At 38.7% G+C, this 72089-nt stretch overlaps 1 long non-coding RNA gene across 1 annotated transcript; it reads right to left on the bottom strand.

Moving 5' to 3' along the window:
* Positions 1-13680: 13680 nt before the first annotated feature.
* LOC121826016 (uncharacterized) lies at positions 13681-46181 on the bottom strand. The gene is made up of 3 exons (XR_006068335.2): positions 46024-46181; positions 29313-29407; positions 13681-14000 (listed from the first exon to the last, which is right to left on the bottom strand). It is a non-coding gene; the product is annotated as an uncharacterized LOC121826016 (long non-coding RNA).
* Between the last annotated feature and the right edge of the window lie 25908 nt (positions 46182-72089).

Below are 72089 nucleotides of genomic sequence, written 5' to 3'. Positions count from 1 at the left end.
TCTTGGGGTCAGTTTGCCAATATTTTATTGAGTATTTTTGTTTCAATGTTCATGAGGGAGACTGGTCTGTAATTCTCTTTCTTTGTTGCATCTTAGTGGGGTTTGGGTATCAGGGTAAGTGTAGCCTCATAAAAAGTGTTTCTATTGTGTGGAACAATTTGAAGAATATTGGAATTAGCTCTTCTTTGAAAATCTGGTAGAATTCTGCACTGAGGCCATCTGGTGCTGGACATTTTTTTGTTGGCAGACAAATGTTTTGTTGGCAGAAAATGACTGTTTCTATTTCCTTAGGAGTTATTGCCCTATTTAAATAGTTTATCTGGTCTTGATTTAACTTTGGTATTTGGTACCTATCTAGAAAATTGTCCATTTTTTTCAGATTTTCCAATTTTGTGGAGTACAGGTTTTTGGAGTATGACCTGATGCTTCTCTGGATTTCCAATCTGTTGTTATGTCTCCCTTTTCATTTCTGATTTTGTTAATTTGGATGCTCTCTCTCTGCCTTTTGGTTAATTTGGATAAGAGCTTGTCTATCTTGTTGATTTTCTCAAAGAACCAACTCTTTGTTTTATTCATTCTTTGTATTGCTCTCTTTGTTTCTATTTTATTGATTTCAGCCCTCAATTTGATTATTTCCTGGCATCAATTCTTCCTGGGTGAGTTTGCTTCTTTTTGTTCTAGAACTTTCAGGGGTACTACTAAGTCACTAATGTGGCATATCTCCATCTTATTTATGTGGGCATTTAGTGCTATGAATTTTCCTCTTAGCACTGCTTTCATAGTGTCCCATAAGTTTGGGTATGTTGTATTTTCATTTTCATTGAATTCTAGGAAATCTTTAATTTCTTTCATTATGTGATTCCTTGACCTATTCGTGATTCAATTGGGCATTGTTCAGTTTCCATGAGACTGTAGGCTTTCTGTAATTTTTTTGTTGCTGAAATCTAACTTTAAGCCCTGTTGGTGTGATAAAATACAGGAGGTTATTCCAATTTTTTTGTTCCCGTCCTGATTTGCTTTGCGACCAAGCATGTGGTCAGTTTTAGAGAAGGTTCCATGCGGTGCTGAAAAGAAGGTATATTCTTTAGTATTAAGGTGGAATGTTCTGTAGATATCTATTAAGTCCATTTGATTCATAACTTCTGTTAGGTCCCTTATTTCTCTGTTAAGTTTTAGTCTGGCAGATCTATCCAGTGGTGAGAGTGGGGTGGTGAAATCTCCCACTACTAGTGTGTGGGGTTTGATGTGTGATTTAAGCTTTAGTAATGTTTTTTTATACAAATGTGGGTGCCCTTGTATTTGGGGGCATAAATGTTCATAATTGAGACTTCATCTTGGTGGATTTTCCCTGTGATAAGTATGTAATGTGCTTCCCAATCTCTTTTGATTTATTTTATTTTGAAGTCTATTTTACTAGATATTAGAATAGCCATACCACTTAAGTCCATTTGATTGGAAAGTCTTTTCCCAGCCTTTTACTCTGAGGTAGTGTCTGTCTTTAAAGTTGAGGTGTGTTTCTTGTATGCAGCAGAAGGATGGATCCTGTTTTACATATCCATACTGTCAGCCTGTGTCTTTTTACAAGTGAATTGAGACCATTGATTTTAATGGATATTAATGACCAGTGACTGTTAATTCCTGTTATTTTTTGGTTGGTAGTGATGTGTGTTTCTCTTCTTTGCTATTTGTTGGTGTGGGATTATCTATTGCCTGTATTTTCATGGTTGTATCTAACTTCCTTAGGTTGGATTTTTGCCTTCTAGTGCTTTCTGTAGGGCTGGATTTGTAGATAGGTTTTATTTAAATCTGGTTTTATCATGAAATATTTTGTTTATTCCATCTATGGTGATTGAGAGTTTTGCTGGGTATAATAGTCTGGGTTGTCATCCATCGTCTCTTAGTGTCTTTATAACATCTGTCTAGGATCTTCTGGCTTTCAGAGTCTCCATTGAGAAGTCAAGTGTTATTCTCATGTGTTCACCTTTATACATTACTTGGCTTAATATTTTTTCTTTATACTGTATGTTTAATGGTTTGATTATTATGTGGCACAGGGTCCTTTTTTTGGATCCAATCTATTCGGTGTTCTGTAAACTTCTTGCACCTTCATAGGCATTTCCTTCTTTAAGATGGGAAAGTTTTCTTCTATGATTTTATTGAATATATTTTCTGTACATTTGAGTTGATATTCTTTTTTTTGTTTTGTTTTTTTTTTTTTGTTTTTGTTTGTTTGTTTTTGTTTTTCAAGACAGGGTTTCTCTGCGTAGCTTTGCGCCTTTCCTGGAGCTCACTTGGTAGCCCAGGCTGGCCTCAAACTCACAGAGATCCACCTGGCTCTGCCTCCCGAGTGCTGGGATTAAAGGCGTGCGCCACCACCGCCCGGCTGAGTTGATATTCTTTTCCCTTTTCTATCCCTATTATTCTTACATTTGATCTTTTCATGGTGTCCCAAATTTCCTGGATGTTTTGTCTTGTGACTTTGTTGGCTTTAGTGTTTACTTTGACTGATAAATCTATTTCCTCTATGGTATCATCAGTGCTAGAGATTCTCTCTTCCATCTCTTGCATTCTGTTTGGTTATGCTTTCATCTGTAGTTCCTATTCATTTACTCAGATTTTCCATTTCCAGCCTTCCCTCAGTTTGTGTCTTCTTTATTGCCTCTATTTCAGTTTTCAAATCTTGGACTATTTCATTTACCTGTTTAATTGCTTTTTCTTGGCTTTCTCTAAGAGAGTTATTGATTACTTCAATTTTTTTTTTTTTTTTTTGGTTTTTCGAGACAGGGTTTCTCTGTGTAGCTTTGCGCCTTTCCTGGAACTCACTTGGTAGTCCAGGCTGGCCTTGAACTCACAGAGATCCGCCTGCCTCTGCCTCCCGAGTGCTGGGATTAAAGGCATGCGCCACCACTGCCCGGCTGATTACTTCAATTTTTTTGTTTGTCTTTTCTTCGAAATCTCTAAGGGTAGTTATCATTTCCTCTTTAAAAGTCTCTATTATCTTCTTAAGGTCATTTTTAAGGTCTATTTTTTCCGCTTCTTCTGCTTTGGGATGATCAGATCTTGCTGATGTAGTACCACTAGGTTCTGATGGTGCCATTAGTCTTTAGGTTTTTGACTGTATTTTTGCCCTGCTGTCTACCCATCTCTTCCTCCACTCCATGCAAGTGCTGTCCGTGTCTGAGAGGGCTTCTTTTGGTTGATTCTCTTGGTCTAATGGGAGCTCTTGGTTTAATCCAGGCTCTTGGTCCAATCTGTGCTGTTCCCAATCGGTGCATGGTGTACTTATGTCTCCTGTTTTCACTTGTGTCTCAGGGGGCTGTTTTCTGTTCCCAATTAGTGCAGGTTGGGCTAGTGACTCCAGTTTTCATTAGTGAGGCAGGGGGCTGTTTTCTTGGTGAGGGGGTGGGTTAGGGGCAGCTGGCTGGTCTCTGGGGGCTTCAATGGGTTGGGGGAGAGGTACAGGATGTGCCCTCAGACCCTAGGGGCTAGGGACCTGGTCTGCCCAGTCCAGAGATGAGGCCTTACCTGTTCCCAATTGGTGCAGGTTGGGACAGATGCATATTATTGCAAGTGATGTGATTCAATTTTTTTTAAAGCTGAATAAAATTCTATTGTAAATATGTACCATATTTTCTTCATCTATTCTCCTGTTGATGGACATCTATCTTGATTATATTTCCTGGTTATTGTGAATATAGCAGTGGTGAACATGGATGTGCAAGTGTCTCTGTTGTGAGACTTAAGAGTTTTTTGGTTATATACTCATGTGGGATAGCTGGGCCATATGGTAGTTCTATATTTATTTGTTTGTTTGTTGAGACAACTCAATGCTGATTTTCATAGCAGCTGTACCAGCTTATACTCCAACCATTGTATATAAAGAATCCAATTTCTCCCCATCCTCACCAGCATATGTTGTAATTTATTTTTAAAGATTTTTTTTTGTTCATTTTTAAATCTTAATTAAAATATAGTTATATTCTTTCACACCTTCCTTTTCTTCCAGTCTCTCCCAAGTCCATCACTTTATTTTTGTTATTATTAAATTATAAGTGTGTTTATTTGTATAAGGAAGGGCATCAGCACATACAGAACTGGAGTTACCAGCAGCTTTGAGCTGCTTGATGTACAATGTGGAAACCAAACTCGGGTGTGGTGGTATTGTGTTCCCCAAAATATTGTTCACCCAGGAAGTGAGGGAAGAAAGCAGAAAGGTATATAAGGGGTGAAAACCAGGAACTAGGCTGGTTAAGCTTTCAGGCTTTCCAGAAGCAGTTCAACTGAGAGCCATTCGGATGAGGACTCAGAGGCTTCCAGTCTGAGGAAACAGGATCAGCTGAGGAATTGGCAAGGTAAGGTAGCTGTGGCTTGTTCTGCTTCTCTGATCTTCCAGTATTCACCCCAATAACTGGCCTTGGGTTTGTTCTTATTAATAAGACCATCTAAGATTCATGCTACACTCAGGTCCTCTGCAAAAGCAGTACATGCTGTTAATGGCTGATCCATCTCTCCAGTCTCATTTGTTTTCTTGATGGTAGTCATTCTGACTGAGGTGAGATAGAACCTCACATAGCTTTAATTTCTAATTTTCAAAATTCATTATCGATTTGTAGTACTTCTTTTGATAGCTGTCTACTTACTGGAAGAATGGATGTTTGGCAATTAATTGTATTACTATTTATATATTCTAAATAGTAACCCTTGTCTGATGGATTCCTTCCATTCTATAAGCTGTGTCTTCACTCTCATGGTTGTTTCTGTGCTGGACAGAGCTTATTAATATGATACAATTCTACTTATTAATTCTTAGGGTTATCTCTGCTATTAGATCATTTTTTCAGAAACTTTTTGCATATGCCTGTACCCTGAATGTTTTTCACTCAGCACTTTCAATATCTAAGTCTTACATTAAACATTTGTTGCATTTTGAAAATATTTTTTGTACAGAGTGAGAGAGATGTTTCTAACCTCATTCTTCTTCATAAAGTTTTCCCTTTATCATTTACTGAACCCCCCACCAGTGTATTTTCTGATAACCTTGAAACTTTAGGTGGCTATAGATGGGTGGGTTTATTTCTGGATCCTTCCTATTTCATTGACTTTCAAGTCTGTTTTTGTGTCAGCATCATGATGTATTTGATATCATAGCTCTAGTATTGAGATATCTCCACCATCACTCATCCTGCTTAGGATTACATTGCTATTTAGGGATTTTGTATTTCCACTTGTATTTTAGGATTTTCTCTTCTATGAAGAATTTCATTAGAATTCTATACTGGACTGCATTAATCAGGATACACTTTCAGCAACATAGCATTTTCACAATATTTATTCTGCCAAACCACAAACATGGAAGAACATTTCATATTCTAGTGTCTTAATTCTTTCTTTAGTAATTTTTCATTGTACAAGCCCTTAACCAGTTTAATGAGGTTTAATCCTAGATTATTTATTCTTTTGAAGATATTATGAGTGAGATTTTTTTTTTCTGATATATTTCATGTCAAGGTCATTTTTGATAGATAGAGAAGCTACTGATCTTTGCTTAAGCACAAATAAAATTCTTCCTATATAAGTTTCCTTGGTTATGGTGTTTTGTCACAGTAACAGTAAAGTAATTAATGAAGAGTGAGCTAAGTCTGAATGTGAAGGAAATTATATGGATTAGAGATAAGAGAAGTAACAGAGACCATTATAGAGTCTGTGCACGCAAAGGGAGGGCAGATTCATGAAGGGATGGAGTTGAAAGTGCAACTGCCTGAAGGTAGGAGAGACGGCTCAGTAGTTGAGAGTGATGACTGCTCCTGCAGAGGCCTTGGGTTCAGTCCCATCACCCACATGGCTCACAACCATCTGTAACACCAGGCCCAGGAGATTGGTTCCCCTCTTGTGGCCCCTCTGTGAACCAGGCATGCACATGGTATACAGAATTACATGCAGATCAAATACTCATACACATTAAATGAATAAACAAATAAAAATTTTAAAAAAGAAAGTACAGCTGCCTGATTTTCCAGATTCAGCAATTGGAGAGTTTAAGGAATGAGTGATAGTTTTCTGGGAGGCCGTAGAAGACCATAGAGCAGGTATTTTGGTGAGATCTTAACAGAGAGGCTGACCTTCTATATTATGGTATAGGCCAGCCAGCAGTTCTCAGGCCGTGGGTCATGACCCTTTGGGGATTGAAGGACTGACCCATTCACAGGGAAAAGAGAAAACACAGATATTTACATTCTTATCCATAACAGTAGCAAAATTACAGTTATGACGTAGTGAAAATAATTTTATGACTGAGGTCACCACAACATGAGGAACTGAATTAAAGGGTCACAGCATTAGGAAGGCTGAGAAGCACTGAACTACATTATATGATGATGAAGGTGTTGAATTTAAAGGATGGGACTTGTATCTTTGGGTCTGAGAGAAAAGTGTTATCTTTTAGCTAGTGACCTAGTCCATTCATCTATCCTAAATTCTCCCTCTTCTTTGGTGGCAGAATGGGGCTTATATCTTAAAAAGGACTATCTTGTGAATATTGAAGAAACTGGAATTTACTTAACTGGAAGTTATATGTTGTTGAGCAGCACAGTATTGTTAGTTGTTAGAATTTGAATGCTTTGAGTTGGTGCTGTGAGTAGAACCAAGGGCCTTGTGTAAATGTTCTATCACTGAACCACACCCATGTTCTGACTTTTAAGAATGTTTTTAGGCAGAGTGTAAGTTCATCATTAGCCATGGCTCTACCATTTTATTTTCCTAATATGGTCACTTTCACTAATTTTCATTACATGACTAACAGGTATGAAAATTTTATGTCACAGCTTCCAAAAAGCAACAGTAAGAATAAAATGTTCATTTATATGCATCACACTAGACAGTATATAGAAATGTAAATATTTCTAGCTATGCAATAAGAAGTTAGGGAAACAGGCTCAGAAATAGCATAGGAAATAATATAACTAATTACATATAGTATACATATGTAATAGATTATAGTATATACAACATGTATAATATATGCACATATGTAAAATCCCATATATAAAGATATATATGAAACTCCATATATAATACCGAATATATGAAATTGCAAATTCTATTTGCTCCTTTACAAACTTCTAAAATCTGTCCTTAGCTGGCAACTACTGACAGGTCATTTGTGCCCAAAACATCTGCTGACAGTCCTATCCACAGGCTAAATCAGTAATAATTAAATATTAATTAAATTAATTTAAAACACTAATAATTAAAGTCACTACTAATAATCTCCAACAGAATTTAGAGATGGTATCTGCCTAATGCCTTTCTCAACTACATGCTGACTCCAGTGTGAGATACCTAGCCATCTGTGCCATGACAGACAGCAAATACTAGGAAGAAATGCCTGAGTTAGAGTTAGACACAACTTACTGCTTGTGACTGCGAACTTCCATCTTTTCTAGGCAATTCCTGTTCAATCCTTTTAACTTGTTAATTAGGGACTATGACTAACTGTACATTTCCATGCATAGTGGGGATCATGTACCACACATATGAAAAACTTACACAGTCTTTAAAATACTAATATGTGGGGTGAGCACATTTGCTACAGAGCACATGTGGAGGTCAGAAGGCAATTTGTGGCATTGGTTCATTCTTTCTACCTTGACATGGGCACCAGAGATTGAACTTAGTTCTCTAGATTTACAGAACAAACATCTTGACTGCTAATCCATCTCACTAGCCTATATTACATACTTTTGCCACACAGAGACACAAAGAAACATACAGAGAGAGAGAGACAGAGACAGAGAGAGACAGATGGAGAAAGATAGAGATAGAGAGAGAGGAACAAGAAAGAGAGAAAATTTGAAAGAGACATCATTATACTAGTCATCCCACTTGAATGTGTATACACTGCCCAGAGTATATGTACAATGGGGTTTTAGAACTCAGATCTCCAGCAAGGATGGCAGACTAAGCTGATACTGAGACTCTGGTTGCAGTTAAGAACTAATCTTAGGAAGGGCAACATTTGAGTAGAATATTGAGGTTTGAGCTTGGATTTTTGTAAGGCTAAAGGAGAAGGGAAGAAGGGAGTGTGGAAAGGAGGGAGAGACAGAGAGGGACAAAGAGACAGAGAGAGTATTATACTACTAGGCTTTCTCCTTTCCCTTTAATTCCACTCAGAATTATGCTATGGAGTTGTGCCATCAGATTCAGAGCAGGCTTTACCTCTTAGGCATCTCTAGAAGCTCTCTCATGGACACATGAGGAGTGGGCTCTATTAACTTCCTAGGTGTTTCTCAGCTCATTCAAATCAACAATCCAAATAGACCATCACAATATGAAAGCCAAAGTTTTTATGAGGATTATTCTGGCAATGACATTGTCAGTGAAAGTCTCTGTCCGTCTCCTTAAGTGCTAGAGTGCATAGTCACTCAGGAACAAGTCATTATGAGACATTTTCTGACACAGCCCTTACAATATCCCATAATGGCCTGGTATGAATGCAAGTAGCCAGGCTCAGAGAACAAAAGGATTGCTGTCCATATCAGAGTCAAAAGCACCTGAAAGAAGAGATGGGTCTCAGTGCTGGATTCAAGCCTCTCATGTAAATTTACTTACAGATACCATCCTTGGTAGTTGAGGTAGGAGGGGTCTACCTGGAGGAAATATTACATCAGAGTCATGCAAAGAAAATTTTCTCCTGTTTTGAGGGCTTGGAGACTGACTTCCTTTGGGTTTTCTCTAAACAGGGTGGAGGTGGGGGAGTTGGGACACACTTGTAGGACAAAAATAGTGACAGGATGGTCACTGTCTGCCCACTGCCTACAAGGATAGACTTTTCCAGTACATTCAGAGTGTTTGTACATGTGGTTCCATGGAAGGTTCTCAGACAGAGAAGTACAGAATGTCAAGATGAACAGTTAGATCTGAGGGATGCTAAAGGAAGTCTGTTATACTAGTTTGTTCCAAACAAGGGTAAATGAACATATCTTAAGCATAAAAGAAACCAGACGGTTACCCTAAACAGAGTGAAGGATAATTAAAAGATCAATTTTATGCAAAAGTTATTACATGCCGCGTACACTTCATACACTGTTTGATCGAATGCTCACAGACTTTGAACTTGGCCAGCATTATTATACACCTTGCAAGACATGGGACTTCCCAGAAGCACAATTGATACAGGGTGGAGCCAGTTCTCCAACACCGATGGTCTGTGTCAATAATCTCAGTCATAAAGCTCTGGTTAGTCAGCTGTGCTGGTCATCTGAGTTACTGAGATCCAGTAGCCAAGCATGACTTGCTGCCATACTCACCACTGCTGCTCCATCCACACATGGACAATCCCGCATGGTGCATATGGACAACATAGCAGCCACCCTATCACCAGTAAAACCATCCTCATTTCTGAAATTACAATCTTTCAGCCACTCTCTTTGATCATTCACAGCTTGAACTCATCAAGTCACAACTCTGTTCCCCACTCAGCACTGCTCCTGAGATGGACTCTGGTATGATTCATGTGTATCCCTTCAGGGAGAACACAGTGATGTTTGTCAAGGGGAAGGAACCCATTTTTCATATGTCTCAGAATTAAATGCCATTGCTGAACTCTCTACCTTCATCTCATCTTCCTCTGCTGGCTCAACACCCTTGAAGCTTCTGCTGCTCAAACAGCCACATAACAGGTCATCATAGCACAGATAGAAAAGGCAAATTACTTTTGCCATAATGTGAGCACTGAGACCCCTGCTGAGCCATTTTGAAGATGGAGATAACTTCCCTGATAATATAGTCCTACCCAAGTCCCTTAGAGCTCCATTCTCCTACATTTATACTGGTGGGTTATGCTTCACCACAAAAAACTTCATCCCTATCCACTAGTGGCCTCTCCTTTCTTCATCTTGCTTAGGTTCCAGGTAAGACTTGCCACTCTTCCATACTAAGTAGGGAGTATATACATCTTCTCTTAATTTTTCTTTTGTTTCCCCAAGTGAGAATTGTGACCCCACTAGTTCATGAGTGTCTACAGCAGCTCCCTCCTCAGGACTCTTCCTGTTCTGTGGGTAGATCAGAGCCCCTGTGCTTACTTCTCTTCCTAGGCAAGATTCTGGAGTCTGGTAGAAGCCTATTCCATTTCACCTCTGCCCAGACACAGGACAACTTTGAAGAATTAGTGTGTGAATTTGTGAGCTGGGAAATATTGTTAACATACTACCAATAAAGTACCAGAACTCCCCAGCAAAAGAATCTTTGGTACAGCTCAGTGTAGAGAAAAACTTCTGACTACAGAAGCTTTGACCATTTCCTTTTTCTAAAACAAAATTAAAAAATATTCATTGAGTATTTCATACATGCAGACAATGTACTTTATTCATATTATTCCTTTCACTTTCCAAATCCTCCCAGGTCCCTTATCTCCATCCCTTTCCCAACTTCATGTCTTCTTTTGTTTTGTGTTTTCTTTTTCTCTGAGTCTGATTCATGCTACTATAGGTGTGAGTGTGGGGCCATCTACTAGAACACAGTTGACCTACCAGGGTCCACATGCCTTAAGAAAACTGATTCTTCCTTACTTAATAGCCACCAAATGTCAAAAGTTCCTCAGCTAGTGATGGGTGCTCATGAGCTTTCTAATTCATGCTGGATTGTTGATTGGCCTAATTTTGTGCAGGTTTTGTGTGGCAGTCACATCTGTCATGAGTTCATGAATGTAGCAGTTTTGTTACATCCAGAAGATACTGTTTTGTCCAGTCTTTCCTAGTTTCTGGCTCTTACAATCTTTTTGTCCACTCTTCAATAATGTTCCCTGAGCTCCATTTATGCTAAACACTCCATATACACTTATTCTCCACACTTTGACTAGTTATGAGTCTCTGTACACTGAACAAAGACACTTCTTGATGAGGACTGAGAGGTGCACTAATCAATGGGTGTTCTATCAGCTTATAGACTAGAGATATATATTTAGGAGACAGTTTGATACTATGTCTATTTAGCAAAATATAGTAGTAGATTCACATTATGAGATCCCCAGTCACATGTTTTTAGCCAGATTTATAGTAATAGGCATGCATTTCCCTATGTAGGTAAGGATTAAATCCAATTTATTAAAGAGTAATTGGTTACTGCCATAACATTTGTATCACTGTTATACCCCTGGAGGTATCTTTCTAGGCTACTCATTATATCTCAGTCATTATTATATCTCACAGCATCAACATCTTGGTAAGACTGTTGATGGCTTTTCTCCCTAAACAGCCTGCACAGTACCTTCTGATATGAGGTAGCAGGGAGAAAGCTTCTAGGTCAACACCAACATGATTTTTCCAGGTGCTGTGATCAGTGTGTAGTGTCTTAAGAAATAGGATCTTACCACAAAGCTCTGGTGAATAATCAACAGCAATATCAATAGCCTAAATTATTTTGGAAGATATCTGAATGTCCCCAAACCAACAACTCGAAGGGAGAGTCCCACAGTTGGCACTGGGCTTTTATTTGGCAACCTATAACTTCTAGGAGTAACACTATTCCCCATATAGGGTAGTACCAGAAATACAAATACTTCATGTTCCTGTGTGTTCTCTCTCAAGGAGATCCCAGTGTTACAAAAGCCCACACTTTCATTATATAAACATACATATACACATATGTTTAAGTAGAGTTACCATTTCCTTTTTACATAACCCAAATGCTTACTCTTCATGTAAATTTCAGAAATGCTTTTTTCCATGGTAAAAATGGGGAAGCTGGGGCCCAGGAATTATCACTAGTCTAAGAACAAAATAGGGTCTGCATCTGTCAATGAACAGACTATGATTATTCCAGCCACCTTGCCCCACCCTCCCAGTCCTCTACTTTTTTCCATACAGACAGCCTAATTCCTTTTAGCTATCTAAATCTGACCCAAGCTGACTTACCTTTTTTCTGACATCCTGAAAAAAGCCTGCTGTCCCCCTCTTGGTTCTTTGGATGTGACTCATGTTTTGGTCTTCCTTCAATTTCATGTCCTTCCTCTCCTGAGCCCCAAGCCTGTTTCTTCCTTCGGGCCTTTGGTATTGTATTTCCTTACTTCATCCCTTTTGCCTGTCCAGCTCCTCCTTATTATTAAGGAATCAGCTCAATGCCATGTCTATGTATTCCTTTCTCATGAGATGTTTGAGTAGAAACTCTGCTCCTGACCTGTAACTGAACATGATAGCAGTGTCTTTGTAGCATGCCTTATTATTGAAAATGATTTTGTCCTAGTTTCTAAACTTCTTTATTATCCTTTTTATTAGTAGTCCTTCCTATGACAGGTACCTAAAACAAGTAATTTACAATCTTTATACACACTTTCAGAGACTAGTCTATGGACAACTGTTTCATGACTTTCAGGTCTATGACAAGGCAGAAGCAGCATGGCAGAAATGGAGGGAGCTGCATACCCCATGGTGGTCAGAAGCAGAGTGACATAGGAAGAGTCTGGGGACAAAATATATATTCTTCAATGACACTCATACCCAGTTACCTGACTTTATCACCCAGGCCCAACCCAACCTTATAGTTTTTATCACCTCCCAACAATACCACCAAAAATTTGACTCCATGGAAAGGTTAATCCATTGGTTAGATCAGGGGTCCTACGATTTGTGATACATTCACCTCTACAGATCATCACCATGTGGGAAACAAGACTTCAACTCCTGATTCTTTTGGGGATACATCACCCCTTAGCTACCCTTATGTGATAAGTCTGTGGAGACGAAGCCCACTCTGCTCTACTCTCTGCAACCCTGCAGCAGCTATCTGTTACATAAATGCTTATTACTGAGCAAGCCAATTCAAATTCCATAACTTACACTCTCCTCTCCTACCTCCTTGGTCACTGGGTGTTCTAAAAGGAGACATGGAAGAACAGACATTCACCCCTTTAGAGACTCTACACAAGCTTTCATGTTATCCAGGTTCAATCCTGGGATGTTATCACTGAATACTTCTCCCAGCCATCCTGTACTCAGTGAGCTTCTGTGGTGTTCTCTTTGCTAGTGTGACTTGGTGCCCTTGTCATGGATGAACTGTCCTCCTACATGACCAGCAATGACAATGTGGCCAGTGTAGAAATTCCTTTTGGTATCTTGTCTCACTCTTTGAAAATGCATGACTATGCTGATTCTTGAGAAAGGAAGGATCTAAAATCAGATGTGCAGATACCTGGCTTGGTGCCTCCATGAGACTTGAATGCAACAGATTGCCAGATAGAGTTTTAAAAACTTTAACCACAGGCAAGTACCTCAGTATTTGTGGACTTTGTCTACACTGAATGGAATCATGTAAAAATGGACATGCTTGGGCTGGAGAGATGGCTCAGAGGTTAAGAGCATTGAATGCTCTTTCAGAGGTCCTGAGTTCAATTCCCAGCATCCACATGGTGGCTCACAACCATCTGTAATGAGATCTGGTGCCCTCTTCTGTATACACAATTAAAAAAAAAGTGTGCTTAAAAAAAAAATGGACATGCTCTCACATCCTTGGTTTGCAGTTCCCCTCTACTGCATATTGCAAGGGTAAGACTTTGGAGTCAGAATCTAGGCTACACTTTCTCAAATTCCTCATGGAGCTTCAATTGGCAGCCATTACAGGTGAAGTGGAATGCAAGTCATGGCGATTTCTTCCTCAAACTCTTTCAGAGTAGGTGATGGGCCAGAGACATACGAGAAGAAAAAATGTGAATTAAATTTCAATAGCACCTAAAGAGAAACTCCTCTCTTCTCTGTTGTAGGACATCATTGTTCCACAACAGGAGTTTGTGGGTTTGAGGCTGGAAGAAGGGTTTTAGGGTGGAATTCAGGACACCACTGACTAGAGAGCAGGACCTCTTCCAGATGCATCTTGTGCTGCAGCAATGTGGCTCATGTTCTCACAGCTCTGCATTGGTTTGTATTCCAGTTAAGTTCTTGACAGGGTGAAGTCTTGGATATTTTTTCCTTCTACAAAGAAGAAATGTGTTTGACTTCTCGATGAATCTCTAGCTGAGAGAAAAAACAAGGCTATTAGGTATCAGCAGAGTTGTTTACAATAAAGTCAGGGTCTGCCTCCATTCTTATTCAAGGGACACTGAAAGAGATGTCTCCCTGAGCCAGAGAGGCATCATATCTGTGTTTTGTGTTCCAAGCTTAGGTTGAGAGATATAAAAACAATCAAATAATGCTTAGCACATTGTGGCCACGGCAGTTAATATAAATACTTGTTCTAGAGATGAGTCAATAAATGAATCCATTAGTGACTGCATAAGTAGATAAACGGGTTGATACATCTCAAAGTACATGCATATTATTTACTGGCTTTGCACTCAGATGAGATCAGATGTTTGGCCTTGAGAAGATCAGTAAAGACTCGGTTTATACAAAAGTTATTTAATGACTTTTTCATTCTGTCTGTGTGTTTCAGGTTTTGACAGAATTTCTTTGGTGTATAATTTTCTTTTATTTTTAAATGCAAGACTCCATCAATGTACACACTTTAGCATTGGAAGCCCTAGCTGGGGACTTTAGAAGAAGCATTCTATTGTTTGTGATGCTGTGTCAGTGTGGTAAAATGTTAATTTTAACTTTGAGGTTGTGTCATTTAGATTCAATGTCATCCTGCTCCTTCTTAACTATGTGTCTTGGAGGAAATTATTATTCTTTGTGACCTTTTGTTTTTTTGTTAGAGGAATGAAGTGATGATGGTAATAACTATTTCAGATATAATGAAGATCAAAAATGATAATTCATGCAAAGAATCCAGCAAGTGCTACCATCATTGCAGTGAATAGGGCACATGAATATGGTAGCTATGATTAGAGTTCACTAACTCATTAAACAGTTAAATCTGAAGTGTATTTACATATATTTAATAATTTATGTATTTGTGTTAAAGATGAACATCTTGGGAAACATTGCAAGATCTCTTTTATGCTTTTTGGTTTTTGTCTATTTGACTCAACCTAAAGACATCTGGGAAGAAGGAACTTTAACTGAGAAAATGCCACCATCAGATTGGATAGTTGATAATTCTGTGGTGGATTTTCTTGATTGATGGGGGAGGGTCCAGACTACTGTGGGTAGTGCCACCCCAAGGAAGGTGGTCCTGGGTTGTATGTAAAAGCAAGCCTAGCAAGCAATGAGAACAGGGTAGTAAGAAGCATTCCTCTGTGATCTTTGCTTCAGTTCCTGCCTCCAGATTCTTGTCTTTACTCCCTTCCTCACCTTTCCTCAATGGTAGACTGTGACAAAGTAGTATAAGCCAAATAAACCCTTTCTTCTCCAAGTTGCTTTGGTCACAGTCTTTATTATAGCAATAGAACGCAAACTAAAATACCTTCTCAACTTCCTACCCTGAAAAAAAAGAAAAACCTGAACAAATAAAAAAAATAACTATCACTCAAGGTGGTGGATCAAACCAGTCATTGCCTTTATTTTATAGTCACTCATATAATCCACATCATCCCATGATAATAATGAGATTAACGTTTAAACAAAGGCAGTATCAGAGAAGGTCAGAGAAAGAAAACATTAGACTATGACAGAAGAACTCTGAGGGTGATAGCAGGAAGTCAGAGCAGCTGCTCACATTACAAAACAATAGGATGCTTGCACAGGTGTGATTATTAGCATATTTATAAGCTGTCTAACCCTAAAGACAAAAATAAATGAAAAGTATTAAATATGAGGGAAAATAAGACAGAAGTAGAAGAAATAATTCTATAAGTATACTGGTTTGAGGGCTGAAGACTCAGCTATCAGTATGTTGTTGTTGCTATTGTTTTAAGACACTAAGTACCTAGCTAGCACAGTGCATTGGTAGCCCACAGCAAGGAGTGTGTGACATTCAATTGCTCCCTTCATGACAGCAAAAAGACATGAAAGGACTGCTCTCTCAGTATTTGCTGTGACTTGCAAAGCCAGCCCTCTATTTTTTATTTTGTTTTGTTTTCTTATAGTTCAAAGATCTGAAGATATTTATGTTTTTTAAATTGCTATATTTTAAACAGCTAAAATGCCATTTCAGCTGAGTGTGGTGGTCCAAGCTCACAATCCCAGCACTTAAGGGGCAGAGATAGGAGGATTGCTGTAAATTTGAACAAGCTTGAGTTGACATAGTGACACACTGTCTGAAAAAGTAAATAGAAAAATAAAGATGGATTAAACTCTTTTATTTTTTACTATTTACATGTCCATGTTCATCACCATGTGGTAGTCAGGGACTTCCAGGGACCTCCATGATAAGAACCCCCATGGCTTTCTTGCAAAGATTAAAAGACTATGAAGCCAAGTACAGAGAGGTATATGGACCCTGTGAAACAGATCCACATAAAAACTGTAAATTTTTTTTAAAATAATGGGGAAAGAATAAGATGGTGAAAGGTTATAAAGGAGATAAATCAATGATATATAGAAAAGGCTTTTACAACTAGACAGGAAGGTTTGGCATATTAATGCACACCTTTGATCCCAGCACTCAAGAGGCAGCAGCAGGCCAATATCTACAATGTTCTACATAGAGAGTATGAGCTATATTCATAGGCCAGTCTGGGGTGTATAGTTAAACTGACTCAAAAACAAAAGCAACAACAAAATCCAAACCAAAACAGCAACAACAAAACTCAAAAATGATTAGGATAGAAGTCATTCATACTTAGAATTTCACATCTTGCCAAGATATCTAACTCTCCTTCCAGTTCTCAGGAAGTTAATGCATGTATCCCTACCAAAGTCTAAGTGAGGGAAGGTACTGATAATTAATAAACCAAAAACCAAAAAGCAAGATCAGTTGCATCTTAATATAGAAAAAGCCTTTAGGAGGTGGGGTCTAGTGGGAGGTAGTTAGGTCTTTAGAAGCATGTCTTTGAAGGGAATGTTGAAATCCCTTCCCCTTCCTGTTACTTTCTATCTACTATACAAGATCATCTTCTCAGCTACATGCTCTCTGCCAGGATATATTCAATGACACAGATGCAAAAGAACAAGCTTGAATGACCGTGGGCTGAAATCTCTGAAACTCTGAACCAAATCAAAAGTTCCTTCTTTATAAGTTAGGCATTTTGTCACAGCTAACACATGGTATCTGACTCAAGAAGGGAAGGGAAGAGAATCCCTGGATAATGGTAAGTGGGGGTCTTAGGATGGTATAAACAGGCAGTTGAAGATAGAAGCAGACATCATATAGAGAATTACCCTCATGCAAATGAGATTCATGAAATGCCTGTGTCTAACTGTACTTAGCAGAGAGATTTTCACAGTTGGCTGAGGTTGGGGGATATCTTACTATAAGGATATGATGAAAGAAGAGCTAGGGGTGGAGCTCTGGTGTAGAGTGCTTGCCCAGCAAGAACAACGCCCTTGTGCAAGGTGGGATGGCAGGGGGGTGGGTGGGGAGAGTGTCAATGCAACTTTCAGGAAAAGTTTGCATGTGAAAGATGCACTAGTCACATGGGCTCTCTATTTACAGGTTGTGCATAGCCATTCAAGATTTGACTAAGCAGAAATGGGTGTGGCATAACATGAGACATTGCTAAACCTGCTTAGTATAATCTGAGCTTCAGAGTGGGACATCAAATAGAAACATAGTTTAAAATTCTGAATGCAAATGCCCAAAGAGCTGATACTGGCAAAGGATGCTTCTTTGAGCCACAATTGAGGAAAGAGAGTAATATAAATCAGTACATCATTAATACTGAGAACAATTTAACTTTTTAAAACCAGTATTTTAAAAAGATTTTTTTGTTTATTTTATGTGTATGGGTGTTTCTCTGCATGGAGGTATGTGCACCAGTGTGTGTAGCCAGTTTAACATATATATATTATGTGCATGGATGTTTTGTCTGCTTGTATGTCTGTGCACTATGTGAATGCCTGGTACTCACAGAAGCCAAAAGAGGGCATCAAGATCCCTTGAAACTAGCATTATAGAGAGTATGAGCTGCCATGTGGGTGCTGGGAATTGAATACAGGTCCACTGGAAGATCAGTCACTCATCCTTAGCCCTTAATTTAGCCTTTTACCACCATGGACTCGTATACATAGACCGATAAAAGAAAACTTCCTTCCTGTTGCAGTTTTAACATATCTGTGTAAAAACATAAAGAGGTTATGTGTGATATGTTGTCAAATAAATGTATGAGTGTGCTCAGGCCAAGATTAGGGGTACTCACAGAACCAAAAGATAAAAGATACACAAATGACTATATGTGATAATCCAAATTCCTGCTTTCAGTAGTCAAAAGATAAAAAACAAACATGAAGTTTCTATCTGGGAGTATTTGACATCTTATGTGGTTTATTTTTTCTCCTTTTTTGTAGAAAGAAGAGAGCTACCCTTTCACATTTGTTTTGTTTTGTGTTTATTGAACATATGCTATCATATCATATAGTTCATATCATAGCAGAAGTATTATGTGCACTAGTGCTTATAATAAACACACACACACACACACACACACACACACACATGCACACACAAAATCATTCAACATTCTTTCAGTAAGTGAAGTCACTTTCTGAAGGCCACTTAGCTAGGATTTGAGTTTGTCAGTAATTCTGATTCTAATGTTCTTTTCGTTCTATTGCTCATTTCCATTCCATTGTCCTTATCAGAGGGATGGAAACCCAGGAGGCAGGAGGAAACTTGTGAGGTAAGATCTAGGGAAGGACAGCTGCTGCGTGGTATGGCCTGCCACAACTTGTTGGAGTGATCAGAAGTAAAAGATTGCTATAGACACATTGAACTAGAACCGCAGGAGCAGTTCGACAGATGCATGAGCCATGATGGGTGGTGATGATGTCAGACATAAGTGACAAATCTGTCGATAAGTTGTAGATCTTAAAGACTTTATGGGATCCACAGGATCTTGTCACAGGAACTAGAATTTATCCATTTTGAATGAATAGTATTAAAACATTTTTAGCCCCCTCTCTGACATACTGCAAAGCCATTTTAGTGAATTAAACTATCATTTCTACTGAAGTTAGGTTGAATTACTTAACAACATGGTGATTCCTTGGCATAGATTCTTGGCTTGGTAATCCCAGTTCTTTTGGAGTAGGAGTCAGGAGGACTGCAAATGCAAGGCCAGCCTGGACTACTTATCAAGACACTGTCCCAAAGAAAAAGAAAAAGAGAGCTGGGTATAGAGCTCAGTGATAGAGAGCTTACTTAGAATACAGCAGTGAAGGGCTGGTGGCACAGCTCATCAGGAAACCTCCTCATTAGCATGCACATGATCGATCTGGAATAGTTCCTGATCCATAAGAAATATTCTGAGCAAAGTTACTTTCAGCACGTTGTTACTTTGCGTCCTCTGCACTGTTGGCAGACTTACTCTGAGAATAATATTTTGGGTTCCTGGCAAGAACCATCTTTCTGTGAAGTCTGGCTTATAAAATGTTCTGCTTGAGATTCAATCTTGTCTTTACCTTGTAGGTCTGACATAAATATAGATTAGAGAAGACAATAGAAAATCCACTGTTACTACATTTTACACACAACACACACACACACACACACACACACACACACACACACACACACACAATCAGAAGCAGAGAAATTGATGCTGATTTATGCCAAGCCAAAGGTTGGGTACAGAAGTCAAACCTGACCCCATTTTGAAGAAAATAATAAAGTAGTTGCACATTACGAAGGGAGAAAGAAAGCATAAGATGCAGAGCCTGGAAGAAGCAGCCCACTGTTATCTGCCTTGTCAATTAAGGAGAAATGGAAGAAGGAGAAAAAATTGGGTCACTCTGACATCTGTTATTCTAGCAATTTCGCTTTTAACATTATTCATAACTATTTTATCCCAGTCCATGATCTGTCCTCAAAGCAAAATCATAGCTATTTATGAATAAAGTACAGTAGTCAGTATATTGTAAGTAGAATAATAAAAATGTAGAGATTTATGATAGGCTGCTTGCACAAAGTAGACAGGATATATGCATAAAAGATAATTGCCTCTGAGAAGGAGCTGTGCCCAGTGCCAAGAAGATCTCACCTTCTCCCAATGTGGAAATTGAAAATTGATCAATTCTGAAATATTCCTTACAATTTAGGGTCTCAGACATGTTGTACCATGCAAAGGGAAGATCCCATAGCAATGCATCAACATGGAAAGTTGAAACACAAAAAATTAAAGAGCCAAAGTATTTCACAATGCCTTATTATAGAAGAGAGCCAGGCTGTTGGCCTATGAGAAGAATTATAAGGTTATTGTTCTAAATGAATCATCTTGCTATCTCTCCAGGAGTTATCTATGTCAGATGAACTACCATCTGTCCTGAACTAGTTGTCAGGATGCTACGGATGTGGTTCCAGAGCTAGAGACCAGGAGAGGATATTTACCACACTGTGGATGGCATCTTGCATTCCATGTGAACTGCACACACTTGGATGAAAAATAGAAAAGTCACTCAACACAGAGTCAGGTCCCACATTCCTAAGGAGTCAGAGGCAGGGGGATTGCAAGTTCAGGGCCAGTCTGGGCAAAGTAATGAGAAACTTCTTTAAAATTAAAAAGTAAAAAGAAAGTTGGGTGTGTAGCTCAAAGGTAGAAAGCTTACTTAGAATGCACCAGTGAGAAGCCAGTGCCACAGCTCAGCAGGAGATCTCTTGTTTAGCATGCATAATGCCCTGGGTTGCATCCCCATAGCTAAAGGGGAAAAAAAAGTCAGGTTGACTCACAACAATCACCTCTCCCTTTATCCCAACCTCTGTATTTGGTCTTCTTGATACCCACTAGCTAGGTTCTGGCTCTGGAAGAATCCTAAATCCAGATCTGCCAGGATAGTGTAGAGACTGGAGATGTACATCTGTAAGATTATATACCAGTACAATTGCAAGGAGGATGGACTGGCTGTTGAGGACATTACAGGACACAGAGGCTTCTGAGTTAGAATTGTTTTGTGCCACTAGGATCAGAAACTTCTCTTTCAGAGGAGGTCTTAAGATTCAATAGTAGTTTTGAAGACTTGTCCAAGTGGACAACCTGCTTGCTCAGACACATGGAGGGATGAAAAAGCAAGTGAAGAGATGAGAGGGGGCAAATGCCAGTTTGGCTAAAGTGGAGCATCTGGGTAACAGGAAAACGATAAAGTAGTTTTAGTGATGACAAAGGAGGGCAGAGAGAAATCCCAACTTTAGTGATGAAGGGGAAATAGAGGAAAGAAGAAAAACATATTGATGGATTCTATCCAGCAGAGCTGGGAGTATTGTGTAGGTGTTTATTGTTTCTTTTCTTCACAGTGGTTTTTGTTTTTCCCAGTGCTATGTGGAAGCTTTTAAGATTCTCCTCCTCCTCCTCCTCCTCCTCCTCCTCCTCCTCCTCCTCCTCCTCCTCCTCCTCCTCCTCCACCTCCTCCTCTTCTTCTTCTCCTTCTTCTTCTTATTATCATTATTATTTTAAATTTTTTGTATATGTATACATGAGTGCAGTACCTTTAGAGACTGGAAGATGGCGTTAGATTCCTCCAGAGATGGAGTTACAAGAAGTTGTAACTGGGTGGTGGGAACCAAACTACAGACCTCTGCAGGAGCAGCACACACTCCTAACCAACTTGTCATCTTTCCAATCCTAAGAGCTTTTTAATTTGATATGATCTATGGTTCTTTTAACAAGAATGACCCCAAAAGATTCCTATATTTGAATACTTGGTCTCTAGCTGGTAGAACTATTTGGGAAGGTTTGTGTGGTGGTATTCTAATTGTACTGAAATGTGATTTTGATTGTATGTTAATAAATAAAGTTGCCCAAGGGTCAGAGCTATTAGAGCCATAGCAAGAGTGTGGCGGTGGTGGCACACGCCTTTAATCCCAACACTTGGTAGAAGAGCTCGGTAGATCTCTGTGTGTTCAGGGATACAGCCAACATTGGAGACATATGCCTTTAAGACCTGGGGGCTGTACATACAGACAGTGACGAGGCAGTCACATATTTGGGTTTACAACCAATGAGAAGGCAGAACAAAAGACTATGAAATGACTTACACACAGGAAATAGCTCTCTTTCAGGAAGCTAGGAGCTCGCAGGAAGAAGGGTAAGATTTTAGCTCTGAGCTCTGACCTCTTGGCTTTCTCTCTCACATTGGTTCTGTGTTTCTTATTTAATAAGATGGTTGGTTACATCTACAGGTTTGGAAGGGTGGTTTTGTTGAGGAGGTATGTCACTGAGTGGCACAGCCATATCTGAATGGAATGGCAGAAGTCATAAAACCAGCACAGCTGCTTGACAAAGATCCAGCAAGCTGAGCCACATAATGGCTGTCATGCCAGCTTTGGTTTTCATCTCCACTGGTTACATACTTTGGGCACTTTTAATATTTGTACAATGTGAGGATATTGGATTGATGGAAAATTCCTTGTGAGTAATTTATGCCTTCTCCCAGGAATGCTGCTTCTAAGCTTCCCCAGGAAAGTCCTGAACATACTATCTCCCCCATCACTTTGAGGGAGATATCCTTATCTACTTGAAGGTCTTTCTTATGCCTTGGAGGTTGTGACACATAAAGAAGAAGCCAGAGGTCTCTTCATGAGGCTATGAGACATTCTTGAAACATCTGTCCCTGTACTTACACTGGAACAAGATATTCAAAGCAAAGTAAAATTAAAAAGGTCAACAAGATTCATTGGCTAGAGGAATTGTCCATAGTTCAGATTACAAGGCTCTTCCCACTGAACACTCAGACAATTACATGGTATACAACTCTGCCCTACATAGAGACATATTGATAATTAAAGTATGAAGTGGAAAAATGATGAAAGTATGAGATGTTAGGACCTTCCTCTCTTAGAAGTTAGCTCATGTAGAGCCACTATAATGTCATATGACCAAGGAACAACAGAATGCCAGGATTAGACATATAGACAAATTCTATATGGATATAAATGTGAACATTGATTGCAATTACTACAGCAGCTTTAGCCTGAGGATTTTTTTCTGGGCACTCTGACCACTAAGAATTAATAGTACATTGCTTGACACATGGCAAAATGCCCAGGGTGGTTGAAGATTTTGTTTTGGTCTAGTGTCCTTGAAGCAACCAAAACAATCAGCCTGAGCACAGGCCTCCAGATTCTCAAAAATTGGGTTATGGGGTTAATAAGTAATAATGATAACTCTGTTTATTAATGATGTCAAAACTTGAGGGGAAATGACTGGAAATGATAACTCTGTTCTGTCATACTTTATTAATGATGACTAAAAGATGAGCAAAAGGAGGTGAAACACGTGTCTAAAATAAAAAATGATATGATCTGTGTTTTGGAACATCATGAATGTATCCCTGCTAACTAAATGCTGTATAAAATAAAAAAAATACTCTGGCTGCTAGTGATTCAGGCTGCAAGATTCTCCCAACCACCATGGCCTGGCTCACTTTTTTCTCCCACCGACTCCTTACACCCTCTGCAGGACCCATCCACCACTGGAGAATGGCTCCTGGCAACAGAGGAAGGGCTTTGAGGTTTCAGAAGATACTACCCCAGTGTCTTGCACTCTTTGCCTCCTACCTGCAAATCCAGATGTGAGCTCTCAGTTGTTCCTGTTGCTGTGCCTCTGTACTGCCACTATGGACTCTTACTTTCATAAATCATAAGCCCAAACTAAACACTTTGTATTTATAAGTTGCCTTGGTTGTGGTGTTTTGCCACAGCAATAGAAAAGTAATCAAGACATAATGTAATTTGTTATTTCTTACTATTATTTCCTCGGATATTAGCATTTGTTCCAGAATGTCCTTGTCTATACGCCTATATCTTGAAGTTTTTGTCCCGAGTTTTCCTTTAGCAGTTTCAGGTCTTCAGTTAAAGTCTTTGCTCCGTTTTTCACTTTTTTACTATAGAAGGAGAACTATGAAGATCTGGTTTCAGTCTTCAGCATTTGAGTATCTAGTTCACCTGGCTCCATTCCTTAGGGAGAATCCTTCTTTCAGTATATGTTTTGACACATTTGTTAAGCATAAGAATACTGAATTGTGTGGGTTTATTTTGGAATTTTCTAATCCATCCATTAACAGGACTGTTTTGTGACAGTGCATTAATTGTTTTGTTTCTGTGCCTTTGTGATATCATTTGAAATTAGGTAATGTGATGCATTGTTCTTTTTGCTCAGGATTGTAGTGGTATTTGATCTGCCCATGACCTTGTGCTATAGGCCCTGAAGGAGGTGGTGCTTCTTGCCATCAGTGACCTCTCAAAAGAAAAATGTCACAAGCTCATTCTCTCTGTGGCCTGGTTCCTGGTTTGATCAAAGGTGGATTCACTCCTAGTCAGATTAGAGGACGACTTCAGCTGTCTACCCCATTCTGTATTCGTGAGTGTATTTCCTCCCTTTACCTTAATAAATTTCTCTAATACTCCTTAACCAGACTCTTATGGATTTATTGTATTACGGGATCACTTTGGCTATTGGAGGTATATGCCTGATAGCTTGATCATGTATGTGTGTGAACTTGACACAAGCTAGAATAATCTCAATTTAGGGAATGCTTTGATGAGATTGGGCTGTAAGCAAGACAGTAGGGGAATTTTCTTGATTAGTGATTAATGCAGGTGGGACAAGTCCACTGTTTGTGGTGCTATGCCTGGGCTTGTCATTTTGGGTTATATACAAAAACAAACTGAGTGAGCCTTGAGGAACAGGCTAGTAAGCAGTGCTCCTCCATGGTTCTGCTTCAGATCCTGTCTCTAGGTTCTGCCCTGACATGCCTCAGTGATGGAGAATTGTAAGCTAAAATAAACTCTTTCCTCCCTAAGCAGTTTCTGGTCATAGTGTTTATGACAGCAATAGTAACCTGACTAGGACAGTGCATTTCCAAACTCCTTGTTAATTTTTAAGATTCTTCTCAAATTGGCATTTTGATGGGGATTGCACAAAATCTGTAGATCATTGTTATAGTGTTGAGCCTGCCTATCCTTGAGCATCAAAAGTTTTTTCCATTTTCAAATGTCTTTAACTTCTTTCATTGATGTTTTATAATTTTCTTTGTAGAAGTTTTTGTGAACACCTTGGCTAGGCTTATATCTAGGTTTTGTTATTATTGATTATTTTGTCTTGAGCTGTTGTGAATGTGAGTTTTCCTGAATTCTTTCTTATGGAGTATGGTTTTAGTGTAGGAACACTCTGACTAAGATGTTTTTTATATATCCCATTATGCTGAAATTGCTTAACAGATCTAAGAGTGTCAAACAAGTATTTGCTCAGACTCAAAAACATTCTGAAGCTGTGTAACTTGACTCTGTGGTGGTTTGTATGAGAAATATGCCCCACAACCTCAGTATTTGAATACCTGGTCTCCAGCTAGTGTTATTGTTTGGGAAGGTTTGGGAGATGCAGCTTTCGTGGAAGAATTGTATCAATGGGGAGAGCTTTGAGAGTTTATAACTTCATCCCACTTCCAATTACTTTTCTCTTCTTTCTGCATGGGGATGGAAATGCAGTTTCTCAGCTTCTGCATGCTGCCATGGCCTGCCACCATGATGGGCTCTTACACATTTGGAACTTTAAGCCCAAATAAACTCTTCCTTCCATAAATTGCCTTGGTCATGACATTTTGTCATAGCAACAGAAAAGGAAGTAATATACCTATCAACTACATTTTTATTCACTTAACTACCACAAAATGAAAAATCCACAGCAAAGTTAAAACTAGAAAAACAATTAGCTTTATATCCTCTTTGACCACTTATGTGTTCTGTTTTTCCTTGTCATCTAATAACAACATTTCTTACTATTTCTTCATGTTTTAATGTACCCACACATACATTTGTTTATGTATATACATGCATTCATTGTAGGCTAGGAATCCCATATGAGGAAACACATGGGTTATTTTTGTTTTTCTGAGATTGGTGACCTTCCTTAATATTAAATTTTAAGCCTACCAGCCATGGATTCCCCTGTCCTCCCTCCTCCCACCCTCTGCCCTCCCCCTAGCCCACCCCCCATTCCCATCTCCTCCAGAGCAAGGGCTCCCCTGAGGATTTAGCTCAACCTGGTAGATTCAGTCCAGCCAGGTCCAGTCCCCTCCTCCAAGGCTGAGCTAAGTGTCTCTGCATAGGGCCCAGGTTCTGAACAGCCAGCTCATGCAGTAAGGACAGGTCCCAGTCCCACTGCCTGGGTGCCTCCCAAACAGTTCAAGCTCATCAACTGTCTCACTTATCCAGAGGGCCTGATCCAGTTGGGGGCTCCTCAGCTATTGGTTCATAGTTCATGTGTTTCCACTAGTTTGGCAACTATTAAGATGATCATGGAATCTGTGCTTTTGATTCTGTTTTTATGCTGTATTATATTTACCATTTTATATGTGCTGAACCAATCTTGCATCCTGGAATAATACAAATAATGTGGGATTCTGAAGTCTGGGACCAGGTCAGGTTTATTAAAGGATGAAAGCCAATACAGCACTCACAAATATGGAACAAAGTTGTGCTGCTGTCTCTTTGTTCCCAAGGGCAACCTGGAGACCAAACTGCAAGCCATGTTTCTCTGCCTCTTGCTGTCCCAAGAAAGGGTGAGACCCTCCCTACCACCTGGTTCTTTTTGTTTGTTTGTTTGGCTAGTTTTTTGAGACAGGGTTTCTCTGTGTAGCTTTGGAGTCTTTCCTGGAACTCACTCTGTAGCCCAGGCTGGCCTCGAACTCACAGAGATCCGCCTGCCTCTGCCTCCTGAGTGCTGGCATTATAGGCATGCACCACCACTGCCCGGCCTCCCCTGGTTCTTAACTGGTCACTTTTTTTCAGAGAACACCATGCCCATTGTGCTAAACCGCTCCACTCAATTGGCCATTGGACTGATATGACTTCAGGAGGTTTGGAACTATTCCTTTCTATGTTACAGAATATCATCAGGAGCAACACTCTTCCTATTAATGCCATGGCATAAGATTTATCATAAATATGTCTTTTAATAAATTCCAACTCTGCTTTCACACTGGATCATAAGGTCTTGTAGAATTCAGCAGTAGAATTCAGGTTTTTCATTGTTCAAACACTTTATTACTGATTCAAGTCTGTTCTTTATTGATCTGCTTGGTTTTTTATATCTTCTTTTTCAATTTTGGTAGGTAATTTTTCATCTGAAAATTCATCTTCAGTTTTTGTTTTATTGTAATATAATCCCTACCAATCCTGTGGATTTCATACGTTTCAGCGTCTCCCTTCTTGCCTCTAATTTTGTTATTTTGTTTCTATCTTCTATTCTTTTTAGTTTACTTTGTTGAAGGCTTTCTCAAGCCTATCTTTTTATCTTATTTTTATTTTCTGTGTGCCTGTCTATATGCATATTCACCATATGCATGCAGTGCCTGCAGATGGCAGAAGAGGCATAAGAAACTCTGGAACTGGAGATGCAGACAATTGCGAGCCATATGTGGGTGCTGGGAACCAAACCTGTCCTCTCTGCAAGAGTAGCTCATACTCTTAATCACTGAGTCATCTCTCCAGCACCAACCTTATCTTTTTAAACAACTAATTCTTTCTTTATTGATTGTCTAAAAACTAAGAATACATGGAAATTGAACAACTTTTGAATAATCAATGGTTCAATGAAGATTTCAAAACTGGGGGAATTAAAACATGAACAAATGAAAACGAAAATAAAGCGTAGCAGAATTTGTGGGATACAGTGAGGAGCTTTAAAAATTAAGATTTTAATTATTAATACCTACATTTAAAACTCAGGGAAATACCAAATAACTTAATGACATACTCCAAAGTCTTTGAGGAGAATAAGCTAAACCAAAAATTATCAGAGAGAAGTAAATAATAATGAGTAGAGTTAAAATTAATGAAGAGTAGCGTGGTGGTGCACACATTTAATCCTAGCACTCAGGAGGCAAAGGCAGGTGGATCTCTGTAAGTTCAAGGCCACCCTGGTCTACAGAGTGAGTTCCAGGATAGGGCTGCACATAAAAACCCTGTTTTGAAAATTTTTGTAGAATATTAATGGAGAGTGGACCTAAGTAAACACAGATTATTGTCTTTAGTACTTTTATCTCAGATGTCTGTAGGAAATCATGAGTTGTGTCTGTAGACAATACTGACTTTATCGTGGTGTCAGAACTTTCCTTACGTTGTCAGCAAGGAAGACAAAGCAAACCTCAAGACAAAGAGCCTCTTTCCCTTCCCACAATCTTTTCACATTCTGCTCTCCTATGGAGCCTCAGTGTCATGCCTGGCATATGCACACCATATGGCTGTGGAGTCACAGGACTGTAATACTCTCTTATGTCTACATCCCTCCAGTGGGGGCCTTCCTCTTCCCACTAGCAGGCCAGTTCCTCCTGGTCAGAACTCTTTGTGTTCTTATGATTCCCCAGTTCAGTTTTTCTGGGTCTCATTTGGTCACCTGTCATCTACTCTTGAATTTTTGTCTTTCAGGACACTCACTTCCTTCTGAAGTCATAACTGTTGTGGCTGGAGAGAACATCTTTGAAGGAGATAGGCATGTGACCCTATAAACTATAGAAACAATGGTTCCTAAGAAATTTAAATTTCTCCAGGAACTTAATGCAAGTGAGGGAAAGAAAAAGCTGAAGCCTGGTGTCTGCCAGAGTAAAAACTTGTTTCTCAAAAGACACCTCAGGTGGTTTTGTGAACTTACAGACCTCCTTGTAAGAAAAGACTGGAAACTAGACAATGAAGGTGGGTGGACCCACACCCTGACCAGCCTGGTTTACCTTTGCATTCCTGTTACTTTCTATTTAAATCAGGATTATCTTGGTTTCTCTGGGCCACAGTAGATGAAGAATTGCCTTGAGTCATACATTTAATCGAGGGGTGTCTAACCCACAGCCCAAGAGAGGATATACATTATTTTGTGTGACACTACAATAAGATGTTGCTGCTTATACTAGCTACTTTTTTGTTGTTGTGATAAACACCAGGACCAAAAACTAGTTGGCAGGGGCTTATTTGCCTTACACTTCTATATCACAGTCCATCTTTGATGAAAGTCAGAGCAGGTACTCAAGAAAGAACCTAGAGGTAGGAACAGAAGCCAAAACCATAGAGAAAACCTGCTTACTGGCTTGCTTTCCATGGCTTACTTAGTTTTCTTTGCAATACAACCTAGAAACAGAGGACTAGGGTTAGTATGACTGGCAGTGGGCCAGACTTTCCCATATCAATTATAATCAAGAAAATTCCGCATAGACTTGCTAACAGGTCAAATCTGATGGAGACATCTTCTCAGTTAAGTTTGCCACTTCCTAGATGACTCTAGTTTGTGTTAAGTTGACAAAAACTAACCAACACAATGATCAAAAGCAACATAGTAAAGTAAGTGTAAGTAAGTGTCTATTTGGGCTTACAGTTCCAGAGGAGTAAGAGTCCATCATTGGAGAAAGGCATGGCGGGCAGCAAGAGTCAGGCATTGTGGCAGGAGCAGGAAACTGAGAAGTCATATCTTCAGCCATAAACACAAAGCAGAGAATAAACTGGTTGTGAACTCTCAGTGATACGCTCGCTCCAGTAAAGCTGCACTTCTCCTTAACCTCCCTCAAAACAATGCCACCAACTGAAAATAAAGTGTATGCATATGTCTGCCTGTGGGGATCATTTCTCATTTAAACCACTATACTGTTTACAAAGTTCATGTGTAAAAACTATGCAGTCAACTTATTTTTAAAAAGATCACAAAAAGTCTGGGTGTGGTGGTGCACACCTTTAATCCCAGCACTCAGAAGACAGAGACAGGTGGATCTCTGTGAGTTCAAGGCCAGCCTGGTCTACAAAGAGAGTTTCAGGACAGCTAGGGCTGTTACACAGAGAAACCCTGTCTTAAAAAACAAACAAAAATCTTATAATGTTTTGAGTAAGTTTATTGTTTTGTATTGGGTTGCATCTATAGCTATCCTGGGGCCAAACCCTCTTGATGCATTTTGGACATCCTTGACTTAAACCTGAACCTTAGATATACCCCTCACAGGTAGACACAGCAGGTGTGGTCACTGGATCTTGCCATTCCTCTTCCCAATATGGCCACATTGAGTAAACTTCTGTTTTCTGCTTTTCACCATTATGTTATCTTTTTAATTGTCTTATTGAGGAGAGGGCTGGAAGCTTAGTGCATCAGGCAGTCAAGATTGAGACTGTGACCTTCCAAACTCAGCCACCCACCTGTTCTGTTTAAACCACATGGAGATTCCAGAAAGTACTGTGTCTCTAATCGTATACCTCTTCTTTCTCTGAAGAATTCTTTTCAACTCCTCATATCTCAGAGATTCTGTATTAATCTCAGCTCAAGCTCATTGAAATTATATTTATAGGCACAGTTTGGATCTTGGCCTTAATCTTCTCTCATATTATAGAACACTGTTTCTAAGGAAGAGAGTTCCCAGAGACATCAGTTGTCTTTTATTGCTCATAGTCCACATGATATCAATAAACACACTCATTTTAAGAAAGATTTATTTTTACTTTCTGTGTATGAGTGCTTGCCTGTGTGTATGTATGTGTACCTTGTGTATACCCTGTGAACAAGGAGGTAAAAAAGAGGCATTGGCTCCCCCTGAGACTAGAGTTACAAGTGAATGTGAACCTTAATGTGAGTGTTGGGAATCAAACTGAGGTCCTTTGTAAGAATAACAAGTGCTCTTAACCACAGGGCAATCTCTTCAGCTCCATCATTCTTGATTATACATTTCTTCTTCCTTTCAACCCCAGATATCAGAGAAAGCTCCAGAATGTAAAAACTCTACTACCAGATGCTGCAGACCCAACCATTCTGAAGAAGCTTCCCATGCATGGAACATCATGTTTCCTGATTGGTGGCTCCCCTTGTGCCCCCGTGCCCACTCAGCTTAGGATACTTATATGGCCCCAAAGAGAGATACTCAGCTATTTTAATCAAGAGATTCCCCAGGAAAGAAAAAAAGTAGGAAAAAAGCCCCAATCAATACAGATCCCCCCAAGAATTAATTATATTAATTAATTAAGTATTATGTTTTAGGGAGAAGAAAGGATGGAGTCATCAAATTGACTGGAATTATTAATGGGAGCAGCAGCACTATGGGAGCCCCACAAGACAAAGCAAAGTGTCTTTCTCTTATGGTTCTGAAGATAAGGGGAGGTCTTGCACTAAGAGAAAGCACACTTAAAATGTGGCCTAAGGTATGTGACACAAGTAGAGGAATATGCCACAAGTGACATTTTCTACATGACAGGGGTCACTCTTTATCTGGGTAGAGCAGAGGGCTTGTTGATTTGTGAAGTATATTACATGATAGTGGTCAGCTTGCCTCTAAGCCCTGGGGAGTTGGCTGTGTTCTTGCCCTGCATGCAGTCTCCTTGCTTAGGGCTTGGTTACCTAGAGGGTTTGGGTTCTCCTACAGTGAAATATGGGAACTAGTCTACTTTTCAGTTATCATGTGACTTTCCCTGGGGAGATAAAAGAAATATCTACTAATGCCACCTAGAGAGGATACTAAGAAACTGAAGAAAGAACTCTGTTTATGTCTAGCTTGGTGAACCAATGAGTTTACAAGTGTTGTTACAGAAGCATGGCAGCCACACCAACAGAGTCTCACCTTCAGTCAGCTTTTCACCTCCTGCCTGCTCTCATAACTCCCAAGACCACATGCAACTGCTGTAGGATGGAGCAGTGACTAGACTATCAAGTGAGAATCTACTGAGCATTCCTTCTCCAGAAAGCAAGAGGGATGTTAACAGCTTCATTGCCATAATCAGAGACCTGGGTATCCCCAGTATGATTCTGCTTATTTCACTGACCCCAGGTCTTCTACTGATCACCATGAAAGCCCTGCTTCCTGATGACAATGCTAACATTGTGCCTAGAGGGAACAGTCGCACTATAACAGCAATGGCAATGAGTAGTAGATGAGATTCTTTATATGAATATATACAGAGTGTTTATGTCACTGAGAAAAGTATTATCCATGGATAAGGCCACTCTGGGCTTGAAGCAGGGTCATCTTTACTCTGGATTTACGTACCTCTCAACAGGGTTAGATTGACCCACAGATCTGGGTAAAATAAATGGGATGTTGCTTGTGGAATCCACATCCTTCCCCTTCTAGGGATAAATTCTTATCTAGTCTCTAAAGCCCAAACAAATGCTTCTTCATTTTTCAGCATGGCATTTTCTCTCCCTCTACTTAATACTTTTACCACAGATGTTACCAAACTTGGGGGCCACAGCCTGTGCTGCCACAAAGCCAGGTTCAGCCATTGATTCTCAACAAGGCAGTTAAAGGAGTCAAATTAATAGTGAAATGGGAGGAAAGGAGATTTGTTCAGTGTGGCTGAAATGGAAAATGGGACAAAGAGATACATGACAATAACCACCCAGCCCTCCAGTCCAATCTTTGAGGTCTGAACCTAAGAGTAGAGTTTAAATTGGAAATAAGAGAAAAGTAACTCAACAGTCCCCTCACTCATGATCAACTCAGCTTTAGTCTCATTTGTAAGGTGCTCTGACAAGTTGTCATTTCTCCTACTGAAGACATCCCCCATTGATATTCCTTCTCCCAGCATGAGATTCCTAGAGAAATTCTCATTTTTCTGGGGTCCACTGTTTCAACAATACAATTGATTGAGAGACACTACTAGTATTTCTTAAAAATATCTTCATTTCTGTCAGACTTGTCATGCAGACTCTGCCCTATAATCCATGCTTTTCTTTATTCTCTAAAGTCTAGCATTAGAATATAGGGAACCTGACCCTGAGTTTGCCACTGGTTGGTTGTGTCATGTGAATCAAAGTATTAGCATGCCTGGCTTCATTTTCTTCACTTGCAGGGAGGACAGTAACACGTGCTCTAAAAGGCCTACAAAGGGAATGCACAAATGAAAAGTGTCAATGTATTTGATGAAAATCTACTTCCAGGGCTGTGAAGTATTATTAGTGGACTTCCCGGATCAGCCAATGCTCATATGTGCTCTCAGCCCAAGAATCTTTCTTTTCTGAAGTTCCCACTAGCCTTTTCACTGGAACAAATTTTCAGGTCTCAGGAAAAGAGAGAGATCTCAGGGAATTTAACATCTGGGTCTACAGAGCCTTAGGGGACAAACTAAGCAGTTGGAGTGCAAAAAACGCAACTCTCACCTCAAAGAGGACAAGAGATAGTTTATTTTGGGCTAGATATGAGTAACTATGGCCCAAGAACACAGATGTAAATTACCCAAGATCCCATGTTCTAATATAGAAGCAGTTTTGTGAAGTTTTAATAGTAAGAGAATGAAGAAAATCATAAATGAAGATACCTTTCAAATAGTTGCTGGGAACATCAGGGAGGGAGAAAACAGCTAAGTAGAGAAACATCAACTGTAGGCCTCAGATGCCATCTGATAGCATTCTTATGTTTCAGGTTAATGGAATCTACTAGTCTGCTTAGCTAGTTAATATATTATGAAAGATTTTTATCTGCAAACATAGGATGTTAGGTCCTACACAGAAGCAGACAGTTAATGGCTATTTATGGGGCTAATGATAGCTCAAGATAAACTTTAATTAGGCTCTGGACTTGCCAAATTCCAACCTCTTCACATCACTACAGTTCTAATAAAATCAATCAGCATTTGAGGACACAGCTTATTTCCAGGAATTCTCACTTATGAGTGGGAGAAAAAAAGAAGCAGGACAGCAAAGATCACATTGAAACACAGATGAACATTGTAGCCTTAAGCCTAATCCACCACAAGAGTTTTCATTTTCCATCCTGGAAATGGAAGGGACTGAAAGCATGAGGTCTAAGGTTTCCATCCTGATGTCTGCCTAGCACAGAAGACAGTGGTCCAGGCATTTTGTGAAGGTGGGAGATGTGGGAAGACATGACATGTGGAAGTATCATTTGGGTTTCTTCAGAATTTTTAACATTTTAAGCATAGGGATTAATAGAAAGAAAAGTTGAAGAATAAGATATACCCAAGTGTGGGTATGGTCTTGTCAAGAAGGTAGCTTGACCCTTAGTTATCTTTACAATAGCCCTGCATCTGATTTTGTTATCAAAGGATTAAGGGACATTTTAATCCTTTCCTAATGATACTCTGCTATACTTGTAGACTGGAGCCTGGCATAATCATTATTAAAGAGGCTTCATCCAGCAAGTGATGGAGGCAGATGCAGAGCAAACATTTTTAGGTAGAGCTTGGGAAATCCTGAAGAAGGGAGGCAGGGGAGGATTGTATGAACCAGAGGAATCAAGGACACCATAGAAAAGATCCCAAAGAACCAACTAACCAGGGCGCATAGGGGCTCACAGAGACTGAACCAACAATCAGGAAGAGTATATGGGTCTCACCTAGATCCTTTGCATATATGTTATGGTTGCATGGCTTGGTGTTCTTGTGGGACTCACAACAGTGGGAGTGGGGTCTGTCTCTCACTCTTTCGTCTGCTTTTGAGACCCTTTTCCTCCTATTGGATTGCTTCTCCCAGCCTTAATGTGAGGGGATGTGCTTAGTCTTATTGCAACATGATAGACCATATTTGGTTGCTATCCCTGGGGGGCCTGCCCTTTTCTGAAGGAAAATGAAGGAGTATGTAACAGACTTTCTTCTGAGTTACCTACCAGTTCCAAAGCATGACACAGAGACTTATTATTAGTTTTAAATGCTTGACCTTACCTTACACTTGTCCCACTAGCTCTTATAATTTAATTTAACCAGTTTCACTTCATCTGTTTTTCCATGGAGCACTTTACCTTTCTTTCCTTCTTTATGTCCTACTTTCCTGTTTCTCATATCTGGCTGCCTGGCAGCTGCTTAGCTATCTGGCCCCAGGTATCTTTCTTTTCCCCCTCATTCTCTTCTCTCTTCTCTCTCAAGCCTAGATTCTTCCTTCTCCTTATTCTCTCTGCTATCCCTCTACTGCCTAGCTATTGGCTCTTCAGCCTTTTATTAGATCAGTCAGGTGCCTTAGGCAGGCAAGGTAACATATCTTTACATTGTTAAACAAATACAGCATAAACAAATGTAACACATTTTTACATTGTTAAACAAATGGAGCATAAACAAATGTAATATATGAGACTTCTCATAAATTTACAAAAAAGAAAACAGACTTAAGATCTATTCTACATTCTGTTAAAATGTATCATGAATGAAAAAAATTAGTAAGCATTTATTGACTGTAATAAGATGATAAAGATTATCATTTTGATATTATAGTAAAATACAAAGTTATGTTTGTGAAGAAGGATGTGGGGTTTGAGGCCATTCCAGTCTGTTACTAGGACACTCAGAAATGGGATTCATGAGAATTACTAAGAAATGAAGCTGAACGTATCAAGAAAATCATTAAAAGTTTGGCCCTTATCACAGGGTCCGAAGTTTGAATACCTAGTCTCCAGCGATGGAACTTTTGGGTAAGCATTAGGAGGTGTGAACTTATTGAAGGAGGTCTGTCACTGGATGATGTTTCAAACACTATTTCCAGTATGCTCCCTGCCTTCTGCTTGTGGCTCCATAAATGAGATGTTAGCTGTCCCCGTCCCCATGCTTTGGTGTGACACACATAGATTCTAATACTCTGAAACTATAAGTCCAACTAAATGTTTTATTTAAAAATAAAATATATATGGCTCTGTGATTCCATTTCTAGAAAAGCTTTAACAAGGAATTCCATTAATATATTTGAGATGGAAAGATGTGAGTGATTCTACTAGATCACTAAAATGATTTGGTCTGGAATACAATCAAAAAAGGTATTTGCAATTTTAACTTATGGGGAAGAGTTTCTAAACAATTACTCTGAGTGATGAAACAATACAAGATGGCAATCATTTTTATCTTTAGCCTTTGTGTATAGTAACTTTGGCCCAGATACAATAATATAAACTATTTTATTATGGTATTGGAATAAAGTAAGTTAATTATACTCTTTATCTTTTATGTAGAAATACCATAAATATAATAAATATTGGTGGTATCTGCTAAATATTTTCTAAATTAGAATCACACATGTTGAAATTATTTGTATCTATCCTATAAACATCCTCCACTGCAATCACATTTATGCTTCCCAGCTTCTGTGCTTATGGTCAAAGCCACTGCTATCTCCTCCTTAACTGGGTTTTCTACAAACAACACAGAATTGTGAGATATGCTTGATATGTCATAAATATATATTTAGCCTTAAGCCATTTAGCATGTATCATTAAGAATAAGGGATGATTCCCCACAAGTTATAAAAAGATTTATTTTTATTTTATGTGGATGACTGTTCACCTACAAAGTGTACTATGTGTGCAATGCCAGCACGGTTCAGAATAGAGTACCAGCTCTCCATTGAACTGGAACTACAGATGGATGTAAGCAGCCATATAGGTGCTGGAACCCAACAGAAGTTCTCTACAAAAGCAGCCAGTGCTCTTAACCATTGAGCCATCTCTCTAGCTCTAAGAAATCTTTTAACTTTTAGCAAGACCACAATATAGTTCCCAGTATGCATTGGGTGAGATCACAGCTCATAAGGTGAAACCATGACTCACAAAGGTTATACATGTAGGAAATGAGGATGCTTTTACTGTAAATAGTCATATATAATTTTCTTTGTGAGATTTCCAGAAAATATCTAGAGAAGTGAATAAGGCTGTATGTACTCAAGGTCATAGACATCAGGATTTAAGAAAGATTCATTGCTATTCTAACATTTGAAAATATTACTATATAAAAAGAATATTGTCTTTCAGCATCCTTTACAGTAAATGTTAACTGTTTAGGAACTAGTTTTGATCTTTATGTGTGTGTGGTGTATTGTGCGCACATGTTCACATATGTGTGTACATGTGTATGCAGGTGCACTTGCATGTTTATGTGCATGTTTGTGGAGGCAGGGGTCGATGGCTTCCTCCATCAATCTGCACCTTACTTTTTAGGACAGGGTCTCTTGCTGAGCCCAGAGCATATCAATTCAGCAAGGCTGGCTGGCCAATGAGCTTCAGAGATCTGCCTGTCTATGTCTGTTCAGTGCTGGGATTACAGATGTATACTACCACATCTGGTGTTTTACATAGTTGCTGGAGTGTGAACAAAGATCCTCATTCTCTTATGACAAGAACATTACCTATTTAAGCCATTACCTGGCCTCAGCTGATGGGAGGCTTTAACAAGACTCTAAGGTGAGGGTCTCCTTCCCTATTTAATATCCCCTTACTTATCCCAGCTTTCTAGCCTGCTTCATTATACAGTTTGTTGAAAAAGAAAAATTAGCCTTAAGATATTCTTGGGAAAATTCTTAGCTGTGTCTTCAAAAAGGAAAATAGCCTTTGACCATGGCTAAACAAAACTACAAGAGACGAGAGCCAGGATGTGGCTACCGCATTGTTTGAGTGTGGAGAGCACAGAATAGTTGGCAGGATCAAGAAAAGCTTCATGAAGAAGGTGGGATCTAGATGGCCCTTGAGTCATATGGATATACCAAGATAAAACTGAATCAACGATCCAGCTAAATTAATTCCAGGTATGTCACCACCCCATCCTCCACCAAAAAAAAAAAAAAAAAAAATCAAAGTCAAAGTTGGCTTACTATAGAAACACCTGTGTACTCATTTTACTATTTCCATAATGGCTGTTATAGAATCAGTCTAGAGGATCCATCAGTGAATGAATGGAGGAAGAAAATACACACACACACACACACACACACACACACACACACACACACACACACACACACTATTCAACCATAAACAATAATAAAGTTAGGTTGTGAGGAGAACTAGAGATCATTATTTAAGCAGGGTAAGTTAGAACTGTAAATCCAAATACTGAGTGTTTTCTTGGGGGTAGAAAAGGATATGGAAATCAAAAGAAGACTACTAGGGTTATGGAAGATAAACAGAGGGAGGAAAGAGGAGGTAAAGTAGGATAAGAAGGGACTGGGAAGATAGATCAGCAGTTAAGAGCACTCGCTGTCCTTGCAGAGGACTCAAGTTGGATTCTTAGGACCCAGTTGGTTGCTCACAACCACTGGAAATTACAGTTGTAGGGAATCTGATGACCTCTTTTGGTCTCTGCAGGCTCTGTATACATGTAGTAATCAGACATGCATGCAGGCAAAACACCCAAACACACAAAAGTAAATAAATTATTAAAAAATGCTAAGAAAAAAAGTGATGGACATGGTAAGCACACATTATATGTGTGTAAAATTGCTATAATAAAACTTAATATTTAGGTATAAAAAGGAAATGTGAAAATGATTAAATATATTTTAGCTACTGAACGAATTTTTATCTAAAATAAATAGTTATGTGCACATTAAAAGAAACCCACCAAATCCAACTAATTAGAGTAGACAGTACACTAACCAAAATTGATGTAAATTAGGCATAGAAAACTTGAAGGCAAGAATGGCAGTCAAAGTTGTACCTCAGGGATAGACTACATAAAGAAAGGTTTTCACTGCTGCAGCCCCTGATAAACACAATGAGCACATGTTCTTGTCTCTTACCCATGTGCTCCTGCTGTGTAAGCTGTGAAGCTGTGAATTCATATTTTGGCACTCAACTGGCCTCAAAGAACTGGGCAGAAGCACAGCCAGCTGTGCTGGGCAGGGGTAGAGGAGATAGTATCTAGCCTTCTAGGTTCTGCCAGAGGTGTGGGCTCTCTCTTGTCAGCTCACACAATGTTCCAGCCCTCAAATTCAAGACTACAGGACATAGGATGAAGGGACATGGAGAGTTGAGAGATGCCGGAGGGGAGGGAAGTCCAGAGCATGTTTGGAGCACCACTGGAAGGAAGATTGAGTGGCTAAGGCAGATTTACAATGATCCTTGACTCCTCTATCATGGATAAGATTGGAAGTGGGAGGCTGAAGTTGTCTGAAGAAGCCATACCTGTTTTAGATTCCTATAATCTGGAGACCTTGACAATGACTATGCAGACGAGAATGTGATAAATCTACAGACATATTTACTTTGAGTAATCTTAGGCTCTTTATTACCCATTCACTTTTGCTTTTATGTCTTAACTGTGATGATTGGTTTTATAGTCAACTTGACACAATCTAGACCCACTCAGTGGAGATAGCACTATTCTCTGGGCTGGAGATCCTGAATTGTGTGAAAGTGGAAATGCAAGATGAACAGGTGAGTACTACCATGAATACTTGTTCTCTGCTCCTCACTGTGGATATGATGTGACCAGCTGCTTCAAGTTCTTTGAACTTCCCTGCTATGATGGATTGTAATCTGGAATTGTGAGCTAAAATAAACTTTTCTCCCCAAGATGCTTTTGTTAAGGTTTTTATCATAGAAACATGAAACAAAACTAAGATACAAACTTTCTTGTGACTCCAGCAAGCCTTTTAGACTGTTATCAATAGCTTTAGCAGACCTCTATCATGCATTAACTCTAGATCTGTGAATGGTACCAGATGGTGTCTGAAATCTATGGAAAGATTTTCTTCATCTTGCTATAGCTCATTGTGCTATCTAGAGTCACCTGCTATAGCTCATTGTGCTAACTAGAGTCACCTGAAAAAAAGGAACCCCACTTGAGTTGCTTCCATCAGATTGGTCTGTGGATCTGTCTATGAGGGCATTTTCATGATTGCTGATTAATCCAGCCCACTGTAGACATTGCCATATCTAGGCAAATAATCCTGGGCTATATAAGTGAGGTAGGGGAGCAAGCCAGGGGTAAAGCAGTGTTCTTCTGTGGTCTCTATTTTAGCTTCTGCGTCAAGTTCCTTTCCTGAATTTCCTCAGTGATAAATTGTGCCCTGAACATGGAAGATGAAATAAGCCCTTAACTCCCCAGGTTGCATTTGGTCACAACAACAAAGAAGAAAACTAGAACATTCACTTCCCTAAATCCCCACCAATGCATTTATTTTGAATGTATTAATGCATGCTTGTTTTGTTTTATGTCTATAAATAAATATTCATGTGCTCTCTTCCATAATGGAGTATATCCTTCAGAATAGCCTGTGTTGGCCTTCCTGAGCCATAACACTCATATGCTGTGGGATGGTCTGTATGTCAAATCTGTTGCTCTGATTGGTCAATAAATAAAACACTGATTGGCCAGTGGCCAGGCAAGAAGTAGGTGGGACAAGGAGAGAGGAGAACACTGGGAAGCAGAAGGCTGAGGCAGAGACACTGCCAGCTGCCGCCATGACCAGCAGTATGTGAAGACACCGGTAAGCCACCAGCCACGTGGCAAGGTATAGATTTATGGAAATGGATTAATTTAAGCTATAAGAACAGTTAGCAAGAAGCCTGCCACGGCCATACAGTTTGTAAGCAATATAAGTCTCTGTGTTTACTTGGTTGGGTCTGAGCGGCTGTGGGACTGGCAGGTGACAAAGATTTGCTCTGACTGTGGGCAAGGTAGGAAAACTCTAGCTACACTCATAGATAACTGAACATTAACTACTTTCTTATTTTATTCGGTACTGAAGACTTGTGATTTTATATCTTCAAGGAGCTTTCAAACTGTGATGCTGTCTTCCATGAAGATGGAACTTGGGAACTTGTCTCTGATTGTACAAGATGGGGTTGGGGAAACACATACTTTAGCCACTGCTATGAGACTGGAAAGGGCCATTTGACTCCAATTCCTGAAGGATGAGCTGAGGTGATACTGAACAGAGACATCTGACAGCAGGAGTGCCAGGGTGTGGGACCTGTAGGATTTTCTCCTCTGGGGTAACCTTCAACTTGATGGCTTCCAATGCTAGAAAACCAAAGCCACACTGATGTACCTCTACAGCATCTCAGATAACTTATGGCAACTCCATGCCTGCCCTGGCCTCAGCTGCTTCCCTGCCAAGTACTCCTGAAAGGCCTGACATTGCTTTATTGAGAGATCAGGGTTCTCTCATAAAGTATTAAGTGCATCAAATTAAGCAGAGCAGGTTCCCCATGCCAAAAAAAAATGCTCCAAAGGGGGTAAGAGAAGCCCAGGAGGTCAAACTCAGCAGTCCTTGCTGCTGCATGTAGGTTGGTGTTCTTTCCCCTGGATTTTCAATTGGAAAATGTCCCTGTTCTCCACTCAGATGCCTGCTGGCAGCCCAGAGCAAACTTCCTGGAGCCTCAGCAGTTTTGATTCACCTAAAAATATGTTTTGGAATCAGCTGCCATGTTAGCTGAGTAACAAATTTTGTTTTCCTTTCTATTTTTGCACTATCTTTCAGAAACACATTTTCCATAAGGGACCTGGATATTTAAATGTTGTGAACTAAATCCATATGGAGTGGAAGGAGAATCGGATATGGGTTGGAGGAAGATCTTCACAGTTAGACTTGTGCCTTTCCTCCCCCAGCATTCCTGCCCCACAGTCCTTCCTTTGTTCCTTAAATCATGCCGGGAGTGGAGCCTGCTAAGTGCTGTGAACCTGATAGATTTGCTGGAAATCTCTGCCTGTGCCTTAGATGATTGACTCAATGTGGAGATTTGCATGTTATGGCTAAAAATTCTTAGGCTTAAAGCTAAGGGTAATTCATTTGTCTCTGGACTTCTGCTTATAGGGACACCAGACAGCCTTAATGCAGAAGATTCTGCAAGAACCTCCCCCATTTTTACCCAAGCCATTAATTTCACTTGAGTAGACTTCAAATTACCAAGAACTGAGAGCTGATGTCTCCTCAGACTTTTTTCCCCACTTATCTGTAGCCGAATTTCTAAGCAGTCTTATTAAATAAAAAACATAGAGCCAAATACAGGGGTAAAAGCCTTAGAGATCAGGGAAATAGTGAGAGCCACCAGCCATAATGCAGCTTCCAAAGAGAGCTACTTCCTGTCTACCCATGCCATTGTTGCCTTGCTGTTCTGCCCTCTCATTGGCTTGTAGCCCAGCTACCTCACTTCCTTGTTACTGCCTGTCTGTACAGACCCCCAGGTCTCTATGGTTGGTACTGGGATAAAAGGCATGTGTCTCCACACTTGGCTCTATTCTCTAGTGTGACCTTCAACACACAGAGACCTTGCATGCCAAGTGTTTGGATTAAGGGCGTGTGCTAACACTGCCTGACTTTTTTTTGTGTGTTAATGGTTTGCTATTTCTTCTGATCTCCAGGCAAACTTTATTTATTAGCATACAAACAAAGTACCACCACATTTCAACACAAATAAAATATCACTGCACTTATCTTTGGAGTACAGGGAATTTTATTTCCCAAGTTTCCTTTCAGCTGGCTTCTATCTAAGTGTGGCCATAAGGAAGCAGTGGTAGAACAGGAGAGGACCAAGGAGGGAAGGAAGGTATTTATCTCTCTTGCTAAATCTTTCTCTTGAAAATTGTTCACTTCAGTAGCCCAGTCTCTTCCCACAGTTTCACCAGGGTTCTAGCTCCTAATTTGTGGCCTTGCCTCCTAGCCTCTGTGAAGCCCTCTCTGTGTGGAATGGCTTCTGTAGTTGCTAATTCTTGATTTGTATGTGGATTCTCAAGACCTTTACTATCTCTGTGACCAATTTTCCATAGAACATGGGAAATTTCATTCATGGGGATTGGTGTGCCCAACAGCCATTTATACTTATTTTCTGCTGTTCCTTTCTTTTGACCACTTTTCTATTGTGTGATTGATTTTTTTCCAATTAATTACAAACTCTATGTGAATATTATTGTGTGACTTTTCCTGGGGACACGTGAACAAACATCTAATCACCCGATATAAAGCACCATTGACAAACCAATGAAGCAATTCCACCTGAGTCTGACTTAGTGAATCAGTGAGTTTTTTGGAGCCATTTGTAGGAACATGAGTGATGCAAGAACAGCTGTGTCACCAGGAAAAAAATCCTACCCCAGTGTGGCTGATGACTCATGAGAGCTAAACTCTCAGAGTTTTTGGCATAGCTTTCAAGTAACTTGACAGCTCAGAGAGTCTGTTTTCTTTATCAGATTTTGAGAGGGCCAGGCAAATATCATGACTGGCTCCTAATAACTCAGTTAAGAATTAGGCCTCAGTCCCTGCTTCTTGAAACTGGACAGTTTCTGAGGAAGCCACAAACAAAGGACAAGCAATCTTTAATGCCCCTGACAGCAGGGACAAGAGAGACAGGACCTACCAAGCCTGGGCCACTGAGCCTACCCCCACACTGAGTGCGTACTAGGCCAGGCAGCCCCTTCAGGTAATAGCTCAAGGTAATAACTAAATAAGAACAGAGCTTGGGACTTGTTCAGGCCTGCCCCCAAATGGAAAAACTGTAGCCTTAACTAACTCCTGAATAGTCCTAGCCAATTAGAACATACTAATATAATCATATTTAACCACTTGCTTAAACCAATCATATCTGAAATGACCTAACTGCCCAAGGAATTCCCCTTGGCTATGCTTAAAAAGAGCCTGCACGCTCCTCTCAAGGTCATCGCTATTTTGCCTTTCTATAGGATGGTCAGCTTCAACATGCTGGTATCTTTCTTGAGATAATAAACATTCTTGATGATTGCATATGTGGATGGTGGTCTCTTGTGGAGTTTCTCCACAACCCTAACAATGTTACTTCTTATATAATCCTATGGAGAGATTTTATGAATTTTGTACGTTCCAGAGATTTCCTGGGCCTTTTAAGTTTTTTATTTCCTATTCTTACAATCACACCCCCCCCCCCACACACCTTTATTTATGAGCCTCTTTTCTCCCATCAATGAAATAATGCTTAAATTCAAAAGAAATGTCTGGGATTGCTTTTCTATTATGTGGCTGACTGTTTTCCAATTAATTTATCATTAAGTACCAATACAGGATATATTAGTCTCTGATCTACAATATGAGTTGAAAATTTTTCCTGATTTTGAATATTGCTTTTGCTTTGCTATAGGTAATTTTGTTGTTATTTTCTTTGGCACAAACCACATTTCTAAAAATTGTTTCAAAGACATGTATTTACCACTACTTTTGATGCTATATTTAGAATGTCTAAATTCGTCATAGTTAAAATTTCTCTGCATATTTTATTTTCGCATTTTTATGGTTTCATTTATTAAAATAAGTAACTGATTCCATAATCTAATGAATAAAAATATATAGACATGACTTTATTTCTCTGACTTTTTTTGCAATTGATTGCTTAATTATACTAATGTAATCTGCTAAATAGGTCACTGTACTTGTTTATTTTTTTGTGGCTATAACAAAATGCCTGAAGCTGAGTAGTTTATAAATGGAACTTTAGTTCACAGTAATTGCAGTTCAAGGGCATGGCACTGACATCTCTTTGGTTCTAATGAGGGCCTGCAGCAGATGGTATCACAGTGGTAGACATATGTGCAGAGAAGATTGCAGGATGATAGACAAAATGAGAAGGATCATGGGTCATGCTGGCTCTTTAATAAGTTATATTTATTCAGCATTTATTAACTGCTCAAGTTAATGGATTGCATGTGATATTTAGATATTTTCACAATTGCCTATGCAAACCTTTGATCATATGCCTTCCTTCCAACCCTCTCTTGCCTCTTTTCCTTTTCTTCAGACCTCTTCTCCATTCCTAGGAACCCATCAGACATTGCAATACCTCTTTGTTTGTTTGTTTTCAAACGTAAGTGAGAATATGTCATACTTGCTTGTATGTTCTGGCTAATTTTGGTTCAGATAATGATCACTGGTTCCACCCATTTTCCTGCAAATGACATTATGTAATTTCACCCTTCTTACATATGACTTTCCATTTGTCTGTTGATGAACATCAAGGCATATTCCATGTCATGATTACATGGATATAGAGTATCTCTATGGTACATTGACTTCTCCTTTAGTTATATACGCAGAAGTGGTACAAATGCATTTTAAGGTGCATTTATTTTCAGTTAAAGTATTTTAAAGAATATTAAAACTTTGTTTCCATGGTGTCTTCTGTAATTTATATCAACATTGTGCAATTTCTCCCCCTACCATATCAATATCGGGTTGATTTGTTCTTAACAAATAACAAGCCACTCTTACGAGTGGTATGAGGGGTCCCTTATAAGACACATTATGCTTTTTTGAGATAGGTCCTCACTATGTAGACCTCACTGGCATGGAATTTGCTGTGTATACCAGGCTGGCATCAAACTCATGGAGATCCACCTGCCTCAGCCTCCTGAGTGCTAGGATTTAAGGTGTGTAGCACCCTCATATTAACTTCTTTTGAGATTAATCTCCCAGTACCTAATTACCTTTCACTAGGCCTCATCTCTCCAAAGTTCTGCTCTTTCTCCAAGAGGTACCCTAAGGAGTGAACTTCTAGAACATGTAATGTAGCATGAGTCCTAATTGGTCTTAATAATAAAAATCCAGAGCCAGATATCAGGATAAATGCTGAAAGATCAGAGAGACAAAGGAGCAAGCCACAGCCACCTCTTACCTCACCAAGTCCTCAACCTGAAAAAAGCCAAGCTCCTGTCTCCACTCTAGCCTTATCACTCCTCTTTCCACTCAGCCATATCACTTCCTGTTTCCTCCTTTCAAAGGCTGGGATTAAAGGTATATGCCACCACTTCTTGTCCTCTAGGGTAAACTAGTGGCTAGCCCTGCCCTCTGATCTCCAGGCAAGCTTCATTTGATAGAGCACAAACAAAATATCACATTTCTCCTTTTTTGTCTAAAATAAAAAGATGGTTATAACTCCTATAAAAAACTATATACAATAAGTACAATAACTATATACAATATATACAGGCAATAATTACATTAACGATATCTAGTCCATAAACATTTGACAAATTCAGAGAAAATACTCCATTATCTATTTTATTTTGGTGAGTCCAAAGGCTGTACCTGATTCACTTTCTATTCTAACTTGTATTACCAAAACTATCTTTTAATGTCTCTCAACCCTATACAAGTTACACCTCTTTAGTGAATTACTTTTCTGAATCTGGTAACAAGGAAAACTATAACTATAAAGTCTTTAATTCATCAGAGACCCAAAAAGGAAATAATATTACCTAAGTAGGTATGAAGTGCAAGTAAGTGACTTCCAAAAATGTGAGAAATGATAGAAACAGCTGGTTGCCTGGACTGTCACTCAAGGTTCCTCTGCAATGTTGGGGCATCTATTGTCAGCCTATAGGCCTAGCATATCTGACAGCATTTTCTATGAAGCAGGATATTCTGAAGGGCTGTCCTACCTTGTCTTGGTAATGTTCAGCAAACATTTTCTTTTGTGTCTTGTTTGTCTAATTTGGACAGCATAATATCAGCAATCAAGGCAAGGGCAGTTTCTTACCCAGTGGCTAACTTTTGCCACAAAGAAAGTAAATTCAATATGGAATTTCTTTAATGCCCATCATCTTCTCTGAAGTAGACTGGTGCTGCCAGTAGCAGGCATATCTCATTGTCATAAAAAAAGAATCTATATTATTATGACATCTCAAATGCCATGTTCTGTAGATCTTTGAAGTGTTTGAAGACCATCTGTCTATGTAAAATATATGTTTGACTTTGAAGACATACCTAACATGACTACAAGTTTAATTGTAGTAGGTGACTAACTACTAACCTGTATGTCTTTATTATCCTACATAGTTTGTAATAATAATTTTAAAGGACTAGCAATTTGCATTACATTGTTAAATGAGATGTATAGGTACAATACCTTGAACAGGATTAGGAATGTATGTGAAATATATTCTAACAAAAATAATCTCAACTTTGTATCAATATATCCATAATATGTAATAAATCCATATCAATGTAAAATAATTTAAACAAGTAGTTGCTTTTTAAAAATCAATTCTGTTATCTATCTCTATGCCCCACTTTTTTCTTTTCAGAGTAGAATAGCAGAAACAAACATTTAGGAAGATTTATGAAATTTTATCCTGTTGGAGATAGGCCAATATACTTTTTTTCTTAAGACTGATTTTTTTGGATGATTTGTCTTTTTTTTTTTCACCCACATGTGTCACTAGAGTTTCAATGTATGTTAACATCAAATGAGTTTAGGTCAGAGCACAGCTGTTTGGTTTTCTTTTTACCCAAGTCTGAAGCCAGAACAACAAACTGAGCATCTAGAACTGCATCTCATGCTTGCCATACTTGGTTAAACAGAATATTGGCCTCTGCAAGGATCTCTGTTAATTTTTCACCAACATTCAGTATGTCTTCACAGTTTTTTTGGATGGAGTTGATGAGAATGTGGTACTGATAGCTGATCAGATGGCACGGGGCCTGATTGTACTTGACCTCCTAGCAGGCAAGAACCATCAGCTCATCCCCAGAATCAGATGGGTTGATGGCCTCCTTCAGGCCAACCAGACCATGAGCAGAGGCAGTACCAGTATGGGTCAGTGGCTGCTGTTCTCACAATTTATTTTTATTTTACATGTATAAATCATTGCCTGCACATATGTGTGTACATTTTGTGCATTCAGTATCTTTAGATATCAGAAAAGGTCATTATATGCCTTAGAATTAGAATTATTGGTGGTTATGAGACACCATGTGGATGCTGTAACTGAACCTAGGTCCTCTGTAAGAAGAGTAATTCTCTTTACCTTAGAGCCAACTTGTTAGCCCTTCACATATAGATTTTTGTATAAACCTAAGTTTTTATTCCTCTTAGATAGACATGTAGGTATAACATTATTCATTAATATATTTATACTCATTAACTGTACATTTCACTTTCTGTGTTTGTTTGTTGAGACTGGAGCTGGCCTTGCACTTTCTTTGCATCAAAGGCTGATCTTAAACATCTTAAACACTTGATCCTCCTGCCTTTACCTCCCAGTGTTAGGATTACAGGCATACATCACCACACCCAGTTGCACATTTCAGTATATATATATATATATATATATATATATATATATATATATATATATATATATGCCAAACTATTTCCAAAGAGGCTGCATTCCCACAGCCGTAATGCATAAGTCCATACTAAAAGTACAAGCTCCAAGCAAACAGGATTCTAGCTTCTGTGAATCTCTGCACTGTCAACTGAGATGGGCCTGATTGTCAGGAGAACAACCAGGGATCATCTTTGTAAACTGAGAAAGAACTTGGGCACATTTCAGCACAGAGCTGCTGTCCTTGAACCTTGAGAGAGAATGTTTCTCATTAACATTTGTACCACTGAGGTACAAGGTGAGTGAGGCAGCTCAAAAAGAAGTAATTGGGTCCTTTGGACTTGCCACATCAGCTGTAAGTTTTTGGTCTAGGAGAATGGATGATGGAAATGTTGCTTTCAATACCAGAACAAATTCATCAATCATGTGACTTAAAGATGAAATTTGTGTCATGCAACTTTTTCTTCCTGTTATGATCTGCTCCCTCACACCAGACCTCTCTGAACCTACCTGTATGCCTTGCACTCCTCATCTAGGCACACCTTCCTCGATCTGGAAAAGAGTGACACTAGTCCAGAGAGAACACAGCAGCCATACACTCTCAGGCGAACACTTTATTTATCATTAAATAACTATCTAAAAATGAGCAACGACTATGCTTTGTCAACATTGTTCCCAGATGTTAGTTAAATTAGTTTTGCCATGAATCTTCTAGAAACAATTAAACAATGAGAAAGTGATGATTGCCAGGAAATAGTGGGCAAGCAGCCAAGAGGGCAATGATCAAGAGGAATCATAGTGGGCAGTCAATAGAAAGAAAAGTGACTCTTACATATCAGTCCCAGAGTGAAGACCATGAGACTCTTTCTGCCATTTAGGTCTCTAACTCACTTTGAGGCATATAAAATTTCACACTACATCTCCCCCAAGCAATTAAAGCCAATAGAATTTATCTTTAACATTTAAAAAAGCTACATTTTTCCACACCACAAGAAAAAGCATCTGTTTGATTTATAAGCGTCAGGCTTCATACCCTAAAGATAAGTTGGAGATCTAGAGTGAAAAAAGGAAGCTTGAAGTAATGGAGCATAAACACCATACAGAGAAAAGGTAATCAAATGAAAGCTGTAGCTGGCATAGAAAGTTTCTACCCAGGAAATATGCATTATTTTGGGGTGGAGGAGGGTAGGATGGTTGGGTGCTATACAGACTGTGCACCTTACTGAGAGCTCTGAGTAATAAAAACTAGATGCTGCAGAGCTCAGGATTTCTCTGGATTGTAGACTGTTCTGTAGTCGAAAGTTATTCCTAGATTCAAACTAATGGTTGAGATTATAAACACTCCCCTAGGGCTCCATCTAGTTCACCCTGTGCAAGATTTTATTTTTGGTCTCTGTAACAAAATACTTGAGAAAACAAAAAGCAACTTCAGGAAAGAAAGTTTATTTGGGATTATAATTTCAGTCTATGAGCAGCTAGTCTATGTGAGGCATGTGTTGGAGCTGGTTACTCATCTCATGTAGAAAGATAGAGGGTGACACAGGAAGAGGCCTGAGCAACCAATACTCTTCAAATACGAGTTAGGAACAAAGAATAATCACCATGTCCCACAAAGAAACATATGAATAAAGTGAAAGCAGCATAGTAAGGCAATGGTTGTTACAAAGACCCACACCTGCTGTGCAGTGGTGGCACACACCTTTAATCCCAGCATTTGGAAGGCAGAGCTAGGCAGATCTCTGTGAGTTCAAGGCCAGTCTGGTCTACAGAGCATGATCCAGGCTAGGCACCAACACTACACAGAGAAACTCTGTTTCAAAACAACAACAACAAAAACAACAACAACAACAAAAAAAGAAAAACTCCAAAATAACCAAAAAATACCAAAGACCCACACCTGCTGCATCTTTTCCCCATTGGTTGGGATCCAAGCTCACAGTCCTTCATGATTGGCTAGTTTTAAAAGAATTGGTGCAAAAGGAATGAAAGCAAATAGGAAAGTCACTGCAGTTCTGAGAATGCAGGGGAGCCTTTATGTCAACAAAAGTTTTACTGGATGGTCATAGTAAAACATTTGCATAAAAGATATTCAAGATTGGGAAAATAAAATATTTGCATAAGAGTCTTATAGGTGCTGGGGTTAGAAAGATTTGAATTTGTCATAAACAAAAATTTTACAGTATTTGACAGAAAGACTAATATTTAATGTGTCTTAAAAACACATCAGGTGACTGGCTTTCTCTAATCAGCTCCGACCTTTTAATATCCCCTTCTGTATGACTCATCTATGAACTTGCCTGTTGATGAAGTTAATGCCCTCAAGAGTCATTCACTTCCTATTGATCAGTTAGAGAACAAGCTGTTAACACATGTACCTTTAACAAAGACATTTCATAATCAAACCATAATGCTCTTTGCTAGATAGAAGCAGAAATGGATACAAGAGTCTCTGCTAGCATAAACAGGTGAGGGAACAGGAGAGAGGAAGAAAGCTCCAACAAACCAAATTCAAGGCAAAGCAAGATGCTATTCAGTCCCTTCACTCCTGTACACGGGCTCTCATTTCAGCATCTTTTCTTGTCTGGGATCCCAGACTATGAGGAAAGATGGAGATAACAGAAACATCACACCCTCTAGTCTAATCCAACAATCATCACTGGATTTGAATTAAAGTAAATTTGTGGCTCATACCTTTAAAATCAATAAACTCTATTTTTAAGAGCAGTTTTAGATTCACAGTAAAATTGCAAAGAAAGTATAGCCTTAACCACATACAACCTCCATTATTCTCATCCCACACCTGGTGATTTATTTGTTGTAGTTGATAAACCAACACTGACACATCATTATCACCAGAAGTTCACAGTTTGCATTAGGATCCACATGGGGATTGTGTTTTCTATGGGTTTTGACAAATGTATGGTGACATATAACCTCTATTATAGCATCATTCAGAAAAATTTCACTATTCTTAAAACATCTCTATGTTCCACCAGTTTCTCCACCTTAAACCTCACACCCTGACATTCACTAATCTTTTTATTGTGTCCATGGTCTTGCCTTTCTAAGATACCACACAGTAGGGATCATAATGTATTGAAGTATTTGCAGATTGGAATTTTTTACTTTGTAATTTTCACCATATATTATTTCCTTTCAAGATGTCCTCTTCATTGAAAGTTTTACTTACTTTTATTTTATGTGCAAGGTGTTTGGGCTCCATGTGTGTAGATGCACCATGTAGGTGACTTAAGCTCTTGGAGGCCAGAAGAAGGTATTGGGTACTCTGGATCTGGAGTTGCATGCAGTTGTGTACTGCTATGTGGGTGCTGGGAACTAAACCAAGGTCCTCTGCAAACGCACCTAGTACTCCATCCAGCCATCTTTCCAGTCCTCTTTTCAAAGTACCAACATACCCATGTGGCAAACAGTGAGTCTCACCCAAGAGGCTTTTTTAGAAAACAGTCCCAGTTCTTGAATGGATTTCTCTGGGAAGGGGAAGTAAAAGAGGTCTCCTAGTTAAACTGAACTGCTGGGGTAGGGTGGGGTTCATAGGAGCTCACAAACACTGAATCAACAGCTAGGGAGTGTGCATGGGACAGACGTAGGCCCTCTACATATGTGTGACAATTGTGTAGCTTGGTCTATTTTCGGAACTCCTAGCAGTGGGATCAGGGCCTATCTCTAATGCTTGAGCTGGCCTTTGGGAACTTATTCTCCATCCTGGGTTGCCTTGCCTAGCCTTAATACAAAGGGCAGAGCTTAGTCCTACTTCAACTTGATATGCCATGCTTTGTTGACACCCATGGGAAGCCTGCCCTTTACTGAACACAAATATAGTAGGAGTAAATTGGGGTGCAGAGGGGTGGCAGGTTGAGGAAAGGGGAGAAGAGAAGGGGGTGAAATTGCAGTTGGGATGTAAAATAAATGAAAATTTTAATTAATAAAAATATTTAAAAATAAAGCCGGGCGTGGTGGCGCACGCCTTTAATCCCAGCACTCGGGAGGCAGAGGCAGGCGGATCTCTGTGAGTTCGAGGCCAGCCTGGGCTACCAAGTGAGCTCCAGGAAAGGCGCAAAGCTACACAGAGAAACCCTGTCTCGAAAAAACCAAAAAAAAAAAAAAAAAAAAAAAAAAATATTTAAAAATATTTTTATTCCTTTTACTACTCTCACCCACCAGGAATTGAAAATAAAACTACCAGGGCCAGCACAATAGTCCATGAGTAAAGGAGCTTTCCATTAAACAAAATGACTGGAGTCATTTGATTCTGGGAAACCACATGATAAAGAACTAACCCTCATGTTGTCCTCTGACCTTGACATGTATGAATGCGCGCGCACGCGCGCGCGAGCACACACACACACACACACACACACACACACACACACATTAAACAAATAAATGTAAAGAAAAATTAACTACGAGTCATATTTTGCGGGGCATACATGTAATCTTGGCTCTCTTGAGGCTGAGGTAGATGGTCTGAGAAGTCAAAGTTGCTTTGATCTATATAATGAGATCCTATCTCAAACAAAACATGAAGAAAAAAATGAAAAATCGGTGCTGGAGAGATTAAGACCATTAAGATCACTTGCTGCTCTTGCAGAGGACTGGGGTTCCATTTCCAGCACCTACATGGCAGCTTATGTCCATATCTCCAATTCCAGAGTATCTGATAGTCTACACTGGATCACCAGGCACTGATGTGGTACATGTACATACATGAAGGAAAAATACTCATATGTATAAAATAAAATAAACAAATCTAAAAGAAATACATAAAAAGTAAACTTTATAAAAGTATTATTTATCCAATGTTCATCTTTCCTACTGGAATGCAGGCTCTGCAGGATAAGTTTATTAGTGGTTTGTCAACCAATTCTCACAGTTTAGCTTATAACTTAGCAAGTAACGGGAACAGGACAAACTGGTTAAGGAGAATGTGGATCCTTCTCAAGCCATGCCAGCTCAGATGGCTATCTTGCTTTGCAATCTCACTTTTCAGTGCTGGATCAGAAACATGGGGTAGGGAGCAGTTGTGGGTGCTTAGAACATTCTACATCCACCTCTCAAAATGATCTCTTTAATTATTCATTTCAAATATTGTGATTAAATTCTACTTTCTAGATCTGCAATTACATATCAGTCAACCAATCATGTGATACACCATTCAGACCAACTGCTAACTGAGCTTGATTTTCAATTACTGGTCTTCCAGCGCAAGTTGTTACAATATGGGGAGAGCAAGAGAAGAGAATAAAAACAAAAAAAAAATGAGAGGCAAACATTGCATGTAGAACTGACACTATGTATGTTTGCATTTGTGTGTACATATGTGTGTATGTATCTGTCTCTGGTCTCTATTTCTGTGTGTGTATGTGTGTGTAGGGGGGTATGTCTGTGCATTTCTCTCTCTCTCTCTCTCTCTCTCTCTCTCTCTCTCTCTCTCTCTCTCTCTCTCTCGTGTGTGTGTGTGTGTGTGTGTGTGTGTGTGACATGAAAGCAGAAGGGTGACTATTGGAAGTAGAAAGAAAGCACATGGAGGTGGGAAAAAAAGGGTGAAAGGGAAATAAAAAATTGTCTCAGTATGGACACAAAATAGGCATCTGTAGACCAGTTAAACAGTACACTCTGTCATATGTGATGTCCATGTGTATGTATGTATGTGTGCATGCATTGAATCCTACCAGACTCTAGAAGCTTTGGAGTGCAGAAAGACCAGGACTGTGTTTCCATATTTTCTGACTATTTAACTTCAGCCTTGTGTTTGGGTATTTAGAGTAGATCATTGCACAAAATAATGAATTTTACTGTGAAGTTTCCAGATATACGTATAATGTTCTTTCATCATTTTGAATCCTTTACTGTCACTCTCTGTTGCCCTACACCCTCAACCCCCATCTTCTATGTTCTTCCTCTTTTCAGGTCATGGTTTGGATGAGAATGGCCCCCATAGGCTCGCATATTCAAATTCTTGGTCCCTAGGTTGTTTCATGTTTAAGAGGCATGGTCTTATTGGAGGAGATGTGTCACTGGGGGCATGCTTTGAGATTTCTAAAGTCCACACTTTTCCCAGTTATCTCTCCCTACTTGTGGATGAGATATAAGCTCCAGCACCCTGCCTGCTACTGCCATGCTCCCCACTATGATGGTCATAGATTCTAACTTTCTGAAACTCTAAGTTCCCATTAAATGCTTTCTTTAATAAGTTGCCTTGGTCTTGGTGCTTTGTCAAAGCAGTAGAAAAGTAACTAAGATACCATCTTAGTAGTTTTATACCTTTAAGAAAAGCTTCTGTGAGCCGGGCGGTGGTGGCGCACGCCTTTAATCCCAGCACTCGGGAGGCAGAGGCAGGTGGATCTCTGTGAGTTCGAGGCCAGCCTGGGCTACCAAGTGAGTTCCAGGAAAGGCGCAAAGCTACACAGGGAAACCCTGTCTCGAAAAAAGAAAAAAAAAAAAAAAAAAAGAAAAGCTTCTGTGTATGAGAGAAATATGAGCCGTTTGTTTTTCTAAATCTGCCTTATTGTTTCACATGATAATCTCCAGTTCCTCCTTTGCAGATGATGTCATTTTGTTCATCTGTCTTTATGATTTAAAGAAGTTCCATCATAGATAGACAGCAGATTTTCTTATCCACTGACTTGACAGACATCTCGACTGATTCTACATTTTGGATGTTCTTTACTGTTTGAAGATGAGTTTTTTGTGATTGGTGCAATAAAAACCTGAATGCCCAATAGCTACGCAGGAGATATAGGCAGGATTTCCTGGGAAAAAAAGGAAGAGGAGGAAGAATCTAGGCATTCAGGAGAAGCCAGGAGTCATGGAGAAGAAACAGGAAATGCAAGATGGAAGAGAGGAAATGCCACATGATAGAATGTAGATGAAAACAAATGGGTTAATTTAAGTTATAAGAGCTAGTTAAAAACAAGCCTAAGCTATAGACAGAGCTTTCATAACTAATAAGTCCCCATGTCATTATTTGGGAGCTGGCTGGTGGGACAGGAAAAGACTCATTACAGGGTATTGTGAGTGATGCCATAACAAACACAGCTGTGTAAGTGTTTCCTCTGTCAGCAGACTTTGATTCCTTTGGATACATATTCACAAGTGGTACAACTGGATCACTATTTTCACTTTCATAATTAACTTCTGTTCAGATTTCTACAATTACATTATAATAACGTTAACTAAATTCTTACCAATGGAACTTAGGTTTCCTTTCTTTGTGTGTCTTCACCTGTTGCTTTCTGTTTTACCTGAGTGCGCATACGTATGTGTATGTGTGTTCATGTATTGTGTATATGTGTCTGTGGTGTATGTGTGTGAATGCTTGTGTATGTATGTATATATTTGTGTGTTATGTGTATGTGTTTATGGTGTGTACATCAATGTTTGTGTATCTATGTTATGTATATATGTATGTAGGTATGTAAGTTGTATATGTTTGTGATGTGCCTGTTTGTGGTGAGTGTGTATATGCTGTATACATGTACATGCTGAAGCAAGAGGAGAGTATCAGTTGCCCTGCTGTTGAGAGACACTATTCCTGGGGAGATATGCATAGACATCTACTCACAAGATAGGGAATTAATGACAAACCAAAGTGCACATACTACCAAAGTCCAACTTGGTGAATTAATTAGGTTTTTGGGGGAAGGGTATTAGCAGGAGTATGGGGGAAGGGTTACTTATAGGAGCAGAAATAACTCAAAGACAGCTGCATCACCAAAGCCCACTCAAGCATGGATAACAGTTCACTAAAGCTAGAAACCTAGACTACACTGCACATCCTGCAGATAACTCAACAGGCAGAAGAGTATCTTTTCCTTGTTGTTCCTTGAGGAACCCAGTGAATCTGATCAGTTTCAGGGACTTCCTGAGCTCTTCTGAATTTTTTATTTTCTGTCCTAAGGAGTTTTCCTGCAGGATGGAGTGCTTTATCTCCCTTTAGAATGGTTCTGTTGTTTTACCTCGTTGTAAACATCCCGTCCTCAAGTATCCTGCTGTATTGCCTACCTTTGAATTCTGTCTTAGAGAGTTTCCCTCCAAGATAGAAGGTTTTAATCTCTTCAGAGAATACTGCTACACTACATCTGCTCTATCACCCTGGGGCTTATTCCCTTGAAACAGAGTCACTAATTGGCAGTTAGCAAACACTGAATAAATAACCTCATTTTCAACCTCAACAAAGCTGAGGATCCAAGTGCATGCATTGGTATGTCCTGCTTTTACATACAGGTGCTGGTTTCTGAATTCAGGTCCTCATGCAACAAGCAAGAATCCACTAAGCCATCTCTCTGACTCGTTTGCTTTGTTTTCTTGATGCTGGTCATTCTGACTGGGTGTCTAGAAATTTCTATAATTTTAAGTTTCATTTCCCTGTGAAAGCCTCCTGAAGTCACGCAAACATCATAGTTAAGCCAGACTAACCCACAATCATAGTTTCTTGTTTGCCTCTAGACCATCCCCACTGAGGCACCATCCTGTTGATTTGAGACTTGGAGGAAAGCAAAGTAAACAGTTTTTAGAAAAGCATTTAGTGTGAGGAAGGTATTTGTAGAAACCAGTGGTGGCTGATAATGATGACACCAGGTTTCAGCCAAGAATAGGAACTAAATCACTGTGGTTTTATCACTTGAGTTCAGCACCAGATCAGCCATTTAGCTGAGGTAGTGAGGGAGGCAAATCAGAATTTGAATGTAATGCTGCTGCACATGGCATGGTGATCTTGAAGACTGGTTTTGTGTTGGAGGAGTGAGAAAAGTCAGAACCTGCCTAGAAAGTATAGTGGGTCTTATTTAGGCCAGATCAGAAGTGTGAAGTTTTGTTGATGTACTATGTAACCAGAACCAAGCCCCTTGCTTGTATTGGATCCCAATCTCCCTATTTGGGAAATGAAATAATAAAAATGAAATAATAAAAACAGGATGATAAGCTGTGAAGAGGGATTGAGCATTGAGCATTCAGGAGACTCTCAGAACAGTTGCCCAGAAAGTAACTGCTGGAAGATATGGATGGGGTCTCCCAAGGCTTTAGCAGTTACTATTAGTATTAAGTGATGGTTCAGCAGTTGCCTCTTCTGCTGTCAAAGACAATGCTTTCATTCAGCCTCACATTAGATACCCCAGTTCAGTTTTTGACATGTTTAGGTAACAATTGTTACCTAGACCATGCCTCTTCTCTTGGAATAGGAGTTTATTTTTGAAGTTTCTCACTTTAGAAATTTAGAATTTCTTTTGCTAGCTAGCTGCAGTTGCTCTGAAAGGGAGAAAAGTAAAATATAATTAACTTTTTAATTGAAGCATTCAGTGACAAAGGAGATGCTCTAATTTGTTATTACTCCATGAAGTGTTTCCCCAAAGTTCTCACTCAACCTATTTAGTTTAGGGAAGAAGAAATTTTGGATGAATGTGAAGGGCATGTTGAAAATCAAATATTTACTTAGAAACATTAGCGGAGTGATACAAGATCAGGTCACAGGATGTATCAGGTTCAACCGGTGGTCTCATTTCTGCACCTAAGACTAAATCAGAGACCTAAATAAAGACAGTACATTCATGTGTTCCCATTCATCTTTTTATTTGTTAAATACTGAGTACCTGGTGTATCTGTAGGATAGTTACTCATGTTGTTTGGATATCACTTTCCTAGGAAAATGGAGACCATCAGCTGTAGCTCCTTTAAAAAGTTGTCACGGAGCTTAGGTCAAGGACTAAATAGAATATAGTGCTTAGCTTGATCCCTGGCATTCAATGCTGATATAGGAGGGAATACTCCAGAGAATGCCACATGGCTACCCTGATTTGTTCCACAAACTTCTTATGCTGGAGTGGCTCTGTGTATCAGACCATACCTTCCTTCTCATTCTTTCTTTTCCTCTTCTTTCTCCTCCTCCTGCTGCTTCCATTATCTTCCCTCTTCTTGTCTTCTTCTCCTTTCTCCTTCTCCTGGTGTTTCAGCTCAGTTGCTAAATCAGAATGACTTGCTCTTTTTTGTACCTCTAGAGCATTCCTGCAGTAGTCTGACTTAGCATTTATTTAATTCTACCTAACACTATGACAGTATTCTCTTGCTTAGAAATTCTTAGACTGCAGTGAACAGAAAATCAGAATAGCTTTCACAGGAAAAAAGGTATTTCTTAGGATGCTACAGAGATTTCTCATGGGGTCTGAAAAAGTTAGAACAGATTTTCCATCTTGTTTTTCACCTTTCTCTTTGTAACACATAAGATCCTGAGCAACCTCTCCCCCAACTCTGGCAGGTCATTTTCTCCTTTAGCTCCTTTTAATTATTCAAATCAAGTTCCTGTCCTTGTTCTTGGAGTGGCCAAACTCTTATCTATTCCTCATGGGTGCTTTCACCAGTCCCTTCTTATCACATCACATCTGCATAGCCCACTGCTTCAAACACTTTTTACAGTCACAATCCATGGACTAGAAACAAAGGGTGTAGCTCAGTGGCAGTGCAGTCACCTACCATGCACAAAGACCTGGGTTCCATTCCCAGAACAAGAAAAACAAGAGAAACATTCTAAAGTGTTGTCTGTCCTCTGTCCTTCCACACTGCCTGCTTCATGAAAGCCCTGTGCAGACAGGAGCTTTACTCTGGTTAGTTATCCCTGATTCTGTGAGCCTGAAGAATGACTGCCTAGGCCAGACAATACATGGGAAGTGGCTGATCTGAGCCACATTTTCTAACTTCTTCACACTCTTTAAAATAAAATATTCACTTTTGTTATTTTTAATTATGTATATATTTGTGAGCATGTAGGTGACCCAAGGGGCCAAAGGTATATCTCAGAGTTACAGGTGGTTGTGAGCCACCAGAAGTGAGCTCTGGTCCTCTGCAAAGCAGTGTGAGCTTTTAAGAGCTGAGCCATCTTTCTAGCCCCAACATTTCTTTTTACTTTAACAAATTTTAATTAATTTATTTTTATTTGACATATAATTTGTTCATTTGTGTTATATAATGTGTAGATATATATACAATTTCTGTGTAGAAATTGTAGAAAGGTTTAATCAGTCCTTTAAATATTTCTATCATCTTGTCAACTTTCATTTTTTTGTGAGAACATTAAGAAATATATATATGTACATATACATATATATGTATATATTCTTTTAGCAATTTGAAATATGCATCACCATTGTAATCATTATGTTCTGCAATAAATCACTAAAATTTTACTCTTTCAATTTAACTGAAATCCCATGTTTAAACATCTGCCACTTTCCTGTTACTCTTCATCCTCACGTTTCCTCTTTTTGTTTTATTTATTTATTTGTTTGTCTGTTTGTTTAAGTATATGAATATTTGTCTGAGTATATGTCTGCACCACATGCATAGCAAAGGAGGCCAGAATAGGGCATCAGATACCCTTGAACTGATTACAGGTGTTTATGAGAGACCATGTGGGTGCTGAGAACTAAACACTGGTACACCAGAAGAGACTGAGGCATCTCCCCATTCTCCTCCACCTTCTGTTTCCATGAGATCATTTTTTGTTGTTGTTTAGACTCCTTATTCAAATGACATCATACAAAATGTGTCTTTCTGTGTCTGACTTACATCACAACATAATGTCCTCCAGTTCCTTCCCATGTTTCCGGAATGGTGGGACTACCCATTTTGATGACGGAATAGTATCCTACTATGTATACATATTACCTTTATTCATTCATCCACTGAGGGACACTTAGGCTGCTTCCATGTCCTTTAGTAGGGTCAACTCATGGAATATCCTTTTCACATTACCACTTGCTCTGCAATACTTTTGACACGTGTCTCTGTATATGATTGTTATCTTACATATGGTTTTTAGTTGGTTTCTCATTTCTCTTCTCTTTCACATTGCAAAGTACCATGTGCTTTGAGTAGTCTTTGGGCTCATGGCTAGGAAATGTATAAGAACTCACTAGGAAAGTGTTGAGAACCTGAACCATTAGATAGGTCCATGTGTTTTCCAAAATGTGCACATCTCCAAATACTGCATTCATTTTGCTGAGTCTCTCAGGGTACTAGATAGAATATTCCTAAGGGACACTTGTAGTTTCTAAATAAAAGAGTTCTTCACTTGAAAACAATGACAACTACTCTCAGTTACTAATGTTTAAATATTATTTACTGGGCAAATATTGGCTGAGCCACTATTATTTCATCAGTCCTGTGTCTATTCTCCACCATCCATCCTATCCCACTCTAGCTTGTAGGGATTCATGCCTCCAAATACCCATGTGTTAAAGGCTTGATTCTTAGAGTGATGCAAAGGTAGAGCCTTACAGAGATTGAGCCCAGTAGAAGACTTTGAGGTCATTGGAAGCATGTCCTTGAAGATAACTGTGGGATTCCATGCCCTCCATTCTGTCTTTCCATCCTGTATGAGATGGTTTGCCCATTTCTAACATTCCCACAATGCTCACCATAGATCTGAAGTAATCAGGTCAATAGATCATAGACTGATGTTTCTCTCCCCAAAACTGTGAAGCAAAATGAATCTGCTCTTTACATTGGTGAAATTATCTTAGATATTTGTACTAGTCACAGAAATCTGACTAACACATACATAAAGCCCCATTTGATATCTTTCCTGTATGCCAGATACTCAGGCATTCTTGCTCTGTTTTAGATATATTGGGGTATCTTCTTGCTGTGATTATTTCACTGTGCCCTAGAACTTTGCAAGGCTGGCTATTTCTTGCCATGCAGGACTCAGATCAGATCCCTTCCCAAGGGCAGAATCTCTGGCCAAATTTAGTGAGATGGACCCACTCATTCCTCCAAAGCCCTCAGTGATTCACTTTGCTCGTATACTGACAATGTCTGTAGCAATGAATGGCACAGTGACGGGTCCTCAATGAGTAGACAACAGTTTCTCAGCCCCAGAAGACTGTCAGTCATTGTGGCTTTAGAGCTTTAAGACCTATGATTCTTCTGTTTCTTAACATCAATATCCCATCTGCCCAGAGACAGGTGCTATTGAGGCTACAGAATCCTGTATGAGTTGTCTCTTTTTGTTTTGACTTCTCTCTGGTTTGCTGAATGAATGTTCCTAGCAAAACGTTGTACCTTCAAACAGAAACCTCTGGGAGGCAGAGTAACTGATCAAAATTTCAATCACTGTAGAGAGGTTAGAATGTTGCAGATCCAGAGCCAAATTACAATTTATCACAAGGAATCTTTAGACTCCTGAATTCCTTGCCCACATCTTTGTGGGACCTAATGTCCTATGACTACTAGATGAAAACCTTTTGGAGTGTATTCACTGAGAATACCATCAGCTCCACCAACCCCAAAGCTAAGAATATCATCAGATAGCATCTGAGACCCATAGAGATTTCTCAGCTTTTCTGTGACACACATCTCTGATGTTCCCACCAATGTGTTTGAAAAGTGTATGTTTTGATTTAAGAGGTTTTTTTTTTTTCTATTTCTATAGAAACTTCATGAAACTTCCATTTCAGAACATGGAATTTGGGGTAACCTGAGTCTGTATTCAATGGACTCTATTATATTTGGCTCCAAAATAAACTATCTTTCTCATATCTCTTTTGAAGCGAGAGTTGTGTTTTTGCATCAATATATTCTACCTTGAGATAGTCATCATTTTGTACCATACATCTCAGAAAGACCCCGGACCTAGAACTGTTCTTGTCCCATATCTCAGTGCTCTGAGTTTGGGCATGTTGCCTAGCTTCCTGCCAGAAACAGTCCACAGTTATTAGTACCAGACCTGGACTATTTCTGCTGTCTTCCTGCCCACAGTGCCTCCTCTTATGCCACAGCAGCACAGGCATAACTCTTCTGTGGGCCTCCTAGTTCTTTTCCTTTTTGTGATGGTTGTGATATAAAAATCAAACTCTACCACATTTGTTATTTAAGCAAATAGAATTACTAGTTAATGTAAGGAACACATAATAAATGTGTTGTCTTCTGGCTGATGAAGAAAGATTTCAGAGTCGAAGTTTCCAGGTATCTAATACCTTCCAAAATTCAAAAAATTGTTCAGACATATGAGGCTGGAGGACTGAAAATGTATTTTTCTTTCCTTAAACCTTTGCTATTCCATGAAGCAAGAAGGATGACCCAGGCCATGATAGCTGCATAGTGCATACCCAGTAAATATTTGTTGGAAACAAAGATATAACAAGACAAATAAAACAAATGCAACCTCAATCTGTGCTCTGGAATTAAAAGTTTACTGTTTTTTGTTTTGTTTTCAAAGCAAGAAAAAAATTGGAGACCTACATCTGGTAGGGTTTTTTTTTTCTGTCATTCATTTAGATCTACCTGTAAGGTTTAGTATAAAGTATATCTAACTAAATGTGAGGGAAAATGAATCCACGTGGACCACAAAGGAACACAAAGGACCCAAGCTCTTCCTTAGCAAAAATACACCAACTGGGGTGTGGTGATATTGTGTCCCCCAATATACTTATCTGGGATCAGAGAACAGAATAGCCATAGAGGCCAGAAAATGGTGGCACACACACCTTTAATCCTATCATTTGGGAGGCAGAGATTCATCCAGATCTCTGTGAGTTCAGAGCCACACTGGAAATAGCCAGGCATGGTGACATACACCTTTAATCTCAGGAAGTGATGGCAGGAGGCAGAAACGTATATAAGGCATGAGGACCAGGAATTAGAGACTTTTTAAGCTTTTAGGCTTTTAGTAGCAGTTCAGTTGAGATCCATTTGGATGAGGACTCAAACTTTCAGCCTGAATATTTGTGGAAACAGGATCCAATGAGAAGTTGTAGAGGTGAGGTTAGCTGTGTCTTGTTCTGCTTTTCTGATATTTCATAATTCACCCCAATACCTGACTCTTGAGTTTTTTTATTAATAAGACTATTTAAGATTTGTGTTATAATGGAACAATGTATGGTGAGGCTGATAAGACCAAGAGCACTAGGCCATGCCTTCAGCAAACAAAGCATTGTGACATGTGCAGAGAGCACTCTGGTCAGAGGAAACCTGACCCATAAGCTCCAAACCAAAAGATGATGATATGCAGCCAGGAGCCAACCAAAAAATGCCACAGCAACTAGGAGTAATAGCCCACCAAAAGGCCATGTGTATAAACCTCAGCCCTTTGTTTAATAAACGAGTTTGCTTGCAACTCCCAGAGTCTGTGTCATTGATTCTGCATCTTCTCATCCTCTGCCCCCATGGGTACCCAGGTCAGTAGAGCCAGAACAGCAACTGTATGTGGAATCAATTAGAATAATTTCAACATTGGTGCATCATTTGACCAATCACTTTGAGCATAGTGTTGTTATTCACACATATTTAGACAGACACTACCTCTGCTGTCTAAGGGGTACAGGAGAGTTAGAGTCTGATGGACCATAGCCCCACAAAACAGAGCACCAGCCTAGAGGCCCAAGATGGATGGTAAATAGATGTTCAGTTGGAGAACTCACTCTTAGGTCATCACTGGATATATTTTGACCATGTTCTGACAAATGAAACTTGCTTGAATTAAGAGGGCAGAGTTAGCCAGGTAGCTGATCAAAATTAGCCACAGAGGTTTTGGAAGACTGAGGACAGATAGAAGAGGAAGTAGTAAGGTGGGCCAGAAAGAGATCTGGCTCAAGATACTGAAGAATTGACCAGTCCTTGGAATTCTCCTGTATTTGTTATTAAAAAGAAATTTGGAAAATGGAAATGATAATAAATCTAAAAACTATTAATAAGGTGATTCAGCCAATGGCCTCTTTACAGTCTGAAATTCCCTTGCCTTCTCTATTATCTACAGGATGGTTTTTCATAGTGATTGATTTAAAAAAATTGCTTTTTTACTATACCTTTGCAAGAACAGGCTAGAGAAAAATTTGCCTTCACAGTGCCTACTTATAATAATTCCCAACCATTTAAGAGATATCAATGGAAGGTCCTTCCACGAGGCATGTTAAACAGCCATACCTTGTATCAATATTTGGTACAACAGCCATTGGAAACAATTCATAATCAGTTTCCTCCATCTATAGTTTACCATTATTTGGATGGTATCTTGCAAGCTGATTCAGATGCAGATACCTTACAGGAAATATTTGAAGAAGTAAAAAAAAAAAAAATGCCTTGTTGGGGATTACAAATTCCTCCTGAGAAACACAAATTCTATTAATTAACCAGGATATAAGATAGGTTTACCAAAAATTATGACAAAAAGTACAAATCAGGATAGATGAATTACAAACTCTTAATGACATTCAAAAATTACTGGGAGATACTAACTGGCTATGTCCCACAACTGGATTGACAACTCAAGAACTAAGTAATTTATTTCAAACCTTATATGGTGATAAGAACTTAAACAGTTCAAGAAAATCATCAGCTTGCCTTGAGAAACAATTGGCTTCGGTAAAAAAAAAAAATGCAACATGCACATGTGGATCATCTGGAATGACACCTTGACTGTGTTCTGGTTATTTAGCCTTCTAATCATTCTTTTACTTGAATTCTAATGTAGAGAAAAGATATCTTAGAATGGATATTTTTACCATACAGAGTAAAAAATTAAAGACCTGTGTAGATAAGGTTTCTGAGTTGATTCTGAAGGGAAAATTAAGACTTTGTCAAATCAGCAGAAACTGTGGTACCTTTTACTAATGCTGAAATTTCCTCATGGTGGACAGTAAATAAAAATTGTCAAAGAACTTGCAGAAATTTTTTGGGAGAGATTAACAAAAAATATCGCAAAAGCAAGAGACTTCAGTTTGCAAAGAAAACTAATTGGATCTTCCCTTTCATTGTATATGGAACATCAATTTCTGGAGGCCCTACACCTGTAATAATGCAAACAAGTCAGGAAATGTGGGTTATGAGTCAGAAAACTTAAATCAAGTGGCTCAAGGTCCTTATGACTCTTTTAAAAAGTCAGAATCATATGCTATTCTCATGGTATTATTAGATTTTCCAAAATGTCTTAACATAGTTACTGACTCTCAATATTCAGAAATAGTTTTTCTACACTTTGAAACCACAAAACTTATTCCTGATTAATCAGAATTCATTATTTATTCAATTATAAGAAATAATCAGAATTAGAAATCATCCCTTATATATAACACATATCAGATCTCATACATGTCTATGAGGCCCTCTAACACAAGGTAATGATGAAACTGATCAGCTATTTGTAGGAAATGTGCTAGAAGCTTAACATTTTCATAAGAAGCATCATGTTAATAGCAATGGTTTTAAAAAAGAATTTTTCATTACTTGACAACAGGCCAAGGAAGTTATAAGGAAATGTTCTACTTGTTCTTTATATAACAAAACTCCACTACCTGCAGAAAGTAACCCAAAATGTACTCAAAGAAAGGAAATTTGGCAAGTGGATGTGCTTCATTTTGTAGAGTTTAGAAAATTAAAATATGTACATTATACCATCAATAAATATTCAGGATTTCAAGAACAACTGCTTTGAGTTCTGAAAAGGCTGATTCCATAATCACACATTTTTAAAAGAAGTTATGGACATTGTGGGAACACCTGTACAAATTAAGACTGGCAATGCTCTAGCATGTCTCTAGCAAAATAAAATAGGTTTTGCATATTATAACATAGAGCATATTACAGATGTAGCACACAATCCTACAGGGCAAACAGTTATAGAAATATATAATTGCTCTTTAAAAGATATACTTAAAAAACAGGGATAATAAAGACCCCCAGAAATAGATGACACAGTGCTTTATTAACTTTAAATTTTTTAACTGCTGATGAGAAAGGAATGACAGCTGCAGAAAAACATGGGATAATAATAATTAATAATAATAATAATAATAATCTGCTGAATTTAATCAGCCTGTATACTTTAAAGATGTGTTGACCTCAAAATTGAAACAAGGATATGTGTGTTACATTGGGGAAAAGGTTGCTCTTTTTTCATGCAGAAGAAAAACTATGGATACCATCAAAATGGATATAGATTAGATTCTAACAGGAAAGGCACTGGATAAGAAGAGATGATAGTTCATCAAACAGCATATCGAAATTTATAAGATTAATATATATATATTTTTAAACTTTTGTTATGATATTAATGGTCATATACAGTACTAACTAATTCTACAAAAAATGCTTCAATTAGCTTCCTAGACATGTTTTTGTGTTGGAGTCTCTATCAGTTTTCTTCAGGGAATCATGAACAGGCCTAACAGCAAATCTGAAGTCTCCAGAAAGATGAGATGGGGCCCACAATGACTATTCCACATGGACAATGATAATACCACCAAGTTGACAAACATAAATCAATGATCAGCCTTGGACTGCAAACTGTTCAGAACAATTTTAAGATGGCTAGCTGAGATGATCCAGCTTCACAGACTACTTGAACAAAGACTTGAGATAATCCATACACTTTTGCACTATGCAGAGACTGGACAACAAATGATATAGCTACTCTCCCAGAACTTGATAATTAACCCAAATTTTTTTTCAGGATCCCCTAAAGATGCCTTTGCCCACAAATAGTAGGAAGTAATTTAAAGGACACAGTGTCCATATTTCCAGGAGTTGGGGCAGGTGGTTTTGCTCTTTCCATGGGTTTTGGGTTTGGGATAGTTGTTATTGTTTAGGATAGTTGGTTACAAGTTGTTATTGTTAATGGTCAGGAAAGAGGCTAAACAAAGGAGATTAGATTTAAGGTTCTTGTTTGAAAAAAATAGGGGAAAAAAGAAAAGAAAAAAGAGGATCTAGATAAGAGATAGATTATTGAATCTACTCTAAAAAGAAAAAAGAGAGGATGTAGATATAGATAGAAAGATAAACTATTGAATCTAATTTTAAAAGACAATCACTAGTTTTAAATACTTTACATTGGATTGAATTTTTATATATTGTATACAAATTATATATATTAAGATTGATATTGTTAGAAAATGCTGTATGCATATTTCTAATCTTGTTCAGGATATTATACCTATACAGTTCATTTAACAATGTAATGCAATTTGCTTATAATTGAATGTTATTATTACCAACTATTATGATATAAAGAAATGAAAGTTAGTATTTAGACATTACAACTGCACTTGTAGTCATATTAGGTATGTTTTCAAGGTCAAGCAGAGATATATTTTAGATAGACAGGTCATCTTAAAACCCTTCAGAGATCTACAGAATATGGCATTTAAAATGTTTTAATAACATAGATTTTTTTCTTTTTTTATGACTATGAGACATGTCAGCTCCTGGCAGCACCAATCTACTTCAGAGAAGACATGGACATTGAAATAACTGCATATGGTGCTAACTTTCATTGTGGTAAAAGTTAGCCACTGAACAAGAAAGTGCCCTTGCATCAACTTCTGACAGTATGCTATCCAAAATGGACAAACAGGACACAAAACAAAGAGCTACTGATCCTTGCCAAGTCAGGTATGGCTGCAGCTTTGGGAACAGGTGTTCTCTGAGACCAGGATAATATGGCATCATTGCTGCTGAAATGGCTTTGCAATATGGAAAAGGTACAGTGCCCTCTTCGAAGACAGATGAACAGGCAATGGACTGATGGCTTCTGGTGTCCAGTAGAACAGTAGCTGAAAGAGTTATTCTTCACAGAGTAACTAGGCTGGTGGAGTCTAACCCTTCAATGGTAGAATGGCATTTAATAAATGAGATGAAGCCACTCACAAGCCAAGAAGAACGGGATGCCGAAATGAAGCCACCTACAAGCTGAGAAGAAAGGGCAGCCAAATTTCAAAATCACCAGCAATTTCCAGAATTTAAAATCCTGAATCATGACAGGACACTGGCAGAATTCAAGTTTATCTGATACATGGAATATTTGCACTGAATGTGAGGTCAAGCTGTAGGCCTATTTGTGAAGTACATCCTACTTCACAAATGAGTCTGTCAGATATGCTATGTCTGTAGGCTGAAGATGATGCCTCAATGTGTAGAGAAATCTTAGGTGACTGTCCAGGCAGCTGGCTGTTTCAGTCATAACTCATTTTTTAGAAGTCACTTGTTTGCACTTCTTGTTTTACTAGGTAATATTATTTTCTTCTTGGGTCTCTGCAGGAGTTGAAGATTTGATAGCAATAGTTACACTTTTCCTTCTTAAGAAATTCAGAAAAGAAACTCTCTAAGAGGTGTTAAGTGTATAAGTCTGAAAGACACCATAAGATAATTTTCTTTTGTTAATATAAGTTAGGATAGAAAGTGAATTAGGTACAACTCACCAAAATAGGATAGATAATGGAATATTTTTCTGATTTTGTCAAATGCAAATGAACTAGACATTGTTGATGTATTTAATGATTGTATATGTTTTATATAGTTGTACTTATTGTATATAGTTTTTTTATATTAGTTATAATTTTTTTTATTTTTGTTAGACAAAAAAGGGGAAATGTGATATTTTTTTGTGCTGAAATGTGGGGATATTTTATTTGTGCATTAATAAATACAGCTTACCTGGAGATCAGGGGGAAAGCCATTTTAAGTAAACAAAGAAGTCAGGCAGCACAAGCTCTTAATCCCTTAGCAGGCAGGATCTTTGTGTGTTCAAGGCCACACTAGAGAAGTGAGCCAAGCATGGTGACATAGGCCTTTAATCTCAGTACCAACCATAGAGACCTGGAGGTATGTACATACAGACAGATAGTGACCAAGCTGTGTAGGAAGAGGAAGTGAGGTAGCTGGCCTAAGAGCCAATGAGAGGGCAGAAAAGCAAGGCATATAAGCCTGGGTAGACAGGAAGTTGTTCTCTAGAGAAGGTGCAGAGTTGGTGAGGTGAGGTTAGCTGGTGGCTTTCTGTATTTCCCTGATCTCTCTAAGGCTTTAACCTAAATTTCTGGCTCCATGTCGTTTATTTAATAAGACCATTTAGAAATTCATCTACAAAAATGTCTCAAGTAAAAGGGTAAATTGTTCTATTGGAATATCACACCTCCAACAGGATAAAATTTTATAAATATTCCCAAATGTTTGTTTCTGCTGTTCTCTATAGACACATAATGTTTTTGTAGTCCCAGTTCAATTAAAAAATTAAAGCTGGCTTTGGAGTTGGAGCATGGCTTTCTCCTTCTCTAAACCCAAGCATGCTTGTTAAAAGGAAAATTCAAAATCTCTGCCTTGGGCAGAAAAGCTACCTGATATGAGACAAAAGAAAAGCCAAAATTAGGGGACTATTCTACTGCTAGTAATCTCATAATCCTTTGGTTTGATCTTGACTCTAACACTTTTCTTAAAGTATAAATATTATCTCAAAATTTGCACAATGGATATATGTATGTATAACTTTTTGTCATGATATTAATGGTCATATAGAGTACTAACTAATTCTTTAAAAAAGGCTTCAACTAGCTTTTTGTACATTATTTCAGGGTTGAGCCTCTATCGAGTAACTAGAATTAATTTTTTTTACTCTGGATGTCCATAGCAAATTATGGTCTTGTAGCATCTTCAGTGTCTGCTCTATATGACTTTAAAAAAGTTTAAATTTTCTACAGTGAACCATAGCCATTCCTAACAGTGTCCTTTGAAATCTCCAAAAGGAGGATGGGACCTCACAATAATGATTCTACCTGTATTATGGTAATGTCACCAAGCCAACAAACATCACTCAAAGATCAGCTTTGGAATACAAATGGCTAAGGACAATTTCAAAATGGCTAGCTTAGATGGTCCAGGCTCACAGATTACTCTGTTCAAGAACTGAGATAAGCCTTGCGTTTTCCTTTTGCAGAGAGACTGACTGGACAACAAATGATACAACTAGCTCTCCCAGGACTTGACAATTATACCAATATTTTTCAGGGTCCCCTAAAGATGCTGTCATCCCAAGACAGGAAGAAGTAATTTGAAAACCTTGACACCCACATTCCCAAGAAGTAGGGTGGGTGGTTTTTGGTCATTCAGTGGGTTATGAATATTTGCTATCATTTAGGGTGGTTGGTTATAAGTTGTTATTGGTGATGATCAGGAAAAAAGCTAAACAAAGGAGATTCGATTCAGGGATCTCCTAAAAAGAAAAAGGGTGGATATGAAAATAAGATAAGAAAGTAGATTATTGGATCTACTTCTCAACCCTAAAAAGTAACTACTAGTTTTAAATACTTTACATTGGTATGGATTTTTTAATATTGATATAATTTGAGGTTATTTTTGTTATACTGGATATATGATTCTATTCTTGTTTAAGATATTTTTATATATTGATATAAATTTAAGGTTATTTTTGTCGGAATCTATTGTACCTACATTTCTATTCTTGTTTAAGGTATTGTACCTATATAGTTTATTTAACAATGTAATGTAAATTTCTAGTCCCTGAAAGCTATTGTTACAAACTATTTAGGATAATAAATAAATACAAGTTAGTAGTAAGTAACTTATTACAATCAAACTGGTAGTTATATTAGAAATGTTTTCAAGGTCAAGTGGAGATATATTTTAGATAGAATGGTGGTTTTCAAATGCTTTAATAATGTAAGGGTTTTTTTTATGACAATGAGATGTATCTGTTCCTGGAAGCACTGATCTACTTCAGAAAAGATGATGGGCATTGAAGAAATTTCATATGGAGTTTACTTTCTTTGTGGCACAATTAGCCACTGGGGAGAAAACTTTCCTTGCCTTGACTACAGTATTATATCCAAATTGGGCTAGCAGGAGACAAAAGTGACTGCAGAACTTTTCCAAGACAAGGTGGTATAGTTCTTCAAAATTCCTATTTCACAGAAAAGTCTGTCAGATATTCTAGGCCTGCAGGCTGAAGAAGCATGTCCCAACATTATAGAGAAACCTTGGTTAACTGTCCATGCAGCTAACTTTTTCTGTCATTTCTTAGTTTTGGAAATTGGTTGCTTTGTTTGCACTTCCCATTTACTCATAAGGCAATATTATATTCTTCTCAGGATTCTGATGGAGTTGAAGACTACATAGTTATAGTTTTCCTTGTTACCAGACTCAAAAAAGAAAGTCATAAAAGAGGTGTAAAGTGTATAAGTTTGAGAAACATAAAAAGTTAGTTTGGCGTTCGTAATATAAGTTAGGATGGAAAGTGAATTAGGTACAATACTTTGAACTCACTAAAATAGGATAGAAAATGGAATATTTTCTCTGAACTTGTCAAATGCAAATGAACTGGATGTTTTTAATGTAATTCTTACTGTATATATTTGTATATATATATATACCTCTATATAATTGTACACATTATACATGGTTTTGCTATGTTAGTTAAAAATCTTCCTTTTTTTTCTTTTTTCCTTTTTTAGACAAAAAGGCAAAAATGTTTTTGTGATATTTTGATTGTGTTCTGACAAATAGAGCCTGCTTGGAGTCAGAGAGCAGAGTTAACCACTAGCTGCCCAAAATTAACCACAGAGGTTTTGGAAAACTGAAGACAGAAGAGGAAGTAGGAAAGTGGGGTGGAAAAGGATCTGACTATGTATTTGGAGGAAGGAACGGAGCAGGTAGGAAGAACTAGTGGCTTCTCTGCTTCTCTGATCTTTCAGGCTCTTATCTGACTTCTTAACTTTTGTTGATAAAGAATAATTAGAGTGAAGCTTCAGTTGATAGCTGACCTATTTTCAGATGACACTGATTTGCTTACATTCCCCACACAAAATGAAGACAAAATGTTTCATTCTTCCAAGGGTTTTTCCATTTTGCCCACACTATATTTAATATCAGAATAACAAATGCAATCTCACTTATCCAGTGCATGAATACACAAAGAGGACATGTCTCAAAAGACTGCAGACCATCCTACTGTGGGCAGAACTTCCTTTGGATTTCATTCTTGGATGAATGTTAACATTTTTGAGCAGTGGGGTATGAGTAGTAGGTGGAGAATCAAATGGTTTTGGAAAGTACAAATTCATTTCATTTCCAGTTGTTGAATTTTAATTTAGAAGAGAAGAGAAGAGAACAAACTTAACTCAGAAAAATGTCAATAAATAAGTGATAGAATTTAAATTCAGTTGTAAATAAACAAATGACAATAACAAAACCAAAAGAAACTTCCATTTTCTTTTTCCAAGCAAATTTCAGTATCAGCTGCTTGAGAACCAGGAGATAGTGGGAAGTTGTGCCCACATGGTCCCACTGCTCTGCAGTTATTTTGATTGACGGAACAGGAGTGATCAGCCTCTGTGCACAGGGAAAAAACACTGCTTTCCTGCTTTCAACACCCATGAAGACTCTTTCTACATAACAAGGTTCTGTGGGATGTTCTGTATGTTAAATGTGTTGCTCTGATTGGTTAATAAATAAAACACTGATTGGCCAGTAGCCAGGCAGGAAGTATAGGCAGGACAAGGGGAGAGGAGAATGCTGGGAAGTGGAAGGGAGGCAGAGAGACACTGCCAGCTGTTGCCATGACAAGCTAGATGTGAGGTAACAGTAAGGCACAAGCCATGTGGCAACTTGTA

This window comes from Peromyscus maniculatus, chromosome 1 (assembly GCF_049852395.1).
Source record: "Peromyscus maniculatus bairdii isolate BWxNUB_F1_BW_parent chromosome 1, HU_Pman_BW_mat_3.1, whole genome shotgun sequence".
NCBI classification, from domain to species: domain Eukaryota; kingdom Metazoa; phylum Chordata; class Mammalia; order Rodentia; family Cricetidae; genus Peromyscus; species Peromyscus maniculatus.
This window is presented reverse-complemented; position numbering and strand designations above follow the sequence as displayed.